This window comes from Battus philenor, unplaced genomic scaffold, assembly GCF_028537555.1.
Source record: "Battus philenor isolate CCGP_79_NKW_IND1 unplaced genomic scaffold, ilBatPhil1.0.hap1 SCAF_29, whole genome shotgun sequence".
Taxonomy (NCBI): Eukaryota; Metazoa; Arthropoda; class Insecta; order Lepidoptera; family Papilionidae; genus Battus; species Battus philenor.
The window spans coordinates 4,120,044-4,192,132 of NW_027181692.1; the positions used below are offsets into that span (position 1 = coordinate 4,120,044).

The 72,089-nt window shown below is 36.6% G+C and overlaps 1 protein-coding gene across 1 annotated transcript; it reads right to left on the bottom strand.

Moving 5' to 3' along the window:
- Positions 1–10,990: 10,990 nt before the first annotated feature.
- On the bottom strand, positions 10,991–48,395 carry LOC137926111 (uncharacterized). The gene is made up of 13 exons (XM_068769639.1): positions 48,178–48,395; positions 47,053–47,425; positions 45,694–45,829; positions 41,204–41,322; positions 39,367–41,076; positions 37,435–38,541; positions 22,800–23,018; positions 20,396–20,538; positions 18,817–18,958; positions 17,614–17,805; positions 15,444–15,646; positions 14,124–14,279; positions 10,991–12,470 (listed from the first exon to the last, which is right to left on the bottom strand). The coding sequence occupies exons 1-13, from the start codon at positions 48,225–48,227 to the stop codon at positions 12,425–12,427; spliced, it is 4,596 nt and encodes a 1,531-aa protein (XP_068625740.1). The 5' UTR covers positions 48,228–48,395; the 3' UTR covers positions 10,991–12,424.
- Between the last annotated feature and the right edge of the window lie 23,694 nt (positions 48,396–72,089).

Consider the following 72,089-nt stretch of genomic DNA (forward strand, 5'->3'; position numbering starts at 1 on the left):
ATCAATACATTTCTTGAAAATTATGAATAATTTGTGGTATTATTATTTATAATAGTGCAAATAATTTAATTGATCTTGTAAAGTTTTTAACAATTTCATCTCATTCAAAGTCAATTTGGAGATTGCATAAGATGATGAAATATTTAAATTACCCTTGACTGTTGATTTCAGTAAAGACATTCAAACAAGAATTTAAGGAACATGGATTTAGATTATTTAAAAATCTCTTTTGAAACTAAGTGGACTATGTTATCCATGTGTACAATTTTGTATTACAATATCTACTCGCATCTGATTTTAATATTATTTAACAATTTGGCGTGCATATCGCGCGCCACTAGCTAACCGCTCCGCTGTTGGACTGCGCCTCGAAAAACGCGTTGCCTAGCAACGAGCTCTTACCCACGTGTCCACGCAGTCGATCGCATCGCGGCAGCGTCAGTAATGAAACTGATAGATGATAGATGGCGCCACAGTAGATGCGACTAAAGTTTGCATCGCGCTGTTGAGAGTCTCCGCGCTCATTATAAGTGCTAGCGGAGGTGCGGTCAACATTACCATACCAACATTAGAATCCACTTGTCATTGGTGGATGATTTCAGAGTGCTAACTAAGCACCTCAGAACTGTGGAACTTTCGTTCCACACGTTCGCCCTCCCGGAGGAACGTCTCCTCCGTGTAGTTGTCCGGGGCATCCCGGTGGAAGTTTCCACCGATGCCGTTATGGATGACCTTGTCAATCAAGGCATCCCCATGATCAGTGCTAAGCGCATGACAAGCGCGCGCACCAAAAAGCCTTTCCACCTATTAATGCTTGCAGTTGTGCTCTCAGCAGAGGGCAAAAAACTGTTTGAGATAAAAAGAGTATGCTCCCTCACGGGACTTACATTCGAAGCCCCTCATAAGAAGGGACTTGTCGACAAAGGTGCCTGGACTAAACTGTCGCCATGGCTGTGCCCGAAGGCACAGTATACCTCTCAAGGTATAAGAATCCACCTGTCATCTGTGGATGATTTCCGTGTGCTAACTAAAGCACCTCAGAACTGTGGGATCACAGTTCGGCTCGATCTCTCGAAGCGATCGCACGCTCCGTCCGCGCCCTACGCGACCAGTGCTGCCCGTTCGTGACCGTTCCGTACGACCCGACGTCCGCGCTCCGCTCGACAAGTTCAAACTTGTCGACCGCGTCAGTGCCGATTATAAATTAGTTCGCCCGTCGCGTCGCGCGCTCGCGCCACTGTCGCGCGCCGTTGCGTATCGCCGCGCGCCCGCTTAGCTGCGGGTCCCCGCGGTGCGCTCGGTGCGGCTGACGTGCTCGGCCACCACAAATTTTTAGGTTTGTTTTGTCACTATTATTTAGTCACGATATTGAGCGTCTTAACATAGTTAGGCCGCGATATTATCTTTACATATTAGAATTTCTTGTTTCTATTACAAAGTGACAGTGTAAGTTTACTACACATTTTAACACCCGGCAGGGGGGAAAACCCCCGGCCGCACGCCGTCGTCCGGCACTTTTGTGCCGTATTTATTACGGTCACTTTTGTACCGGAGACGACTCTCTGCACTCCTGCAGACTTCACAAAGCCCCCCCAACTCCCTGCCGCCGGGCAGGGAGTCATTGTAGCAGTCAATCACATATCAGTTCACACCATCCAACACAATGTCTCTTCAGCAACTCGCCGAGTTTGCGAAGAAGCACCCCGAACTATGGGCGGCTCATATCGCCGCAGTTGAAAAATTCTCCACAGACTCCCCGGCCTCCCCGGATCAACCCGTTAGTCATGATGCCTTCCCTACATCCCTCCCCCCTCCCCGTGCCCCACCCTCGTCCCTAGTGACGGATCGCGCACATCATCGGATTCCGAGGCTGACATGGAGTGTGACAACTCCATGGACGGTTTCACCCTAGTTAAAGGAAAAAGAAAGAGGTCGCAACGCCTCTCAAAAAAAGACAACGAGTCAGCGTCATCGGGGGATGACTCACCCCCCTCACCATCGCCGCCAGCTAAAAAGAAGATCTCGGGGCGCCCATCGCCCCGTGCATCTTCATCTAAAAATAATTCCACCGAAAATAACACATCGGTGAAGCCCCTCCCCCCCCATCGTCCTCCAGGACAAAAGTGCCTGGACCAACCTTTCGTCGTGGCTAGATAGCCACAACATCACGTGCCCGAAAGCACAGAATACCGCGCAAGGTATTCGTATCCACCTTTCATCGGTGGATGATTTCAGAGTGCTAACTAAGCACCTTAGAACTGTGGGACTCTCGTTCCACACGGTCGCCCTCCCCGAGGAACGTCTCCTCCGTGTAGTTGTCCGGGGCATCCCGGTGGAAGTATCCACCGATGCCGTTATGGATGACCTTGTCAATCAAGGCATCCCCATGATCAGTGCTAAGCGCATGACAAGCGCGCGCACCAAAAAGCCTATCCCCCTATTAATGCTTGCAGTTGAGCTCTCAGCAGAGGGCAAAAAACTGTTTGAGATAAAAAGAGTATGCTCCCTCACGGGACTTACATTCGAAGCCCCTCATAAGAAGGGACTTGTGGGGCAGTGTCACCGCTGCCAATTATACGGTCACTCGGCCCGCAACAGCTATGCGCGGCCGAGGTGCGTCAAGTGCCTTGGTGACCACGGCACCCAGGACTGCACAGGGCAAAGTGATGCAACCGAACCACCGGCTTGCGTCCTCTGCCAGACTTCCGGTCACCCCGCCAACTACCGCGGGTGCACCCGAGCCCCCAAGCGGCGTCCGGTGGGCCCTCCGCGGGGTCACACCCCGCGTCGCCCCCCCCGGCCCCCACCCCACTCCCCGCCCACTCTCCCCTCCCCCTTCCCCGCCCGTCTCAGCATGGGCCAAGCCTCTTTACCCCCCCCCCCGCGTCGCTACTGTCTCTCCCCCTAAAGAGAGGCCTTCTGCCCCTCAGCCACGCCCATATACCCACTGCCCCCGTCAAGGCCTTCCCCTCGCAACAAGTGAGGCCCACTAGCGACGAGAACGACCTTGCGTTCCTCGGCGCATACTAAAATTTGCGGCTAAATTCAAAGCCGCCAAAGGTGTCTCAAAACTACTCGTCTTAGCCGAGTATGAACACCTCATTAGGGCCATCGAGGAAGACTTCCCGTAAGTCTTCCCTCATACTCACACGGACACTGATCCGCATCCTTTGGACTCTTGTTTGACGTCGCCATGCTTGAGTTTAAAGGTCGAATCAAACCCTCCTCCATCGCTGTCGCCTTCTTTAACATCGATGGCTTCGCTACTAAAAAAGACGAGATTGCTTTCTTCCTAATGAAACATAACATCGATGTTTTATTACTGCAAGAAACGCACCTCAAGCCCTCCATGGCTGACCCTAAAATAGCTAACTATCAGTTAGTAAGAAATGATAGGTTTCCCAACAGGGGAGGAGGGACCTTGATCTACTACAAAAGGTCCCTCCAATGCACTCCCCTTATCTCCCCTCCCCTTACTAGCCTAGAGGTCTCAGCCTGCAGACTTACACTCTCAGGTCATCCTCCACTCATTTTAGTTTCCGCCTATCTTTCCGGCAATAAACCACTGGTCACTGCCGACCTTCAAACACTTACTTCTATGGGTCCAGCTGTACTGATAGCAGGCGACTTCAACTGCAAACATGACAGCTGGGACCGTGGTCGTACCGAAGCAAAAGGACGCAAGCTCCTAAAACTCTCTAAAGAGCTTAATTTTGCCATAATGGCTCCTCCCACACCCACGCGATTCCCCATTTATAGACCCTACCAAAGGCCATCTACCATTGACCTAGCCCTATTCAAAAATGTCGCACTTCTAGTCAGATCGTTCGATGTGCTTCACGAACTAGATTCTGACCATAGACCTGTCTTATTAAAACTGGGCCAGTTCTCTAGTGAAGTCCCTGTGACCAAAACTAGCGTTAACTGGCATAAACTTGAGTCTAAACTCAAGGATATGAACTCCCAGCACCTCGATAGTATACCTGACTCTTTCAACTCGCCAGTTGAAGCACTCCAGGCGATTCACTCTCTCACTGACCACATGCAATCAGCCGCCGAAGATTGCTCCCGGATGATAGTTGTCAAAAACGATTTTGTCAACGCTCTTCCGGACAATGTTCGTCGGCTCATTAGAACTAAAAATAGAGCACTGAGGCTCTACGACAAATATAGGACCGACGAAAATAAACTTCGTCTCCGCAAATTACAAAGGCTGGTCAAAAAACAGCTGGCGGATCACAGAAACAAAAAGTGGGACACGCTGCTCGGAGACCTCGAGCCTTCCCAAGTCGCCTTCTGGAAGCTGACCCGAGGTATCAAAGCAGACAAAACAGTCCCCACCCCACCCCTTGTTCGCGACTCCGACAACTCCTTAGCATTCGATGACATCGACAAGGTTGAATGTTTGGCAGACAGCATGGAGAACCAATGCACACTCTCATCCACCCCTGTGAACCCTCAACATAGACGTGAGGTCAACATCACCGTTAAAAAACGGCTGATAAAACCTCACACTGGCCCAGATATCACCCCTGTAACCCCCGACGAGGTCACTGATCTAATCAAGGGTCTCAAAAACAAATCAGCTCCAGGCCCCGATGGCATCTCAAATAAAATGTTAAAGATCCTTCCCCCCCACCTAATCATTCTATTAGTGGCAATATTTAACTCCCTAATATCGAGCTGCACCTTCCCAGACACCTGGAAAGAAGCAGTCGTAATAGGGATCAAAAAGCCCAAAAAACCCCCCAACCTCCCGTCCTCCTACCGACCCATTAGCTTACTGAGTACTCTAGGTAAGCTATTTGAGCGCTTACTTCTTAAGCGCCTCCAGAAAGTTGCCCATGACCTCCGTCTCATACCCGACGAACAGTTCGGGTTCCGTCCCCACCATTCTTGTGTCCACCAAGCACACAGACTTACGGAACACATCTTAGATGGTTTCGCAAGGCCCCGCTCCCTTGTCACAAGTGCGGTGTTCTTTGATATCGCTAAGGCATTCGACAAGGTCTGGCACAACGGCTTATTATATAAGCTGTGGAAAATAGGTGTGCCAGATAGGCTCGTTAAGATCATCGAAGCCTTTCTGTCGAATCGTACCTTTAGATACAAACTAGACGGTACTTTTTCCTCCCTCCGCCCTCTCAAAGCTGGCGTCCCTCAGGGCTCCTGCTTATCCCCCTTACTCTTCTCACTATACACTAGTGACATCCCCACCCACCCCAATGTTCAACTAGCCCTGTTCGCGGACGACACCGCTCTCTTCGCCACAGGCATATTCCCCACCACACAAACACGCCACCTCCAAAGTGCAACCAATCAGCTGGGTGATTGGTTTCGCAAGTGGCGTATTGACGTGAACCCTGACAAAAGTCAGGCGATCGTCTTCAAGCTGTCCTGTCGTACCAAACCCAGACAAGGTCATAACCCGGGAGTAATCTCCCTCTATGATCGTCCCATCCCCTGGTCTAAATCGGTTAAATACCTAGGTGTCACCTTTGACACTAGGATGAGTTTCCAAATTCATGCGAAACAAGTGGCTAATAAAGCCCGCATGATATTATTCAGATTATACCCCCTCCTCAACCCTTCAAGCAAGTTGTCCCTTAGACACAAGCTCCTCCTCTACAAAACTTGCATAAGGCCAGTCTTCGCCTATGCAAGCGTAGTATTCGCCCACGCTCCATCTCATATCCTACGTCCCCTACAGTTGCTGCAGAATCGCTTCACCAGACTTGTCTAGATGGTTCCAACGCAACATAGATATCCACAGTGACCTCAAATTAGAAACCGTGCAAGAGTTCTTCCAAACATGCTCCAAAGCATACTTTGAGAAGGCTTCTGCCCACCCCAACCCGCTCATTGCGAGTTCAACTCGCTACAACCCCGGCTCCTCTTTCAGAAACCTCGTGAGACGTCCTAAAGATGTCCTCACAGATCCAATCATAGGGTTCACACAACCCACTCACCTGACACCACACCCCTCAGACATTCGCAGCTCCACAAGCACGAACTCCCCCACAGCATCATCTACTCCACTGTCAACCTCTCACCGCACGAAAACACGCGTGCGAAGTACTAAAATCAGACGCAACACTTCTCACCGTCCGAAAAAGAAACGACGCCGGCCTTCCGGCGTCGCCGCCGCGAACAGCGTGGGCGATCCGAGATAGGATCAGTATCCTACCTAAGATTGCCGAGTGGTCCACGCTGCCGTTATTACACAACTCTTCATGCATCACACTTCAGCAACATCGATCATACACGCGCACTAACCGTGCGTTCTACCGGCCAGCTCGACCGCGACCGACTGTGTCTTCGAGGGGCCGACCAGGTTGTTCCTAGGTTGTTCCTGTGTTCCTGAGCATCATCTTCGTCGCTCTCCATATGTCTCACCACCGTCCCTGATACGAGTCACGACACCCAAACTTGTAAAGTTTTAAAGTTCACGGACCCTTCCGTTCCGTGAACTCATATCGATGAAGCTGTAAAAGCCGCAAGGTTAACAGCAAACACTTCAACAGAAACAGTACAGTACAGGTCAACATTGACAGCGTGGGCGATCCGAGGTAGGATCAGTGTCCTTCCTTAGATTGCCGAGTGGTCCACGCTGCTGTTATCACACAACTCCTCATGCATTACACTCCAGCAACGCCGTTCACACACGCGCACTAACCGTGCGTTGTACCGGCCAGCAAGGTCGCGACGGATTTGTGTCTTCGAAGAACCGACTGGGATGTTCCAGAGCTTCGTCTTCGTCGCCCTCCACCAACGTCTCACCACCAAACCCTGAGACGAGTTCCGACACTCAAACTTTGTTAAGTTTTAAAGTTCACGGACCCCTCCGTTCCGTGAACTCATACAGATGAAGCTGTAAAAGCCGCAAGGCTAACAGCAATTACTTCTACAGAAACAGTACAGTACGGTCAACATTGGCTGTTCGGTAGCTCGATGCGATCGCACACATAGTACGCGCCCCTCGCGGCCCGAACAAATTACGCCGACTGCTTGCATATCGCTCAACAAGTCGCGCAACCAGTTGATCGCGAAAGTGCCGCCCGCCCAAATTAGTTCGCGCGTCGCCCATCGCGTCGCGCGCCGCCACCCTACTGCCGCCGCGCACCCGCTTCGCTGCGGGTACCGCGTTGCGCACGGTTCGGTTGACGTGCTCGGCTCCTGCGCGGGTCTAATGTTGTTAGGAAATAGGACCGATAGAGAACGTCTTATCATAGATATGACGCTCAATTTACTCTTAACTAGATAGAATTATACAAATGGTGTAGGTGCTGAAGAGCATTTACTTTCCGTGCGAGGTCAGAAGCAGATAAAATAAATTACCCTGTTTTATATATATTAGCCGACAAAGCCTAGTTAGAAAGTCTATATCATAGTAACCAGTTAAAGGAATATTTTCGACGCGTCTGCTAATTAGTAAGAATTTGATTTGTTTCGAGATAACGGAATGACGACTTTAACACTCGTTATAATTCTCGTTGCTTTGTGTAATTCAATATATTCCCAATTAATATTGGAATATATTATGCTGAGAACGTTCTAATAAATAAATTACGTACATAAATAAAATATATAAATTTTCAATTTCAGAAGGAAATAGACTGTCGCAGATAATAACAAGAATTCAAGTAAATGCCGTGCCAAAAAGACAGAAAACGATGTCGTAGGAGGCGAGCGTATTGCGTGCCGTTTCCTAGGCCGTGCATCGACAGCCTTCCTCGCCACCACATGCCACACTGCCCCGTGTACAGGCCCTGCCCTCCATACCATGCCGTGTCCAACTCCAGTCCTTCCGACTATTCTGGCCCAGAAGAAGATTACTGCACTGTTGACAACTGCCGCAATGCTCCCATGTGCATCAACACTCAGCCGCCGTACTGCCCTTACGGCTTCAACGATCCATGCAGAGAAGCCTACGCTAAACCGGAAGTACCACAATACTACGAAAGAGATGTACGTGATGCGAATCAACCGGCTCGACCTACAAGCGAGGTGCAGCAACAACGTCAACCGCAAATGGCTTCCACACCATTACAACAGGCGGCGATCCCTCAGAGCTATCCGACGGCTCCAACCGCATCCTCAATACATAACCCGTCGTGCGGCCAAAGGCCCGATACATGTCCGTACAGTCTAAATCCACAACAAGCGAATGCGCCGTGTCCACAAGTTGTCGTCCGCTCTTCGACACCGGAACAGCAAGGCGGGCAGAGACCAGAGGCTAATTTTGACCCACCACAGTACCGTACTTCATCTAGACTCAACAGTTTTACTGGCCCTGACAATCGTCCGAGGGATCCGAGGGCACCGAATCAATTTCCGTCATATTATTCTCCGACACACGATTCCGCACCTTCGCAAAGTTACCTCGGAATAAGAGAACCCCTTCAAGAAACTCTTCATTCCGACGAGTGTTTGAGCAGAGGTCCCGGATACTGCAGCATGAAAGCGAAATGCAACAAGGAATTGTCTTTTAAAAACTCTACGCATTACTATACCCTTCCTGAGTCGTCTGCAGGCGGCAATTATGGACCACGGCCGCCATCGGCTCACGATCTCCGTTCTAATTTGACGGAGGGAGCTGTACGAAGGCAACCTGTACCGCCGTCAATAACCCAAGATCCATTCTACATGCAATCGGCAGGACAGGGACGCGTGAAATCTAAATCTCGTGAGCGAAGCATCCCGTATATCCACGACGCGGTGTCGACTTCAATACAGACTGGAAACCGGCCGCCCAGCTGCCTTTGCCGGTTCCCGCCCGCCTTCAAGCATTTCTCCTGTACCGGTAATATCAACGGCAAATGCTGTTGCGACGATCGCGACTAAGTTTCACGTCCTATGTTTATAAACACAACTGTCAAACCTTTAACCATCAATTACACGATTTTGTCTCCGAGTAATTATTTGTGTAACTCTTTTCATCTTCTACTCAATCTCAATCTCAATCAAGTGCCTTTATTATTGCAGGCCGTGTTTACTTTGAAACGCGAATTGACAATGAGCTCTTTCCCTGTCATTCTTTCCTCTGGGATTTTTTTTATTTACTCACGCCATGTTGTAATAATGTTTTGGGTTAACAAAATGTAAAAGAAATTACACGAAAGTTTTTTTTAAATACAATAAGTAGTAGAAAATGCAATCACAGGTTAAAAATTTTCTAGGGAACACTGCGTAACTGCTTAGAAAATATTCCTAACATCGTTTTCGTCGACTACTCCTAACATGGAGTAATTATTTTTTAATCATGTATTGTCGTGCCTATATTTTCATTGAAGCGTAGTATGAAGTTTGGTGTTGCAAGTTGAACGGTTTTGGTGAGACTAAGAAACTTGCAGACGTTTACCATCGATTTGTCCATTCACCGTCATTTGTTTGGTCATCCTTTCTAGAAATGTGAGCCGAAAAACATTACGTCAACATCAACGGCGCATCGAATAGAGGAATTCCACATAAAAAAAATTGTTCATTTACGTCGGTATAAATACAGGCGAAAATCTATTATATACACGCATCTAATTCGGACTTCGTGTGGCTCTAGGAAGAATCCCACAGTAGAAAGCCCGGTTTTGATTTTGGATTACATCTCTTAAAAAAATCTTATCTTATAATATTGATGCTATGCCTTCTCGGCATCTGATCACATTGCAAAATGATCTCTATTGTAATAATTGTTTTCAGCAAACATTACTTCATCTTTCTATAAAATATTATTACTTTCTATATTATGTAATGTGTAAAAATCGCAACGGGATGATGATATTTTTTGTATTGTCGCGGCTTTCCTGTCTCCTATATAAAATGATCACTCTGAAATATGGTAAATATTATATTTATTGTTCTACATTTATTCTTTAGGAATTCGACAGGTCAAAAGTTCCTGTTATTTGTCCCAGCAGTACAAAGTTTGCAGATAGCAAATATTAATCAGTTTTAGTATGGAGTTATCAGAAATTTTGAACCATTTTTACCCACTACATTATTATTACTGAAACCATATGTCGTCGAATTTGATTTGAGGATAAGGTGTACCATACATTACAGCAATTGTACATTCAAACATTTTGTAATTTGTTCACCCGCTTAAAGCCTTTACACCTAGAAAGAATCACTCTGTATACCCAACCTACTAAAAAAAGACATTAGTATTGATACCAATTTAAAGTGTAACTAAAAATTACGAATGAATATTGAAAAATGAAAGAAGTCTATCAACAAATGTTGAGAAGAAAGAAAATAAATACATTTAAAAAACTTTTAAGTTAAACGGTTTTTTGATACCCATATTGTGGTGGTTGTGGAAAAATATGTACCTAGTCCGCCATATTGGAACGGTGTCCATCTTGAATTTTAAATTTTAACATAATCATCGTGTTTTACTAGTGTAGCCCTTTCATTTGATACCCATATTGAATGGGTTAAGGAAAAATATGTAATCCGCCATTTTGTATAGGCGGCCATCTTAGATTTATAATGTTATTGATTTTATTTTATTGTATTGTCATCTAAATTAAATGTGTGTACCAAATTTCAGATCAATTTGACAACAGGAAAGTGCTTAAATTTCAATTTCTAATTTTGCCCCAAATAAATTCCGTACGGGTCGAACTAAATAAAACCGTTAAAAAACCAAATTCATGTGTTAATATAGTAATATACAAACATATATTAATTTTTAACTGTAAAATAAACTTATAACATCTCTTGATGCCCAATTTGATTATAAGATGTTTTGTTTAGTGTTCGAAATAAAATTAAAACCAGATTGGAGTAATCGAAAATTCTTATCCTCATTATAGTTTAATGTTTTTCATTTCGCTGGAGAAGTTTCCAACACGTCAAGAGATAAACAAAATGTTATAATGCTCAGTACTTGCATACTGAAGTCCCACGTATTTGGTCGTTTTTATATGCCGCCTAAAACTTTCTGCAACGAAATGTTTTTCTTAGATCATAAAATAAAACGCATTAAAAATCAAAATTCAAAACACTTTATTTAAAAACAAACTTACATAACCTTATCTATTGACGCTTTAATACGTAAGTACTAACAATTCTAAAGAAGTAAAAATTAAAGGTTTTAAATTTTGTCGAGTCAAGTTTTCGGTTGCTGGAATTGCACCTGTTTCATATAATTTTTTAATCAATAATTATGACCAAAAATTTTACTAATGATCAGTTCTTTTTTTTATTTTAATAATCACAATATTTTATCTGTTGCAATATTTGCACCTACACACATGTGGCGCTTTTAAATCGCGAGCGTCGACTTACGGCTAAGCAGAGGTAATTGAATTAACAAGTACAAGAAGTTAGAAGTTAATTAAGCACAGACTCTGTCAAGAGGTATATTACTATATTTCAGAGTATGTTCACGATAAAGATCTTTGGAATTGAATTTGGCAAAAATATATAGTAGTTTATACTAGTACTAGCTGATCCCGCAAACGTTGTTTTGCAAAACAAATTAAAGTTTTTATTTAACAAATGTAAGATAAGGGTTGATCGTAGAAGGGTGAAAATTTAGGTTTGTATGTATTTTTGTATGCTGCATCATAATAAAATAAAAACCAAAAAAATTGTCTAAAAAATTAAAAATAAAATTTAGGGGTGGACCACCCTTATCACTTAGAGGTATGGAAAATAGATAGTAGCCGATTCTCAGACATACTGAATACGCATGTAAAATTTGGTAAAAATCGGTCAAGCCGTTTCGGAGGAGTTCAAGTTAGAACACCGTGACACGAGAATTTTATATATTAGAAGATAAAAAACATACAAAACCAACTGTTTCTTGTAAGTTTTTCTCAGTTGGTTGGACGATTATAAATAATTGTAATGATAATAAAGCAATTTTTAATTTGACTTAGAGCAAAATCAACTCTATCTTGAACAACCGTCTTGTTTGCCCTGTGACTCGCCTTTCAAACCGCGGCAACAACGAACACCGCGCTTCGATCGACGCCACACCAAGCGGCGAGCCATTTCACAATTCTTTATAATATTATTTCTGCGTGTGTTTAATGTAACTTTGTCAATACAAGCATTCTACATAGAACAACCGTGAGGTTTACTTCATACAACAATGTCTCACTTTAGTTAAGATACACAAAGTAATCTATAAATAATATCCTAATTCCACAGGCTTATCATTAAAATTCAACAAACAATTTTGATTTATATTTAAAAATAAAATTATCCAGTCATAAAATTTTAAACTAATGGCACTGTTCATTAATTTTATTACCAATTTACACTTACAACTAATACACACAAAATAATTTAAACAGTAAACCATAAATTTAATTTATCCTTTAATAAAATATAATTGTCTCCATTCTCAATACATAATAATGTCTATAAAAATAAATCAAATAGGTTATTGATTTTTAATCTGTGCGAAAAGAAATTAAAAAGGTATGTTGAAAGGATAGTTCTTATGCGTCTCGCCCAATCTGAAAATATTAAAAACGATAATCATTAATAATAAATTCTATAAAAAGTACAATAAATACTTTTTAATTTCAATAACTTTTTAATTTTACTATGTCGCAGTTATGTTCCAAATCAATAAAAAAGTATTATTACCCTTAACTTGGCAGATTTTTTTTAATATTACATTAATATTCATACCACTTGTCTTTTAAGACCCAAGGATGCCAACAGAAAAAACTGAACAAGCGTTCGAAAATTAAGAAATTACTTAAACATTCACATACAAATGATTACTTTGCGTTCAAAATTGATGCCACTATTTTTTTTAATTCTGATGTATCTCTACAGATACATAATCAAGAATAGGGTTAAGCATAAAAAAAATCATAACTGATAGACGTAACAAAATTAAAATGAAATATGTAAAGTATGGGATTATGTGCGTGCTTGTGCCTTTCATACATGCAGTACAAATAAACTAGTATATGGTTAAGAGTTTCTCTCATCATCATTTAGTCGCTAAATGTCCAATGCTGGGTTTAGACCCCACTTAAATATTTCAAATAGGACCGGAAGGAAGCGTTCTGCGTACGACGTCTACGGGAGGTTCCCTGTTGCACTTGCCGATCCATGATTTCACTAAGTCCCCATCTATCGTCTGTTCTGCGCTCTTTGTGGCCACAGCCTTATCGGTCACTTTCGACATTCTAGATTCGATTTCTTTTTTATTTGTAAAAAATATAAGCATCATTGAGTATTTCAGAGTTCTAATCAGGTAATTTCCACCTAACTGATTGACTTTGAGGTTGAATAGCCAGTGGCTTGTCAGGGGTCGAAAACATTTTCCGCGGGTCATATTCAAAAAAAAGGTTATCATTAAAAAGACGATTAAGCTTTTTATTATTAATATGTTGGTTATTGTGTATGGTATTTCGTCTAAACAACTATTGTAAGGACTTGTTAATAATGAAAAATTGACCGCGCGATCATCAAGTGATAGAAGAAGCTACATAGTTAATATACGTTACAATATAGCATACATATAGTATCAGCGAAAGCCTTTTTCCAAAAATTATATATGATTTTATATTAAATTTTTTTAGCTGTGTTATTTGATGAAATTGAAGCAAGAAGTTGGAAGAAAAGGGCCGAAATAAATAAGTAGAAGGGGAGTAATCTTTCATTATGATAACGCTAGAAAACACTAATCTTTACCCATTCAAATTAAAAATAATAGTTAAAAGACTAGCTAAGAGGTGCTAATGTTTGTGTCATAAAATACTACTACGATAAAATAAAATACTACAATAAATTACTTCTATATAATATAGTTAAATGTGAATGAAATTTGAAAAAAATTGTCTCAATTGTTTTATTAAAATTCGAAGGAATTTCTTCGATAAAAACTCTATTAATACATGTTAAAAATAATTATTTTCTACTATCTGTCCTTCCAGACTATACTGCCAGAAGTTATTGGCTTGTCGCATGCCAATAGAAAAAATAAATTAATGTAACATTTTAGGGTGATCGCTTCAGATATGGTGATTGGAAGTAAGTATATAAAAGCGTCAAAGCCTTTTGCCAAATAATTTGTATAACTTATTTGGCATAAGGCTTTATCGTTTCAAGCATCCCCTATCAACATACGCCAATGTTTAATTGACACTTACCCTTTAAATGTATAAGTTCTTTTGTTTCTGTTGAGGGTGTCCAGTGCGGTGAGGTGCGATGGCAGGAGGGTGACGTGCTGTGCGAGGAGGTTCTCATGAAGGTGCGCTCCGCTCGAAGATTTTACGATCACGCTGCGATTATTGTGCAGCTGGTAGCTGGAAGAAGAATATGTGATGGACTTCTGTAGGACACTCAATAACACAGGTTTATAAATTGCACAAAGATTGCTAGCTAGATTGATAGCTTGAAAAACAACTTTAACCTTTTGATTAAGATTGTTTAGATATGGGCTTAGTTAAGATACATTTCTTTTCTGGTATTATCTTTTCTATTTCGGCAGAAACATTTTTGGCCGAGACTACTCTTAAATTTAACTCAACGGATTTATTGATTAGGGCACAACATGTTTGACACCCCTGGATTAGGGTATGTATGTATCCTACATTTATGATAGATTTATTGTTGATTTACAAAAAAATGTTTTTTTGCTAAACCGACGCATGTTATGGTTCCCTGTCATTTAAATTGTAATTTGTCTTGAATTTTTTTTAAATGTGTTGTGTTTTTGTAATGCAAGTTCTGAAGACAAACTCTATCAAATAAATAAAAATGGAAACAAAATTTAAGTCGTGGTAATTCTTTGCAAGAACTTGACGCTTTATTTCTTAAGGTAGAACTTGCTATTACGTAGCCATAGTGTTCAGAGATGTATGATAAAAGATAAAAATTGTTTATGATTCACATTATCCAACAGTTGCGACCACCGAACTCGCATATGTAACTACGTTTACATGCATTAGCACCAAAACGCTAACGCCAAGTTACTTTAACAACAACATATCGGATTTTTTTATTACGACATGTTTTCCAGATTTATCGGCTTTTCTGAAAAGTATATTCTTCGAGATGGTATACGTACCTATGTTACCTTTAAAAATAAAATGTATAATCTGTTTTTTCCCCTCTTGCTTCGAAAATATGATTATAGAGAACAATATCGCAGATATCATAGACTTAACGCCACATTATCTCTATAAGACGATGCCATAGCTTGACATAATATACCGCATAGAGGAGGTACGGAAAGTGAAAGAATTACTCCCAGATCTAATAATAATAGTAGCAATGAAAAGGCGACGACAGCGTCGTCGTAGTCATTGCCGTAAATAGAGTGGTAAATAAAATTGGCAGGAGAAGGTAAAGAAAACTGTGATCCTATATACACCATCGGTCTGCCAAGAGCACACAAAAAAACAACGAAAGAGTTTTCAAAAGTAGTCACAGTAAGTCAGTTAAAATATTTAATAAAAGATATTCACGCCACAAGTAACTGTCCTGGAGTGATCTCCAGGCCCGCAGCCATTACGATCACCAAGGAGTCGTCGATGACCGGCGCCAGGGTGCTCTTCAGCTCAGCAGGGGTACCCTTGGAGCCCAGCACGCCGTAGCAACTGAGCTTGATGCCGTACGCATTGCAGACATCCTCCAGTCTCTGTTGGCTGAGGTACGGGTGGCATTCTACCTGAAGATATGACAAACACAGTCAGAACTCTTCATCCAAAGCCGGACGTATGGGCGCCTTTAGAGTTTATTTCCCACGTCCATTTTTCCTCCACCCTTAAACGAAGGTTAAAAAGTTTTTTATGGTATATTTCAAAATTCATAATGTAAAATTTCTTTATTCAAGTAGTATATTTCTTTATCCAAGCATTTGCATGCTCTTTGGACCGCTGCTTATTATAACATTGTAAGCATTACGCTATCACCGGCTTGGAATGTTAATCTGCTGAGAGTCAGACAGAAAGTCAACAGCTGCTCATCTTAAATGTAATTTTACAATCTTTGATGTTTACATTATACCATCAATGTAAATGAGTCAATAAATCAAGTTCCATATATTTCGATCAACTAAAAACTCATGAATGCTATTATAAAATTTATTAATTAATATACTTTTAATTTTAGATTTCAACCGGAAGGTCTAAGATATCTTGCGCATTTTATATATATGCATACATTCCAACCCCTGAAAGATATGTCAATTTTTTTAGCACACGTTCGTCATCATTTTTTAAAAATATTTTAAATTATTACTTGTTCAATAATAGCGAAGTTTAATTTATATTTTCTTAATTACTAACATGTTAATTTATGTCTACTTACTATTCTTTATAATTTTCTTTAAATACATTTTATACTTTGTTACTTTTTATAATTGTTTGTTAATCCCATGTCTATATTTTATGCTTATATTTAGTGATTAATGAGCTATTTTATGACAAATGTAATTGTGGTGTTACGTTATAATGTTAAGTAATTTATTACTTTACATCTAACATTTTAAAATGTGATGACAACTTGTGATGTAATTTGTGTCCTTGTTATATAATACGTACATATGTACGTCATGATAGAGGAGGTATGTATATATATACCTATTATATATTATATAATAGAAACACACAAAATACAAAACAGGTTACATTAGTATTTATCAGATATACGTGGCATGGTTTCTCAGGATTTTTAGGTCTTATAACTCCACCAAACCGACATATATTCGCATAATCGCATACTTTTAAAAGCTGAATAACGTTAAATGCGATCACGCGATTCAAAAATTCGATTTGCAATGAATTCATTGTTTGCTGCAAAAACGATGTCAGTGACTCGTAAACAGTGATGGTTAAAAGTGCAAATTTCAGGGGGTGAATGTATGGTATGTTTTTGTAGTAGTATGTTTTTGTTTTTAATTATTGTATTCTACGGTGTGCATAATACATTAATTATTTATATACATTAATCGAAAAAGAAAGGATTTCAGAAAAAAAATATATAACAGAATGACAACATTGTAAGAAAAATCGTTTATAAAAATCGGACTACTACATATTAAAATTAATTATAGTTTACTGTCTATCCTTTCTGACTTCTAACTGCAAGAAGTTACAGGCTTGTCGCATTCGAATCCAAAAAAAATAATAATTAATGTAACATATGTTAATATAATCGCTTTAAATATTTAATGGAAACAGGCGTTATTTTGCGGAAGTCCATCCTAATTAAGAAAAGGACCAATATTTAGCTACTTCCGTACATGCAGTGCCAAACACAGAGTACTGCACTCTGTGTTTGGCACTAATCGGTGTAACACAACTCCTGAAGATGCCCCGAGGAGGGGTGAAACACGCGTTGAGTGATTTAACGGTGGCAGTTGTGTAATTCGCATTGTTTGCCGCATGCGCATTTATCAGCGGGCTGGCGGGCGGTGCACTTTGTTGCACGACTACCACTGCTTGTGCGGAAGTGACTAAATATTGGTCCTTTTCTTACATAGTCGCTTTATACAGGATGTTTGGAAGTGAGCTATGCATTCATCTCTTTTAAAGCTTTATCTTTGCACTTTAACCATTTACCTGTATAAAGGAAAATAATGTACGTTTTGAAAAATTCATCGTATTACATAAATTAGTAGTATGTCTGTCTTACTTGGTTGACGACAGGCTTAATGACGGCTTTCTGCACCACTCTCTGGACCTGTTTGGAGTTGAAGTTACTGACACCACCGCTTCTCACCAGCCCTTTCCTTATCAAGTCCTCGATGCCGTACCAGGCATCCATGTAATCGTTCTTCGAGAACTGGAGCACGTTCGCTACCTTCGGCAAAGGGTCGCCGCCCTCCTGTACAGATATCAGAACAGGTATAGAAGAGTAGCCACAACACCTGTAGGGGTCGGCCACCCGTTACCTAACCGCAAACGGCGTGGGTGAACCCAGGTTCGATCCAGATCCATTCTTGGCCTCTGTGGTTCACGCTGCCGTCCCAAGTCGAACACACAACATCAACACTACACAGCTCTACTCGAGTAGAGTGGTTTACTACGTGAGAACGTCATCGTACAACTGCAATGTCTCTGTCCAGCTTCTGTTTTATTTTTAAAATCACGGACCCTTCCGCTCCGTGAACTCAGTTCCGATGAAGCTGTAAAAGCCCCCGGACTAACAGCAACAACTTCAGCCGAAACCAAGAAGAAGGAAGCGTATAGAAGAGTCACATTGCTTGTGCAGCCGATGACTGTTCGGGCTGGTAGTTGCGGGGAAGATAAGCCACTAGGTGACTTACGACATATTCAAGATTGCGGGAAGAAGCTGGATGCGAGCAGCGCGGTCTCGTGATGATCCTTTGTGGAAGCCTGTGCCTTGCAGTGGGCTCACATGATGATCAAGATATTATTATTCAATTTGGATCCTTTATAGTGTTTATGTGTGTAAGTAATGAGAAGAATTCGGGATGATTCCTATAAAAAAGAATGACATCTTTCAACTTCAAATATTCCAGACGAGTTCCAAGCGCGTTCTGATCTAATAATCCACTACAAACCCCGATGGGTTTTTTGTGATAATTTTTATAAATATCCTTGACATGCAAGAGACCGTCTAGGTGCCATCTTTTAAAATTTGATGAGAGAAGAGTCAGGTTAGTGGTGAAACCTAATGTATTGCAAGGAATTCTCTTTAAACCTGCTACGTAGGTCTTTAGCTCCGAGCAGCATATCCGGGCCCCTTTTCCTACACGCGAATACTGAGAAGGTTCAAAATTTTTCTTCTACAGAGTTAAATAAAATTAAAAAAAATCACAAAGTCTTCTAAATATGACGTACTGGCGAGTCATTAATAAAAATAATTGCTTACCAAAAGTGACATTGGGTTGTGAATGAGATACAGATCAAAGTAATTCAGGCACATTGCTGACAGTGAATTCCTACAGGCCTTCTCCACCAGACCGCGCTGGTGGTACGTACTCCACAACTTGGATGTGATGAAGAGATCCTCCCTGAAAAGTTACCATCAAAGATAAAAATAATCATATAATCGGCTTTTTATATAAAAAAAGTTTTACATACAGTATGTTTCATAAACTATAAGCGAGAATATTAATTTAAAATGTCTGTGTCACTGTTTTTAAACGGTTTTATTTAGTTCGACCCGTACAGAATTTATTTGTTTATTTATTTGGGTCAAAATTAGAAATTGAAATTTAAGCACCATCCCGTTGTCAGATTGATCTGAAATTTGGTACACACATTTAATTTAGATGACAATACAATGTAATAAAATCAATAACATTATAAACCTAAGATGGCCGCCGATACAAAATGGCGGATTACATATTTTTCCTTAACCCCCTCAATATGAGTATCAAATGAAAGGGCTACACTAGTAAAACACGATTATTATGTCAAAATTTAAAATTCAAGATGAACGTCGTTCCAATATGGCGAACTAGGTACATATTTTTCTACAACCGCCACAATATGGGTATCAAAAAACCGTTTAACTAAAAAGTTTTTTAAATGTATTTATTTTAATCTGACATTTAAAAAAGTAGAATAGCTTGCTGACTTCCACATACACGGACACCGGTATTGTTTTTATAACTCTATTGAGTATAATAAATATATTATTTTATACACAATTCGATTATTTATACCATAGTTAATTAGTTTCGTACAACATAACGCAATTTTTTTTTCAATGTGTAAACATATTTTAAAAAGCCGCAGACAATTATTCTGCTAAATGTAAATAAATTAATAAAATATAAAAACAATATTGAACGGCTTTCTGAATAATAGAACAATACAGGAAAACAAACTTTGTTGAATAAAGACAGGATATCACACATCATATACAGTGATATTATAAAATAAAGTAAATAATTTACCAATACTGTTTAAGCATTCAATCCCTAAATAATTTTCTAACTCTAAAAATATCCAAAACGGAAATTTCTGCATTTGTTTGTAGGTGTTGCACATTCTGGGAATCGAGTTTTTTTAATGCGATGTAGCTATACACCCAGGTCACCGGATCTTACCCTCCATAGACTATTTTTGTGGAGGTATCTGATGAGTAAAGTTTACGAAACTAATCCCGTGACCATATCAGCTCTTAAAGAAAATATTCTTTCGAAGTTAATGCTATCATAAGATCACTTCTGCAGCTAGCAGAACGATACACCCAGGTCAGATTCCAATAGTGTGCCAAACACAATGCTCAACATTTAAATAACATTATTTTTCATAAATAAAATCCGTAATTTTTTTTTAATTATTGTTAAAATAAATGTTTAATTAAACCAGTTTTATTATCATTTTAAATACGAATTTTGCCACTGGAAACCGTATATAACGTATTAGGAACTTCAAGTAATAACTAGTGAAATACGCCGAAATTTCCAACGCTGCGGAGGCCATAGACAACACGGTACCTTTTCACGGTTCCATCGTTGATTTTATTGTTGATCGCTTCTCCGACCTCTCTCTCGTTTCCGTATATGTACGCGGTGTCTATGGCCCGGTAGCCCATGTCAATGGCGGCTTCCACCACGTGCCTGATGATGCGTTTGTCCAACTGTCAAAGATTATATAAATATTTTACATTTATGACCCAATTCATGAGCGCAAATAAATTTGTAAGGAAACTACTAATAAAAGTTTTTTAGTAGTATTCAAAAAAATTTGATATTTGCACAACGGTTTAAGTGTTTATACACGATAATTGATTTTAGATATAAAACATTTAAAGGGGTCCAAATTAAAAAGATTTAAAAAAATGACGATGAGAAAAAGTTTTTTTTTAAATTCGGATCACTATTATGCTTAATTATTGTTTATTATCAGTCCTTGCAGACTGTACTGCCATAATTTATTGTCCTATCGAAATGTCGAAAAATAAATCAATGTAACATATATCAGAGTGATCACTTTATATAAGGTAAATAATTGTAAATGGATTTTGCTTGAATGTTTTTTGCTGATAAATGATTTATACATTCACCCCCTTTAAAGCTTTTGTACATATAACAAATTGCTTTGTGTTATAAAATATCATTATTTTGTACAAAATTTAATGTTTCACTTCTACAAAATTCAATCATGTGTAGTTACATGATGCGAATTGAGAATTAGAGAATTCGTGGAGTATGATCATCTCGTATGCATGCCATGCAAATAACTAAGATCGTGAGAAATGTGTAGCCAAAATCTTGTCTCTAAGCCTGTAAATGTATTTCTATAAAATTATATTGTATTACTGTACCGTTTCAAAGAAGTTAATGTTGCAAGCCTTATAGCTTTTACAGCTTCATCTGACACGAGTTCACGGATTGGAAGTATTCGTTGTATTGTTTTAGACAAACTTTATTACGTAAGTATTGGATGTATAAGAGATAGTGTGTGAGTGTGGCGAAAGTGAAGGAGGTTAAAAAAAAGTTTATATTTGTTTACTTTTTATAATTTATTAACACAAAAAACAAGAAGCAATGACGTCATAGGCCTCAGAGTGACTACAATCCTCTTTAGAAGAATGAAAATACCTCTTTTAAAGTTTATTTACACCATTATAATAAGATAAATGTTTTAGACATCCAGAATTCGAAATTATGTTACATGAAACACCTCTTTTCGTCTTCGGATTCACTACTACTACCATGACAAAAATCCACTGACCACTTGTGAGTGGTACAGCTTTACTACAGATATCTTAGAGATTTGAGCATACTTTAATTCATCAGGGCTATATCTAAACAAGTAAGCAAGATGATGCGGCAGCGGACAGGCTACAAAGCATGCAGAACTGATGGTCGCTGGGGCGTTGAAGTTCTAGAAGGGAGATTGCGGATCGGCTAGCATCCCGAATGACGTTAATCCATAAGGTGAACAAAAGACCTTGTTAAAGTCATCGAAAAACGCAGAATTCAGGCAATGGAGAAAGCCTTGCTCGGATATTCGTTTCCAGATAACTAAGGTCACCTATGCAGCTTAAGGAATTGCTTGTTTAACACGTTCACTGCGGCTTGAGGCCGATTCAGCCTCATGGTAGACTTTGCACTGGTGCGGCGCGTAAAACTCGTGTTTTCTCCCTAGTGCGGCGGTTGTTTACACTCAACCGTATGAGGTATGACAAAGACAAATATAGCTTTCTTTGTGTCTGCGAAGCATTGACTCAATATTGTAAAAAAAATGATTGAAACATGAGGCAGAAAAGGCCTCAACCGCACTACTAGGAAGTTCAGCTTGAGGCTGATTCGACCTCAGCCGCACCAGCTGAAAGTTCTTCAAAATTGGGCCCGCAGTGAACGTGTTAAAATTGCAGTCTATGGGCGTGCCACCGTGGCTCGTTTGGAGCTGAAAGGTACTTGAGTGATGACCACCAACCGGTAAACACGAAGTTGATAGGAACAACGATATAGTTAAAGTCGCAGGAAGTCAGTGGATACGGGAAGCGCAAAATCCGTCTTCGTGATGATCTTTGGGAGAGACCAAGTCTTGCAGTGGGCATCTATCGGTTGAAAAGAAAAAGAAGACGACCACTTCCATCCGGTCTTATTGAATGTATACGGGGGAAGCCTATATCCACCAATGGACGCCTTACAACTAAAATTTGTATTCTTGCTTTAAATAAACACATGCTATGCGGAGGCGGGTACAATTAACTTCAACATAGAATAACTACTGTAGCGAGCAATTATCTATCCCACATTTGTCCAGCTGTGGACATCTAAGAGCTGAAATGATATTGATGAAAAACACTTCTTAACTTCCTCCCAATAGGTTTCTCGCAAACATAACTAATCACTTGTAGCTTCTATAAGTACAATTTAATGGACTCACCAGCGCTGTTCCCAACGCCAGTGAAGGCATCTTCGAAGAATCACTCAGTTCCAGGTACGAGGCGTCCACGGAGCCGTAAATCTTCTTCGCTTTCGACAATTCTTCTATCTTCCGCTCGTATATCTTCTCTGTCTCACTGTCAAGAACGCTCTCGGACCGCGACGTCATCGTCAAAGGCGATTCGGTTCGTTCGTCTGCCTTCGCTGAACTCAACTTACCCTGAGAATTAGACAAAAATATTTATTGTGAAAGACATAAAAGTGTTATCCTTTTTATTATTTTTATTTTATACTTATTTCGCCGTCAAGCCGTAGAGTAAGGTTGTTTTTATTTTCGTGCGCTTCGATGGAAATTAATTAAATTTCGTACAAATCAATGCACGCAAGTTTTATCGCAGAATTTGTAATTACTGTGGAGATATCATGCGAAAACCCCCGATTTTTTTTTTTTTTTTTTTTTTTTTGTTTTTTATGACCCCCGCTATTGGGGGCCTCTCGTACCCCTATCTGATTTTTGGGACAGGGACCTTTTCAGCAATATTTTTCACATACGTTTTTATTTTCTTACTCGTCTTTCTTTCTTTACATTATCATTTCTTTCAGTCTGTTTTCTATCTTTCATTCAACAATTCATCTTTCTTTCTCATTTGCTCTATTCAACTTTCATTCTTTCCTCTTTTCTTATTACTAATTCCATTTTATATTTTTATGTTACCTTTTTTTATTTTACAATAATAACAATTTATTAATATTTTACAATAAATTTCTTACTCTATAATTATTTTTCATTTATCACAGGTTTATGTTTCATTTTGTCACTTTATTTTCTATTTTCTATTTGTTTATTATGTTTGCGTTTTGTTAATGCTTGTAGCTTTTTTGACTATTTCTTTACAGAGGGTTAAGAATGAACTTTTGAATTCCCCGCCTATCAGGGAGGCAATCGAGTCCTCCCTGATTTGCACGCCAGACCGGCACTCGAAGTCGTACCGGAGTCCCCCGAATGCGGGACACCGGGCCACAAGGTGGATCACGGTCTGGCCCACGCCCGGTTCACAGAAGCACGAGGGGTCCTCCTTGAGCTTAAACCTATAAAGGTACTCAGAGAACCCCCCGTGCCCCGTGAAGAGCTGGGCCGAGACCGCGTCCACCTCGATGCTGCGGAGCACGCGGTAAGCTGAGGCGGCGTCCGGGAAAAACATCCTCGTTACCGAAGCCGTCGTTCCTTCTACATACCTCCTGTTCCATTCGTCGAGCGACTCCTGTCTCAGTTGCCGCTTGACGAATGAAACAGGGCATCTCTCATATTCTGGTCGTCTTTTACTCTTCAGGGCCGCTTCCTTGGCAAGCTGGTCCGCCCTCTCGTTCCCCTCCATCCCCGCGTGCGCTTTCACCCAATACAACCTTACATCCTTCCCTTTTTCTCTCACTTTCATCACATTCTCCTTCACTCTTAACGCTAAGGGATGGAGGGTGTCCGATCTTGCGACAGTTTCGAGAGCGGACCGCGAGTCGCTCAGTACGGCGCAGACTTGCGCCGACTCGCCGGCCGCGTACCCTGTTGCCTCAGCTAGAGCCAGCAGCTCTGCCTGGTATACGGTGCAGAAGTTGCCCAACTTGAGTTTCTTTGTGTATGACTCTACGGCGCCCCGCTTGACGCAGAACGCCGCACCCACCTTATCCTCTATGCGGCTGCCGTCGGTATAAATTACCAGATCGGCAGCCGCGGTGGCAAGTCGGACTTCCTCCGCACTTTCCCCCAGACAGGAGAACTCCACACCAACTTGACCAGACGGGTGTGGTAGTCTCAGGTAGCTGACCGGTACCTCCAGGTCTCGGTCCTTTACCACCTGCCGGGAATGACCCTTTCTTATTTCAAATAAGCGGGCTGCTTCTTGGACCCGAAGGTCCAGGGGAAGCAACCCGGCAAGTATAAGGGCCGAGTGCAGGGACGCGGTCCTGTGGGTCCTCGCGATCTTCTGCGCGAAGCCCCGCTGGACCGCGCCCAACTGCCTGCGGACCAGCAGCTTCCTGGCCGCCGGCGCCCATGCACTCGCTGCATACAAAATCGTCGGCTCCAGCACCGCCAGATACATCGCTCTGATCACCTCCGAGTTCAGACCCCAAGATACCTTCGCAGCCCTGCACAGCTGACGATAGAGGCCCTGTGCCTTCTTGCTCACGTTCTTCACGTGACTGTTGAACGTGAGCCTATCGTCAACTGTGAGGCCTAGTATCCGGACCTCCCCAGTCCGGCCAAGCGGCTCACCTCCCATGCTCAGTAATGGGTAGTCGAACTTTAGCTTGTTGGTTAGCACCATCACCTTGGTTTTGTGTGGTGCGAACCTCAGCTTGTTCCTGACCCCCCACTCATGAACATGGGCGAGAACGGCGTTGGCCCGACTCGAGATGTCCTGGGCCTTCTGCCCCGAGAAGACCAGCACGACGTCATCTGCGAACGCCTGGCAGTGTGTCCCGGTCTTTGCCACCTCCTCCAGGAGAGGGTTGATGAGGAGGGTCCAGAAGGTTGGGCCGCCTACGGATCCCTGCACGCACCCCTTGGTGGTCTCTCTGGCCCACTCTGCCCCCGCGTACCGTACGGACACCTTGCGATCGCTAAAATAGCTGTCAACAAGACGCCGCAGATTCGCGGGGCAGCGAGTCTCTGCCAGTCTGCACCGTATAGCAGGCCACCAGGCGTTATCGAAGGCTCCCTCTATGTCCAATGATACCAGCACTGCGATCTCCTTCTCCTTCAGCCGGGTTCGCAGATGCTGGATCAGGTCATACAGGGAGTCTTCGGTACACCTCTGCGGCATGAAGCCGTATTGGTGGCTACTGATATACGGTGCAGTGTACCACCGGATCCTACGGACCATCATTTTCTCAAGGACCTTGCCGAGAATCGGCAAGAGTCCGATGGGCCTGTAGGATTTCGGGTGCGTGTAGTCCTCCTTGTCCGGCTTCCGCAACGCTACGACCACTGCCTCCTTCCATCTCGTGGGGAAGTGGGAAAGCGCGAGACACCGGTTGGAGAGCGCGAGGTACAGAACGGGGTCCACGGCGACGGCCGCACGGCAGATGTCCGCGGTGAGTCCGTCAGAGCCAGGTGCCTTCTTGGCGTTGAAGGTCGATACGGACCATCGGAGCTCCTCCATCGTAAACGGGGGGTCGCATGTTCCATCATGGTCCCCCGAATTGACTTCATCGAAAACCCCCGATTTAGAAAAAGGAAATTTGTTGGTTTATTATGCAATGAACTTTTACATAAAAATAATCCTAATGGAGGCATACGAATTGGCGAGGTAGATGACATCGGCGACACCTTTTCTCTTTAAAAGAGCACCTGACAAGATATTTTGATCTTTAAATGATTCTTGAATACGGTGTACCACACATTTACACAGTGGCGTAGCTCAGTGGCGTGTGGCCTGGGGCAGATTGGGGCTTGGTACCCCCCCCCCCCCCCCAAAGAGTCTAAATAATTTCAAAATTCAGAACAGAATGTAGTTAATATATAATATAATTTGGTTCAAAATAATAATAAATATATATAAAATAACATTAGATCTTAATAAAATTTATTGGGAAAATTTAAAAACGAACATTCCTCGATTTTTGGTCTGCAAAGTCATTAATCACATTTTCAAAATCAATAGTGCCGACCAGTTCATGTTCTATTGACATTATTGCAAGATTATTTAATTTAAGTTTTGAGAAATTTCTTTCGCATGTGGTTACACTTACTCCGAGAGTTAAAAAAATCCTTACCTTGCCGCCAGTAAATGATTTATTGGCGGCAAGTGAAAATTTATCTGTAAACAAACTTCGAAGAGAATCGTAAACCCTGAGACCCAAAAACTCTTGAAGCCACCACCACCAGACACCAATCTCGTAAGGAACTCGTGGTTGTTTACTGCCTGTTTTCTTTACAATAAGACGTTTCTGTCCTATGAATTGGTTTGTTATAATGCTAATAAAGATATATAAGAACATCTCTACTTACGTTTGTGTTTTATCACAAACACGTATTACGTATTGTACCAAAATGTAAATATTTTTTTTAAATTTCTAACATAAGTATTTTCTTACCGGTAATAACTTAGTTACCGAGTTATATAACTTGGATATATACAATGAATATCACTAGGTTACCTTCCGACGGAAAAGTAGGTCGCATACTGCGAGATAAGCTTGTAAAGTACGAGACGAAAATAACCCTGTCGTCTTTATCGGCATATCTTTTGATGGAGATGACAATTACTCAGCGGTACACTCCCTAGCGGTCGAGTCCAAGGTTCGATCGTGATCGTCGACGTTACAGATCATGGGCTTTGCCCAGAGATATTTATAGCGGGATTAACATAGCCACCACGGATGGCAGGCGGTTTAGCGATCAGTGTGGTATTATAGTACGCAGGGAAGGCTGCTGCCCAGTGGCAATCCTATATATGTTAATTAAAGCATGAAGTGTAAATTATACAGGGTGTCCGGTAATGAATGGATAACCTTGAAATGTCTTATAGTACAACTTATGTCCGTTTTGAAAAAAATACGAAACATAATATATCACAAGTAGTACCTTTGATATATTTTTTTTAAAGAAAAGTCCATTTTTTTCTAAATCTAATACTAAATTTGGTTTCAATTTGTTTAAAAATAGCTGTTTTCATGTATGATCAACTCCTGATGTGTTTTTATTAATCCCCAATGATCAGAGACAATTCAATTTAAAAAATGTTCCCATATTACAAATTTTGTTACTTAGTCAAATTTTCTCCTTTTCTACATTAATGGCAATAAGTCACTTTTTATGGAAGATACATTTATGAATTATACCATTATAAAATCTACATGAAACCGACATTATTTTAAAATTATTGGCCACCCATTCATACATTTTTTTCATACCCAAGAGGTTTGAACTTCGCTTAAATAATATTTTTTGCATGTTTTTCAGAAATAAATTAATTTGCGAATTTTTTAAAATAAAAGCTATTCATACTGTTTACTTTATATCTATTAGCACAGTTAGTGTATAATAATAAAATAACAAAAAACCAATAGAAATCATTCATTTTTGGTCATAGTGTTCAAGACAGTAAAATAAGATAATAAAAATCGACTTTTCTTTAAAAAAAAGTAGTAGTAGGTCAAAGGTACTACTTGTGATATATTATGTTTCGTATTTTTTTCAAAACGGACATAAGTTGTACTATAAGACATTTCAAGGTTATCCATTCATTACCGGACACCCTGTATAAGATTGAATCTCGGGAAACGAACTAGCGACATAGATCGTATGTCTCAGTCTTCTACCGCTGAGCTACATTTGGTAATACTACGAAATACCAACGCGGAATTTGGCTACATAATAACATTCTCTTACTGTTTAATATAAATTAGGCGAATAGTTTAAAAAAATTGAGCTTTCTATTTATTTATCTAAAAACATTTTTGAGGTTGTCGATAAACACTGAATACAGGCTACGTAGTAGGTAGGTGAAATAAGCAAATATCATTAAATACATTAAAAACAATTATAATATTATTATATAAACCCGTCGTAAATATAGCAACAAAGTAATGTTAATTATATCTTTCAATAATATATCAACAATGTATAAATACAATGAAATCCAATTACATGTTGAATTAATTAATTTTAAATAAACAATATCATTTGTCATGGCAAAAATAACATGTTTTATAATCATAAAGTTTAAACTGGATGTACATGCTTGCCATTTGGCGTTGCCTGTATATAAATAATATATACTTTTTAACGAACTGCGTATGTTTTATTCTTTCCAAATCATTTATTTCTATTTTCTTTTCTATGCTAAACAGATAAAATATCTTAGTTTTATGTATCTATAATAATTTATTAAAATAATACAAATAATGTAATAAATATTTATTCTTTCTAATAAGCTTTGCTAAGCGTCTACAAAAAGACATTTCATTTAAGACATTTTATACATGTTATAAATTTATATATAGACTGCGGCCAAGTTCAGAATGTTGATCTATCGACAAGAACTTGACAGGAAACTCTACAGTGATAACTGTAGAGTTTCCTGTCAAGTTCTTGTTTTGTATATATAAGATATTATAACCCAAATTTTACATTTTTTTCTGTTATAAATCGTCTATATGTCATATCAGCCCGAGACATCTATAGGGAGATATAAAATAATCGCCATGCTTGGCAGGCGGGTTGGCGATCGCAGTTTGGTATTATGGGATGCAGAGGATGCTGTTGCCCATCTTCTAGAAACTTGTATGTGTACAGTGGCAAACTTATATATATATATATATATATATATATATATATATATATATATATATATATATATATATATATATATGCACAACCACCGAACACCTCTTACTTTTATATAAGCTTTAAATTTTATCACGGGTAAATGTTAAATTTCTTTATATTATGTGTTGTTCTTTATGTGTATGTGAACTAATATTTTTTAATTTGTTTATTAATTATCACAAATAATTGATGTACGAATGTAATTATATATTGACAACATTTTTAGTAAAAGCAATCGAACCCTGTAAGTGGCTGTGAGCAAACAACATTTGTCCCTCACCCGACTGTTCCGTTGTCTTGAACCCTATCAATAACAGGTTCACTTTCTTATCCTGCGTCATATTCGCAGTGGAGAAAGCTAATAAAGATAATACGTATTAAGAACTCCGATTTATTTAACATCTCAATACTCTCTGCTCAGGTCGTTACAACAGATTTCGGCAACGTGACTTCGGAATATAATCCTATATCCACCACAATTCACTGGGTGAGTTGGCTGGATTTTGCCGCTTGTTACTCTTTAAATCATAAGCCGTTAATAATTAAATGATTATAAGGCTTTATTTAAAATAGGTTTATAAACAACTTCATTAGATATTTTTACTTAAACAGCGTTTACGTGTATTGTAAAAATAATTGTGAAAGTAATTTATAAGACGTATTTAATAATTATTTGGTTAACGAACAACAGTTTTGCGAATCGGATTAAAAAAATGTACCGTGTTGGAACCTACATGATTTATTGTAAATGCCCTGGTGCAAACAAAAACTCTTCTGTATATTTATTAAATACTAGCTGATCCCGCAAACGTTGTTTTGCCAAAAAAATTAAAGTTTTTAATTAACAAATGTAAGATAAGGGTTGATCATAGAGGGGTGAAAATTTAGGTTTGTATGTATTTTTGTATGCTGTATCATAATAAAATAAAAACCAAAAAAATTGTCTAAAAAATTAAAAATAAAATTTAGGGGTGGACCACCCTTATCACTTAGGGGTATGGAAAATAGATAGTAGCCGATTCTCAGACATACTGAATACGCATGTAAAATTTAGTAAAAATCGGTCAAGCCGTTTCGGAGGAGTTCAAGTTCGAACACCGTGACACGAGAATTTTATATATTAGATTATTATACATTAGTAAGATCTAATGCTAATAAATGCAAAATTAATATGGTCCGTTTTATTAAGCTAGCTTATTTATTTATATAGTTTATTATATATTAGGCAATAAACTTTCAAACTCATACGTAGGTTGAAAAGAACGCAGAATAAGGCGAACTTAGGGAAACTTCCTTTATAATTACAATGTAGTGCCGTAAAAAAACAAAGCTTTACAATGTAAGCTCTTATCTCGTCAAAGAGTTTGTTTTAAATTCACTCTAAAAATCCAGAGAGACTTTTATACATCTAAGACTGTTGAAAATAGTTAAGAGTGCTTATAAAATATTATACTCACAAAAACCAGAAACACAAGGAACAAAAAATTTAAAAACATCTTCGATGTGTTAAGAGCGCACGGGTCGGCCATCGCTGACAACAAACAGACAAGACTGCGTTAAAATTTCTTAACAAATCATTCAATTTAATGTATTTAGGTTCAATGTAAATAGCATAAAAGGATACAAATCCTTATTTACAATAAGTCTATATGTTAGGCAACATTCGTTTATTAATAAATAAATTTCTTTTCACTGTTATTAAAAATACTGTATACATTTTCTTAGTTTACATATGCTTACGTTAGGTGGCGCTTTTCTTAATTGTATTTATTGAATCAACCTTCGTTTTGCTTGTATCTGACTTGTTAAAAGGTTTTTACAATAAATGACTATATGACAATTGAATAATAGTGTATAAATGAATACTTTGAAACGAAATCCTTATGAGTGAGGAAACAATTCAAGCTAAGGTCTCTCTGAGGTCCTTTCACTCTAGACACTCAAATGAGGGTATTCGCATAAATGGTCGGTAAGTTCCTATTCCGTTGAAATACTTAATGTTGATTTTTATTACTGTCAAGAAGTATGTTTTTTTTTAATTCCTGGGTTACACCTTACAAACGTAAAGACGTTCTGCCTTCTCGTGGATGACAATTACGTGTGGTTCCTATCCATTAAAACTACCTCAACGGTCATCCATGGTGTGAGGGACCCTGGTAACTTAATTGAGAATATTTTTTGCCTCTCCCTCACACTGTGCTATTTTAGATATTCCGCGCCGGAGTATGTTTTGTACCCGTGACTATAAACAGGACTCTGATACAAACGCTAATTAACAAAAAAAAAAAAAACATTTATAGATAAAAAATAGAACAGTCTACAAAACCGTATCAAATAAAACCTTTTTGCTATCAACTCCGATATATTTCAAGATGACTCTACCTTTTAGAATCCATGTCCACCAGGCAAGTTACATTACCAATACGCTATTAATGGGACAACAAGACTTGTAATATTGTTCCCAGCGGGCTTTTAGATACACAGTAACAAGCAGTACTTATATCTCTCCTGTTTTATATTCTCTCATATTTTTATATGTGGAATACTAATAGCATTACATATTACGTTACTTAAATACGACACCATCATTATCATTTCTGATGTAACACGTCCATAGTTGGACATGATAGAACCGAAACTGGCCTTCATAAGATCGTTCTGTGGAAGAACGTCTTACACTACATTTACCGGTACGGAATCTCTACTTCAGAATCTTAAAACTCTACCGTTACGTTCTACGCGCTATGTAGCTTGATTACTGCCACTTGAATTTGCCAAACCTCTGGTTAATGTCGACCATATTCGTTCGTTAAGGATTTTCTCATTCCTGATCTGGAAGAGGAATCTAGAATATAGCCATATTCATGGTTCATTGAAAGACTGTGAGCTTGTCAATAAACGACAGTGGGAGAGACATTAGTCCGAGTTCGTCTTCGATCGCATAAATACGGCACCAGATCGGTATAAAATGCTAAATTTTATTTGCCTTGGATTGATAGTTTATTTGTGGTAACAAATGTTAACAATTACATTTTAAGCAAGTTTCCGATTCAAGTTTGTTGTTAACTGAACCAAATTTTCATTTGTCGGAATAATAAAACAATGAACATCTAACGCACACGAGCTCTTAGGAAACAATTAAAACGTTAAAAGTATCTCCTTTAATCATTGGAATCAAATTTATGTTAGATTGTGAAACAAATAAGACTTTAGTCCTTACTGTTACAGTGAAGTATATATTTATAACAAACAATAATAAATTTTTGTTAAAAAATGTATAGGTAACTTACCAAGGAAACCGTCAGGTAGATGAAGACAACGACGATGCGCGTATGAACACTATACACCGACTCATCCGTAGCAGTTAACTAATGACGTTCCTTATCTTAATGATACAAATTAGTTAATGTACGTGTTAAATAAGAACTATCGTCACACGGACAGTCCGCTTTGACAGCTCGTATCGATAGCAAGCTTCATCCGCGCTCCTTTCGCGACCAGCGCTGCCCGCTCGTGCCCAACCCGGTCGACTACACCGCTAGCCTGTCGCTAGCGCAACAGTTTGGTCCGTGAAAAGTGCCGCACTCTCCGGTTCACCGCCCGCTCATAGGACACACGCTGTCGCATTCCCAATTCAGAGCGGGACTCGTGTCTCGACTACCCTGGCCCCCGCGTGGGCTAATTGTTGCTAGGACAGTTAGCTACTGTAGAGAACGTCTTAACTTAGATAGGAATTTCTTGCTCCGGCGACTCTGAGGCGGACGATGGTCCGACGTGGTCTCGAACCATCGTGATAGTACCACGACGGGCTATCGAAAAATAGCAAGGCGCGAGAGAAGACCGCGTGGCGATCCCTGACCGGGAGATACCGCGGTCCCCCGTTTAGCGCAGAGGGCGACCACCGGGGGGGGTTTTAGTGGGTAGGAATCCTACATACCTCTGTCCTCCCCCCAGAGGCAGTGCATCTTGAATACCAGAAGATTTCCCCCACCATAAAAAAAAAGATAGGAATTTCTTAACTGCATCTGCATTCAAACAATCAACTAGTGAAAGTTCGAAAAATACAATGCCCGGCAACGGGGGCTAACCATATACGGTGTCCAGATTCGTACGGTCGTCTATTGTTCCCGGAAAGCGACGCTCCGTATACCTGCGCCCGCACACAAAGCACGCCTCTAAAGGCGTCCTAAAGACGTCCTTATAGATCCCTTCGCAGGGTTTCCACAATCCACTCACCACACACCGCACGCTTCAGACACTGGCGACCGCTCGCCGCACGATAAAAAAAAACCCATGCGATGCTCAAAAATCATTCACAACACTTCCCACCGTCTGTTACGTAAACGGCGATGGCCTCCCGACGCCGCCGCCGCGAACAGCGTGGGCGATCCGTGGTAGGATCAGTATCCTTCCATAGATTGCCGAGTGGTCCACGCTGCCGTCCACACTTGACTCCTCATTCAGCACACGATCAGTAACACTGACTAGACTGTTTTAAGCGCGTTAGCCGCGAGTTCTGCCGGCCGACTGGGTCGCGCGGGGTTTGTGTCTTCGGGGGGGCAGGCTGGGTGAGCCCCGCTGCTATCTTGCGGCCACTACCTTGCTGTGACTTCCTCGTCCTACCGCCGAGTGCTCGTGCAGTTTCGGAAACCCGAATCCTTTAATTTTACATAGTTCACAGACCCCCCCGTTCCGTGAACTCGTTTCCGATGAAGCTGTAAAAGCCGCAAGGCTAACAGCAAAAACATCTCATGAGACTATAAACTATCGTCAACACGAAAGTACGAAACGAAAGTTTTTTCCAATTTTAAACACATTTCAAATTGTTATAATATCATCATACGTTTCACATCATACGTTTATTTACGACCAGTTGCAGCGACAGATTCCGGATTGTCAAATTATTGGGTTGGCGTAGTCTTAAAGAAAAGATAAATAGATAAAACGTAGTTCAAAGTGTTCACTTTATTTGTTGATTTAATCTCTTAATAATATAACACGATTACTAACATAAAGTAGCCATTGGAAGGCTATAAAGCGCGCTAAGTAGCCGTTGGGGCCATACGTGGACCGGCAAGCACAGCGGCATATTAAGGGCGTTTCAAAACGCTGATTACAGACAGCTTCCGCTCCCGCTCCCGCTTCCTATTGAAAATCTATGGGGGAGGCCTATGTCCAGTCGCGGACTTCCACTGGCTAAAATGATGGTGTTGATAATGATGCGAATACATTTTATTATTTTAATTATAACCGAGAATTTATTTCGTTACGTATTTTATTTGATCACATCCCAACGCAGTATTTTTTGGTTTTAATTTAAATGCTTAAAGTCTAGAAACACGTGGTTTTTATTTACAGTACGGTTTGTGCGAGAAAATAAAATTGCGGTTTTCACTATTTTCCTCGCGATTTTGAAACATATTGTATTGATAAGAAAATCTGTAATGTCTTGACGAAGATGTGAAAAAACGAAACTGTATTGATAGACCACATTACGACTTGCTTCATTTTTTATTTATTTAAAAGATGTGTCACTTAAAGAATAAATTCGTTTACTTTATGTATACGGGCCGTTTGGTACTAATCATTCAGCATTAGTAGCCTTGTGTTGTGTTATGGTTGGCTATAAATTCAACTGGTATAGGATGCTGTTAGACTTTTTAGCTTTTAAAGTCTGGTCGAACTCAGGTCTCGCGGCTTACATCTGTGGCGTTCATTAGAACGCACCCAAATTTATTATCTGTGAACGCATCTGTTTTCGACATGCCCTCTTACACTCGGTACATCTCGACCTCTCTCTGACGCGCCGCGCTACCGAGCGGACGTGTCGCTTCAACCGCTGTTCAACAAAGGAAATACTTGTAACTCATATTGGGATTTCTTGTTCTGCGATATTATATTATAAGTTTACTATCCGGCAAGTGTTTTTCTTTACATCGAATTATCTATTACGGGACGAGGGATCCGTACTAACGACCACCCCTCACATCAAACACAGACATATTGTACTAATTGATATCATCTTGGTTGTTGGAAGGAGACGTGAATCTCTTCTCAGACGACTTTTACTTATATCGATGTCATGGGTTGAAATAGGGGACCAATTTAGGGTACCTATTAAAACGTATGAGTCGCATTATCTTGTTTTGAGCATTAAAATCGCATATACTACAGACTTGAGTGATTTTTCAATGTCCAACTATCGAGCTTAAGCAGTGGATAAGAATAGAAAAAATTGAGAAATTGCGAAGAAAATCGTATGACGCTTTTGGTTTTTCATACAAATTAGTTTTATAAATACGGGATGTATTTATAAAAATATGTCGTCGATCCCAACTAAAACATTTCGTACTAGAATGTAATCAAACAAAAAATATCTTGTACTATAAAGCATTACAACGAAAATATATTTAAATTACGACAGCCGTGATTTAAAATATTTTTTTGTAAGTAATCTTTGAATTAATATATTTAGTCAATAAATTAAATGATCACTCTAAAGTAACTTTTGACTATTATTTTCTTTCGGATCACGACCGACACATAAATTTAGAGAGCAGGATGTCAGTCTGATCAGCTAGTTCTTAATATAAATAAAATGTAATCTATAAATATATTATTCAATGCGATACGAAACAGATCTATTCGTAATTTATTAATTATGCTTTTAACTTAATGATTAGTAATGTTTGACCAAAGATCTATTAATATGAACTTATATTTAAATTTATTTGGACAAGGACACTGTTATCTTGAGCAGTGGTAGCCGAGCGGCAGAGGAATGAGACTTGCGATCGCTGGTCGCGAGTTCGATTCCTATGACACAACCTTATATAATTCACACTGTGTATTACTTATATAGGATTGCTACTGCACACAAACAAGTACTGCGTACCGTAATACCACATTGCAATCGCCAACCTGCCTGCCAAGCGTGGCGATTATAGTACATCCTCCATAGATATCTTTTAGTGAGGTTTATACCTTGCAGTCGGCGTTTATGGACTAAAACAACTACGACTGTCATCTCATATAATAAGTATCTGTTTATTAATAAGATATTGAATATATATATATATATATATATAAACCCTTAATAAAAGTCAAGTCTGACATTCGTATATGTTAACAATAATAAAACTGTAATGAGAATTTTCACTTTTATTTATATTATTAATAACAAGTTAATATGATTATAAAGGTTGGAAATAAATTTCGTTAGCTATTGTGTAAAGAACATTTTGAAAGTAATCACAAAAAAAATCTATCTGAATTTGTTGTGGGCTCTTGTAGGCCAGTGCCAAACACAGAGTGTGTAACATAACTCATGAAGATGCCCCGTGGAGGGGTGAAACACGTGTTGAGTAATTTGGTGGTGGCGGTTGTGTGATTCGCATTGTTTGCCGCATACGCATTTATCAGCGGGCTGGCGGGCGGTGCGCTTTGTTGCACGACTACCACTGCATGTGCGGAAGTGGCTAAATATTGGTCCTTTTCTTACTTAGGATGGACTTCCGCGAGGTAACGCCTGATTCCATTAAAAGAAAGTATATTCTAAAGTTATGCAATGATTCACTGGACTGTATTGACTTCTTGTAGTATATTAGTGACAGAACGTTTCGACTGAGTTTCATTCCTGACAGGTTCAGACATTATATTAATAAATTAATAAACAAAGAAACCGACCAATTCTACGACACAATAATTCTTTATGATGGTGATATGGTAGTCGAAGGCAGCGATAAACAAAATTCTCAATTGTAACCACAGCACAGTTGCATCACATGTCATCGAAGTTTTTCTTCTCTTAGGAAAAGAAAATTCTCTCACACGCGGTTACCTACTTCAGGATGCCTTCCATTAGTACGAACCATTGACCCGGAGATACGAAATAATTTTATGAATTGTATTGTTCACTTTTCTACTCTTAAGTTTCCACATGGGACATGGAAATGTTTCTACGAAATAAACCTTTAGATATTCCACTGAACAGTTATTACTCGAACAAATTCTCCGTCTAATTTTGATGTATACATCCCGTAAACAAAAATTGGAACACAGCAGGGCGAACATTTGCGCGTGATAAAAAATTTCACTTTTATAATATTGGCACCATCAGTGAACTAAAATTAAATATCCCATTACTCTCGAAATCCTTTTTAGTATTATTATGTAAAACGACAAAAACGGATATTAGGTAAATTAACGTTTGTCCTAAATAGATAAAATCATGTATAACTCTGGAATGATTACTGAAGATAATTTATAAGCGTTTTTTAATCTAAAAAAGTAAATAAATTGCACTTACCTCAAATAGCGCAATCTTCTCCGACACTGACCTCTTCCTTGGTTTTTCCTTCGCATTTATAAATTCTTTCTTCTTCTGTTCTATTCTCTCCATGTTGTTAATTCTCATTACCATCTCTTGAACTTTTCCCTTTATTGCGTCACATAAATCTAATTCAACAACCGACGTCATTCTTTTACTCCTTAACTCTTCTCTCGTTTTTAATCTGCTGTATTCATCTTTTTTATATTTTTCTATTGTTTCACTTTTACAAACGTCATTACTACGTAAAGATTGTGAATTTATATTTGGTCCCAATGAAATTTCCGTAACTGATATATTGTCTACAACAACACTTTCTTCGGGTTCTTCAATTTTAATTTTGGTACTGTGACTGTCATTTTTATACGATATAACATCAATAGATTTTGCATTTGATGTGTTAAAATTACTTTCAACGGTTTTCTCCATAAATTCTTCATGTTGGTTACCATATCTTAAATTTACGCTAGGCATGGTCACATATTTTCGTGTAGTTACATTATCTGCATCATTATTTCGATAGATTTTTACGTATGATCCTATTTCACTAATATATTTATTTTTACCGTTATGTGTGACTTCGATTTGGGATATACTTTGATTGTCAAAAACATTGTTTTCGATACCAGTAATTTCATTAATCTTTTGAGAATCAAGTATGTTTGTATTCTTTATACTATTTCTTTGTGTAGTGTTTTCTTCATTTTTCTTAAACTTTACAAAGTTATTATATTCAGCCGTTTTAATAGTTTCAATTTCATTGACAGCGTCTTTAACACATTTGTAGTTAGATTCTCCTAATTTTGTCCCGCTATAAGAGTCTTTTACTATTATCTGATTATGCTCGCTATTTATAGTATTGAAGTTATTTTCATCTATAATAGTTTGATGATGAGTCAATGCGTTCCTTTGGTCTGAGCTTTTATTTGTTCCCGGTACTGGTTTTTCGGTACTTGGTTCCTTCAATAATTCATTTACCACTTTGGGTCTCCTTAATTCTGTGCTTGTTTGTCGAAGTGTCGGCGGATGTTCGTAATGAAGTTTTGATATTTTTGTTTTTGGCAACGGTTCATTTGGTTCATCACGCTGAAATTTGAAATTGTATTCGAAAATCGATATTTGCTATAAAACTGTACTACATATATATTGAGTAGAATTAATTTTTAATATCAATTATTTTCCTTGTATGAAATCCAAAACGAATTATACAAATTTCGTATTATGATAAAGCAGTTTACATATATATGCAAGGAATGATTTAAAGCTGAACATACGTCGCGTATAAACCCTACCCTATAAAGATTGCATACACACTATGGTATATCTATTTTACCTTATGATCAGAGAACAGCTGTTTTGGACTTAAAGTAGCATATAGCGGTTTTGAAATTTGTAAGTAAGAAATTATATCCTTTTTCATTGTAATGTTCTCATTATTTGTGACATATCCCAGCGATATTTTTAAAAAACCGTACTAAGAACAGAGGGTGACTCTCTTTTCCTCTTTTTCCTCTAGTTTTTAATCTTAGAGTATGTCGCTGTAGACGACATGTGTTAATTTACCGTTTTGAATAAATGACCATATTATACAATTTACAACTGAAAATTGATTTTTAATCAAGAAAACCGTGGTGGTCGCTATTTGAATGTTAAAAATTGTAGATTTTAGACCGACATGAAACAAAAATACGTGTTCGACGAATAGTAATATGGAAAGGAACATCTCGGCCGGCTCGTAATTGCAATAACTAATGAGCTACAGCTAAAACATTTATTACGCAGCAAACCGTATATGATATTCCACCGCTCCTCTTGAGAATAATACTGGGTTGATTTGCTATACACGACAAATAAAGCAGACAACAAGAAAGTAAACTACGCACACTTATGATTTTTCAATAATTCATTTACCTCAAACATTGCAATTTTCGTTAAAATAGACTTTTTGTTTGGCGTTTCTTCAAATTTATCTTTATCTAACTTTGTATCCTTTGTATTATCGATGGAGCTTATCCTGCGAATAATTCTGTTAACTTTGCCTCTTAGTATAGGTATATCCTCTTCCATAGTATTTTCAAGGTTAAGTTCATCTTTCTTGCTTACATCTATTTTGGTGCTAACTTGTACTTCTTCTTTCTTTCCAAATTGCTTATTTTGAGTGGCAGATATTTTGGAGAATACTTCAGAATATATCTTGGATTTATCCTCGTGTCCATCGTGTAAGATTATTTCTCGTTTGGCATTATTTAGATTATCTTTTATCGACGCTTCAGTCGTTTGTTCATTACTATCACTTGTTATATGGGAGTCATGGCTTGATAAGTCAATGTTTGTTGTGATTGGGATAGTTGCCTTTGTAATATTTTCGAATACTGTCTCTGCAGGTGCTGCAGTTATTTCTTTACTTTCATCTGTCGTTTCCTGCTTTTCATATAAATATTTACTCTCTAAACGCGTTGTTGCTCTTAAGTTAGTTGACTCTGAAATATCTTGTTTAAAGCTACTATTACTTGTAATCACTTGTTCCTCAAAATGATTATTTAATATTTTCGTACTAGTCGATGTTTCTTGATTTGATAAAGTAACCTTTGTTTCAGTAATAGTATCGTTTGGCAGTGAAACATCGATCTGAAAATTAGATATTGCATCATTCGTTTCAATATTTTGATTTTCATCTAAAAATTCAACCGGAGTTTCAATTCCCTTAGTAACATCGTCTGTTTTCAATGACAATTCTAAAGAGTCAAAATTGTTTTCAGTAAAATCAATTTTATATATTTTTGATACGGTCTCTTTGTCAATTTTGATATACTGATTCAAACTTTCAGAAATAGACGTTTCCTGTGTCAGAACCTCTTTATCATCCGCTATTAATTCTGCGGAATCATTTACTAAAACATTGTCTTCGGTTGTTGCGAAATCGAAAGCAGAATCCAAATCTTCAACGGTCTCTATGATTTCTCCTCCTTTTAGATTTTGGATATGTGTTTTTGTTACTACATATGAATCTTGTGTTAACACTGCATTTTGATTTCTCGATATACTTCTGTTAATTTCATTGCTAGTTGCTTCAGTTTTTATTGTAACTGAGACGTTGTTTACATCTTCACTGTTAGTTTGAAAGTGTTCAGTAGTTTTTTTACTCTTATGAAAACTTTCACTTTTTTCTTCAGCGCTAATTCTTGTTTTTTCACTTAAACGTGTACGATTGTGATTATTTGTTTGGGTTTTAGTTGTATCAAACGATTGACTCTTTTTGAGTGTAGATTTAAATTTATCTGCTGGTATTTCAATGTCATGTTCGCTTTTGCGTTTCAGCAATGGGATTTTGGATTGCTTAACTTTTTCGACATTTACTGGATGAGTTTTTTTCTCCTCGTAGTTGTGTATTATTTCCTCAAATTTGCTTTCTATTTGATTCACATTTTCAATGTTACTTATAAAATCTAATGATGTGTCATCAGTAGGACTCATTTCTTGAAAAATTTTGTCAAATTCATCATCAGCTTTTGAGCTCGTAGAAACATCATCTTTTATGTGCGTACTAGTTTCATTTGGCGGAGTTGTCTTACAATCTTTTAGCCTTGGTATCGATGATTTTCGGCTGTAGCTTAAGAGTGTCTGTAAATGATAATAAAAAAGTTTATTGCTTTATGCATGCACGAATGATCCTTTTAGGAATATATGTACATATATATATATATATATGTTCAGTTGCAAAATATAGTATAAGATTAAAGCTATTTACATTATCTTGCTTTTCGCCGGTACGTTTCTGTTTCATCTCCGTCTTAACTCTATCTATTGTTTTCCTCAACCTCGCCATGGGGATCTTTGTATTTTTTCTCGAATCTGTAGCTTCTTTATCTGAAAATATAATTATCTTAATTTTATTATGACATACATTATTATATCTTGCTAATCTACTTCTTATTGAATAATTTCAGTAGAGATAAAGTGCTCGACTTTATATCGGCAATCCGGAGAATGTATATTTACGTATCAATATCCTTCCGAGTTTACTTCACTCAAAATAGATAATAATACTGATTATATTTAAGTGTATTCTTGGAGATAAACACATTATGTATTTTTTGTAAACATCAGTAAAAGTAGTATGGTCTCGACCATATGAATTTAATAAAAATATTTTATGAAAAGTTGAGAGATCTTGAACAACAAGAAGGCGAAAATAAATGTGAATTTTTATTTAAATAACACAATATTGTAAAAAGAAACTACTTTTAACTATGTTAACATTTATGAAAACAGACTTTATTTTTCATGACGATTGGCGTTCGTTCTGATGTAACATTTAATATTTTATGAAGACATCATCGTTTCAGCCTTAGGAAATCCTCTGTTGGATTTAAGCCTCTTTCAAAAATTTTCAATAAGACCACTTGGACTGTGGGACCTCCATCCATCGTCAGCATTCACAGGGTCATCTGTCCACGTTTGTAACCAACTGTCTTCATTCCCACTTCAACTTTTCAATCAACCGGGCTAAGATAGTTACTTACGTTCTTCTACGGTCCTGTAGAGATCTCGGAAAAAGCTCTTTGCATAACTCGCTGAGCGACAGTGAGCTTTGTCTTAAATAACTATGAGATATTAGACGAAAAGACTATTCGCAGAGTTTAATCTGTGTAATTCTATTCAAAATAAATATTTTCTACTAATATATTAAACACGAGTTAAATAATGATAATAAAAAGCTAGTTCTGAAATTATAAGTTGATTGTATTATCAACTGAAAGGTATAGAAATCAAATAGTAATCTTTACACTATTGCGAAAAACATTCTCTTCTACTCTCAAACCACAACTCAATTCGGTGTGACAGATGTCACATGTCTTTCTTATTTTTTTTGTAAAATACCGTTGTCAATTACCTGTACTTTTTGGAGATTAAAATTTTATTGCTATCCATAGGTCACTGATTCATATCCAGCTTGAAGGTGTAAAACTAACTGTTAAAGAAACCGTTTTGTATAGGTACCAAATTGATCATAAAAGTAAAAAGAAAATATTGTAACAATTTCGTCAGAAAACTAATTACATTGCATATTGTAACAAAAACTAAATGTTTAATTTTGCCACTTTTTGTAGCATATTTACTAATTATTTAAGTTTATTACAATACTTGAAATTTGGTTGCTATTTGTCACTATTTTAGTTTGGTCGTATTTATCTGCAGCCTTGCCATAGAAGACAAAAAACGGTTGGAGGAAAACATGGACTTGATTTAATTATATATATTTTCGGAAAAATAATGATAATTTACAACAACGAATTATGAACACGTGACAGAAAGACGTATAAACTTGGAGGAAGTTCTGGACATTTTATGAAATTCTGAAAGGAAGCAGAAATCTAAAAAATATTATGTTTCATACGTGTGTTATACCATGACTACCCTTTGCCACGGAAAGATGGTGACGAGCATACTCGGATTAAGAAGAGTCAAAAAAAATTAAACGCATTACCAACGTTGGGCGATGGGCTGGGCACGTAATGCGTTGTAAAGAAAAAAGGAGGACACTACTACAGTTGGCAAAAGAAAAGTTGGTCGGCCATAAAAATGACGGAGAGGTGATATTTCGGAAATCCAAGAAGGTTCTGGATGAACAAAATAAAAGACGGATGCATGATACCCTGGAGGTGGTCTACGCCATACACGGTGACTAATTCAAAGAAAAAATAAATTACTAATAAGTGATATAAAGGAACTACTAAACATACTATATTACTGCAAATGATTTTTTTAAATATTTAGAAATTAATCGCTTTATTCAATTTTTCATTCGCAACGGTATTCGTTTTATTTACCTATTTTATTTATGCATATATTTTTTAGCTTACAAACGTGTTGAACAACTATTATTATAAATATATAATAGAAAAATAAATCCAATATATACATACTATGTGCAAGAAGTTATGGTTTTATTTATTTATCATTTTATTGTACATGATATAAATATAAAATTTAAATATTACAATTACAATACAGAAGTATATTTGTCGGTCTCTTCTCCTTCCGCGATTTCTTACAGACAATCTTTGGATGGATTGGAGTTGTAATGGAATAGCTTCTCTATAAAACTCATTTTTTATTTTTTCTTTAATCGAATGATACGAAAAGAGCATAATTACGTAAATAAAGAAAGAAGTAGCTGGTAATGTAAAATAAACTGATAATATATAAATACGTAACAATGTACCTATATGAAATATTACAGTATATGAAAACTAAAATGACTCCGAATGTTATAAAAAAGGAAAAACAAATATTACATAGGACAATTCCAAGACATTTATAAATCATGCAGCTTTAAAAGTCCAGAGAGATTGGACTCTTCTAATCAACACAGGTAATCATTCCACCGAAGTTCCAGCCAGTGTTGCTTTTAAACAGTAAGGCACTTGCTGTGTGAAATATTTGGACTCAAGTGATTTAAGTGATCGAGACGATGTGCTACGCTAGTGTTCTTTTCTTAAGAACGCACATATCAATTATAGACCTGAAAATAACAATACGTCGATATCATCAGCATATTTCCACTTAATTTTATATGAAAAAAAAAATTATGTGGGTATATACCTTTTATTTATTTTTTATATTTACCAAACATTTACATTTAACGTTACAAAAAAGTTATAGATTTGTAAACAATGGTGTGTCATGAAGCATTTCTTGATTCAGAATGCATAATAATTTGGAGTCAAATAATCCAAATAAAAAAGTTAAAAGAAGTTAAAAATATAAAATGTAATGCCGTCTCTTTTATTTATTAGCTAATAACGTTTTGAGAACACACAACCGAACTAAAGTGTTTAAGTTTGTGGCGTGCATATCGCGCGCCACTCAAACACGCGTTGCTTAGCAACGAGCTCTTACCCACGTGTCCGTCGATCGCTTCGCGGCGGCGGCGGCAATGAAACGGATAAATGACAGATGGCGCCACAGTAGACGCGACTAAAGTTTGCATCGCGCTGTTGAGAGTCTCTGCGCTCATTATAAGTGCTAGCGGAGGTGCGGTCAACATTACGCACAGGGGCTAAAATGCCCTCGGCAACCGATTGCCGGCGTCCGTTATGGCCATTGCCTGCCAATGACGCGCAAGATCTCGCGTTCCTCGGTGCTTTCCTTTCACGAGTTTAACACTCGTGAAATACTAGACTTTGCGGCAAACTTTAAAGCCGCTAAAGGAGCTAAGCTAGCTATTCGTATCAGCCGAGTATGAGCACCTTATTATAGGGCCATTGAGGAAGACTTGCCGGAAGCCTTTCCTCACACGTACACAGACACTGATCCGCACTCTTTGGACTCTTGTTTGTCGTCGCCATGCTTGAGTTTAAAGGTCGAATCAAACCCTCCTTCATTGCTGTCGCCTACTTTAACATCGATGGCATCGCTACGAAAAAAGATGAAATCGCACATTTCTTTGCGCCGGCCTTCCGGCGCCGCCGCCGCGAACAGCGTGGGCGATCCGATGTAAGATCAGTATCCTCCCTTAGATTGCCGAGTGGTCCACGCTGCCGTCATCACCTAACTCCTCACGCAGTACACCTCAGCAACACTGACCAGACATGCGCGCTAGTCGTAGATTCTGCCGGCCAGCAAGGTCGCGCTGGATTTATGTCCTCGAGGGCTGGCTGGGCTGCCCCGCTGCTTCTATCTCGCGGCCACTTCCCTCCGTCTTCGACGTCTGTCCACCGAGCACTGATGCGAGTTCCGAAACTCAAACCTTGTAAAGTTTTTAAGTTCACGGACCCCTCCGTTCCGTGAACTGAATTCGGATGAAGCTGTAAGAGCCGCAAGGCTAACAGCACCAACATCATACGAGACAATAGGTCAACATTAACAAGAAGCTACAGAAGAACACGAAGCTACAAGTTCATCACCACCACCACCATTATCATAGCCGCAGGATACCCACTAAGGCACAGGCTTCCCCAAAAAATTATCTATGGGAGGATATACCATAATCGCTACATAAAGCAGGCTGGTTGGCATTGAATCGTGGTATTATGGCATGCAGAAGACGGTGCTGTACATCCTTTGGAAGCTTGTTTGTAAGCAGTGGTAATCCTATTTAATTAATGCAGAAAGTTTAAATTATCTAACATTGCATCCCGGGAATTGAACTCGCGACCTACAATCACAAGCCTCATTCCTTACCACTAGGCAACCACAGGTTAATATCATCTGCCTAAATTTATTTCCATTTACCTTCTTTATGTGGAGATACATGACTTGTGTCCATCTTCGTCGCTTCCACGTCGGTAGAGTCCGATATATCCGCGTGTACTTCATAGGTTAAGCGACGATTGATGTTCTCTTGTTTTCCTCCAACTGAAGATATTTGCTGTAATATAGAGATGTTCGAATATGTTTTAAATTGTATATTTATATCAAAACACAGTTGAAAATGTTTATGTAGTTAATAGTGTAATAATATATGCACAATTCAAAAAATAAAACGATTCAAATTATTTTATTAATTTATTCCTATGTTCACTTTCTTATGTAGGTGGTTAAAGAGTAAAGATTTTATACAATTGAATAATAATTTACATTTAAAATTAAAATTCCACTTTTAAAAATGTTTTTATATTGAACATGAATGTCACTGTTATTATCTTTCCTTTTATTTCAGCTGATTACGCTTACTGAAAAGCTTCCTCTAAAGAACATCATAATGACCGGTTTTGCACTGCCTTCCCATGACCTATGCCGTTGGTCCACTTAGTGGGATGCCTGCCCACGTATGGTCTACCGGCTCCCAGTCGCCACACGAGAACACTTCGCCCTCAACAGCATCTTCAGACGAACTATTTTTCGAGCTACGTTGGTGTCTACTCGTTTAATTATCCTTACTACCAAAAAAAACTAAAGAAGCTGTATAATGTTCTAATACTACATTCAGTTGCTTTCAACAAGCTTTCATCTCTTATATAGTTGTCTGATAGAGTATTCTTTTATGCTTTAAGTTTTAAATTAATAAGGTTTTATTAACACTTATTATCCGACAATTAAATGTATGACATGTGAGTAAGGAAAGCTACTAATTTACTGTGAAAACTGTGAAATAATAAAATCTGTTAATTATTTTAGGGTGTGAACTTAAACAAACTAGACCCCAGGCTCCGGTTGAGTTTAATTTATTCTTGCTGTGTTATGTCCACATTGGCTTTAATTTGGCATCTTTCTATTCGAAACAAAACATTCCTCGTTACGAATTCATTTTAAAATAAATATATTGTGTAAAGTGTATTACTGCGCCATCTATCGTCAATTCATAATATATGTAGCATTTTCAAAAATCTTTATTATAGTTAAAATTACATTATTGTGACAATACACCATTAAAAACTAATACGTTTACCTATTTAGTAGAAGATAAAAAATGAGACGTAGAATTTAAATAACCAATAATGTTTGTAATAATGATTATAATGATGTTTATCTTCGTTGACGCTAGATGGCGCTGTTGCTAAATAATATTATGTTTCTTTTTTAAGCTGTTGTAAAACGTCCTGCACAAATAAAAGACAATCTAATATTTCACATTTATTCAAATTAGTATTTATAATCTAACTTCTGTACGGTGGTCACAATAGTTTTGCCCGGCGTTGTTTGTTTTTTGAACAAATGTTGATATCTTACCGAGATGTCCTCCGTGACGGTCACTTTCTGCAGTTTCATGTCGCCTTTACTAAAGGTCGCTTCTTGCTTAGTTATGGTTATCACCGGATCCAATGTGTAGTCTTCGGTTGATGCAATTTCGCTCGTCATCCCAATGTCTAAAGGTTGAATATCGGCTACATCTTCCTTTGAACTTTGACCTTTTCCATCCAGGCTCAAAGGTTCATTTTGATTTGGTATCAAACTTTCATTGTCTTCCCTTATGTTATGTTCGCCTGGTACCTCCGACTTTATGTTGGCAGTTTCGGACATGTTTCTAAATAAAAAAAAAACAAACAGCACTTATTTTAACTTAAGTAAACTATTATGCCTTTTGTTATGTTAATAACTTACATGGAATTATTTCGATTTAGCTTCCTCTACTTCGTACTATCCAAAGTCGTATTATAGATAATTAAATATATAAATAAATGAACAGTATTTCAGAGTGATCACTTTATTTACTGATTTTGTGTCTTAATATTTAATGAAAACAAGATTTCTGTTTCGTTTACTGCCAGACATTAGCAGTAATATTTTTTTAGTGCTTTGCTATAGATTCTTCTGTAAACCTCTAGGAGCGGACTACCTCCAACAGTGGGCGTTACGGAGCATAAATGATATTGCTGATGTGGGAATTTTATCTATTGCAACATTGTCAAAAATCCTACTAGTCTGTTAACTTATTTGACGTCATACAGATATAAAAGCACTGAACGCAGTTCATCCAGACCTCAAGCTAAATTTGAGGGCACCCTCTTGAACCTTGGCTTGTTATATTAGATATTCTTACTAAGAGTAAAGGTTTGCTACTGGCAGGCTTGGTACTAATGGTAAAAGGTTACCAATAGAGTCGCACTTTGGTTCCTCTAGATGCCATTATAGAATTTTCATATAGTATTCTTTTTCATGTTTTTAATTCTAAACACTTTTTATGTAGCATATTGAAACGTTTTTGTCTACCAGGAGCCCGTATACCTTACGTGACGTAAGTTAAAGTATAAAAATAAATTAATAAAAATTACTTACGTATCTTTCACGAAGAACTTCAACAAGGAACTATGTCCGACCGATTCCATTTGAAATTCAAAATTAATCAGCGATAAGGTGTTATCTTCGATTACGTATTCTTATTAATGGATAAGGCGACACTTTATTTGATTGCTCGTAATTTTATTGGTGCATATATCGTGTGGTCATACTACCGTATCTATATAAAGATTAACATCGATGTGCAAAATGAAAACTGCATCTTAAAGTTCGTTCCTCATCAACAAGCTCACTGTTGCTCAATTTGATATATTGATGGCTATGCTCGGAAAAGATAATGGTTGAATCTTTAAGGTTCTGGTATAGAGACCACCAACCGGCAAGTGCAGAGTGGGTCATCCACTCATAAGGTGATCGACAGAAGACACTGGATGCAGGCCGCTTCCAACCGGCTTATTGGAAATCTTTGTGGGAGTTCTGTGCCCAATAGTAAAGGAAACCGAAATTATTAATAGCAAAATCATTTTCCTTATGGCGTAATATCACGAAAGCCAGTTGTTACTTTTCTGTTGCCATATTCTTTTTACGTCAAAGGTTTGTGAAAAGCCTTTTGATTCGATTTTAGTATTACGAAGCAAATTCTTTTATGAAATGGACACAACTTTTTGGCAAAATGTGATTAAAAATATTGATAAAAGAACACGACATGTTTACATACATGTACACGTAAAGATAACGTTTAGGTAATTATCAAGTATTATTTGATATAAAAACGTGAATGATTTTAACATAAATAGTTCGTTTTATTTGGATTTTAACAAAACGAAGTTCTTGTTGAAAAAACTTTTAGTAAACGTCGTTATATGGATATTTGTGTATATTTACGTAATCATTTTATGTATTTGATTATTTATTTTAATATTTCTGGCATAAAAAGGTGAAATTCATCCATTTACTTTACTACGATATTAAATTATTAATATATTTTTACGAGTGCTTATCACCAAACTTTCGCTCTTAATTGGATTAATTTCCTGTTATTTACACATAAAGTTTGTTTCGTAATTGTAATTGCCATGTCTAATTCTTTTCGATTCAATAGAAAGTTTTGTGATTTTTATTTAAATTCTGTAATTGATTTTGATTTTAAAACAACGGTAAACGTAATGACCATATCAAAAGTCGCTTGTAGAAAGTTTCAAACAGTAGTGCATAAGAATTTCTATATCGTATGTAACACGTCAGAGAGGTCACAGAGGTCACTGCTGTAAATGCTATTTCATATTACACGGTATAAAGGAATTTTTTTCGGCCTGTATCTTTACACATAATGGCGTTATCAGATTCTGCGGACTTGATAAGGCATTACACAGAAGGCGCTTAGCCTTAACCTTGTTTACGTAACTTAGAGAGACCCCACAAAGGCTCGGACATCACTTGCATTATCTGCTTCGGAGGCCATCAATTAGAACGTTTAGGCTGTACGATTTGGGACCTCAGCTTGGGCTGGTATTTAATATTCAGTATACCATCTCTATCGTGCCTCATAGAGCCGAATCTCGACTTGGTAAGTTGCTATTACCTTGCTAATACTAACACTTAGGAAAGCAGTAGCGATGGGTGAAGTGGCGAAAGTAACATCAGCGGCGCTTCTAGAATGATCGGGTTATCTCACAATATACATTTTTAACAGAAAGGTTACACTAGCGGGGGCAGATTTTTTGGATCGGCTGTCTATATGTTACATATCTAAACTTTTAACTGCTGGTTATATATAATTCGTATTATTCCTTCTTTTTAATTTTAAGTATCCGCGAACATAAATTCAATACAGTGTTAAATTTATAATGATCAATTTGAAATGATCTAATATACAACAACCATCTAATCTAATATATACAACCCAAACGAAACCTAGTTTGGGGTACCAACTAATATATAATTGAGTAAAACTTACAAATTTTATTGTTAATAAAATTTTAGCTGTATTTACCCATAAGAGAAAATTGTGTAAGAAAAATTGTAAAAATTATAAAACGCTGTCGTGCCTCACAGCTGGGAGAATAAAGATCCGTATCAAATAGCGGCAACCCTCTCCCAACTGTCTGCGCTTAGTAAAAGCAAAAAAAAATATTGTAAAAGAAAACTTTAGCGATCCAAATTAGAATTAATAAAAAAAACCTAGTTGGGGTTATAGTAAACTGTTACATAATCTGTTTCTGTTTTCGCAAACGTGGATTTTGTTTTCGAATCTTAAAATATGTCATTCACAAAAAAGATATTAATAATATTCAATTATGGATTGTGGTAGATGGTGTTTTTTTTAAATTAAATTTATTAATATTGTTTTCTTTACGAACATTTATAGTGACTATTTGTGTAACTCGTGAAAAGAATACCATAAAAGCGCAAATCTATAGACAGTAGAATCAAATTGAACTTTGCTATAATGGCATCGTTCAATTTAAAGTTATGATGGTTTCAAATGCGCCTTACTCTGAGAAGAACCAATAAAGACGGTTTATTTTTGAGATCACTTTCACAAATAACCTTACTGTATCAGTTAGAGCAGTTTACTACCTAGATTTTTAAACCATAAACTTATACTGAATCACTTTGCACTTGTAATGTTAAATAATCACTTGAAACACATGTCTCAGCACTACACTAGGCGACTATGTGTCACGGAACACAGTTTCCTCGCATTCTTTTTACGAATCCAGTTGCACAAGTCCTGTGTGTGGTGGGCATTCGTTATCACTCCGCTTGATAACATTGTGGTAATTATTGATTAGTTACGGATAGACAGATAAGGTATAGAGGTGTGCTGAGAATGAATAACAATGTATATTTTCGAAGGTCATCATAAACTCTTTTTATTTTTTTAATAAATTGGTATCGGTGATTGGTGATGGATGTTAAAACTTTAAAGGTGTAAATGTATTGCTCATTTGTCAGCAAAAAGTTTTTAAAGCATTTAATGGAATCAGGCGTTACCTCGCGAAAGTCCATCCTAAGTAAGAAAAGGACCAATATTTAGCCACTTCCGCACATGCAATGGTAGTCGTGCACAATAAAGTGCACAGTATCAGCCCGCTGATAAATGCGTATGCGGCAAACAATGCGAATCACACAACCGCCACCGCCAAATCACTCAACACGTGTTTCACCCCCTCCACGGGGCATCTTCAGGAGTTATGTTACACCGATTAGTGCCAAACACAGAGTCCTCTCTCACAGAGACTTAATACTGTCATGACGTTATCAATTATTTCAGACATTGATTGACAGCAAATGAGCTATTTTTTTACTTAGTTTAAGTTTTTACACCACAAATGTTTACAATCGGGACAGGAGCGGCGTGCTTTGCCAAAATGGCAAGCTTCCTCGAAGTGATCTGCGGTAAAAGTTGTGAGGTAGATACGTACCTTATGTGGCCGCTGCAGGATTATAAGGTTCAGTGCTACCGAAACCGCTGTACCGCGCCATAAGTATAGGCGCGGTCAGATGAAGGGGAGACAGAAGTTCCTTCTCGAAAGTTCGCTGTGAAGTTCGCGGCGTTAAAGCTTTCCCGCTTCCTCTTCCGCTGCTAACTCGTCGCGCTTTCAAAATACAAGGTACAGCGGTTTTGGTAACAGTCTAATTCAACCGACTAAGGAGGCATTCGACTGATGGTAAACGGCACAAAATATGAAATATTATGGTATGCTGGTACAAGTTCTTCCGTTTGGAGGTCTTTTCAAATCATTTCAAGCAAGTCAACAGCAATAAAATCGTCGAATAATTTTGTAAGGAGTTTTTAAGTTTGTTGATTAACAAAATTTCAGATGACGTGTTTGGTTTTTTCAATAATCATAAAAAGACAGTAGACATCCGCAACTGTATCGCAGCGTTTTAATTCTATTATGGTCGTTATTTATATCATTTGCAGTTTGTTTGTCGTTTTGTGTTGCAATATTTTTAATACAACCAGTTTAAGGTGGTCGAAATAAAATATAAGGAATGCAATAATCACGTAACAGTTTCGCTGTTTTATAGATGACATCGTTCTAAATTTAAAATGGATTTTATAACATTTTTGTTCTAAACATTTAAATGACGTACTTCAATAACAAGTTTGGTTATGCAGAGAACGTAGACGTGGTCTTAAAATTTTCTTTTATTGTTGTAACAGAAAATAAATATATTTCACTATCAATAAGTGTCGTTGTTGTTTTAGTCCTCAGATGCTCCCTGCTTGGTTTAGGCCTCCCCCAAAGATATCTCTAGAGCAGGGTTTCTTAAACTTTTGTCATTCACGACCCCATTTATGATTGCGAGTTTCTTAACGACCCCATACAAATATTTAAAAAAAATATATTTTTTGATGATTTATTTACTAGGTAACAATATGCATATACATATGAATATATATAGTTTTAGAATTCGTTTTGGAACATACAAAAATCTAAAATTTAAAATTGCACAAAAACTTACAAAATTGTATTGACATTAAAATCCCTCGACCCCAGAATTTTGCCACGCAACCCCATTTGGGGTCGCGACCCATAGTTTAAGAAGGCCTGCTCTAGAGAGATATATCAAATTCGCCGCACTTGGCCGGCGTGTTGACGATCGCATTGTGGTATTATGGTATACAGAAAACGTTGCTGCAAATGCTAAGTCTGGTATAACAATAGTAATCCTACCACAGAACTAATTTATTGTTAATAAGATGTGATGTGAAATCGATCGATATTGTTAACTGGCTGTGAAAAATTAGATGTTCACCGTATTTATGACAATTTTTACTCAATCAAAGAGCCTGTCGCTTCATTTATTAGCAGCTGTTCGATCACCAAATCCGACTAGAGCTATATCATAAAAGAGAATTATCTTAATTCTTTTTACATTATTTATGTTAGTAAATAATAAATAAACTTTAATAGTACTTTATAAATCGATGCGAACGCCTTGGAAGTAATAATAACAATAATATATTTATTGCACATTGATTACGTATCCACCCCGCACTTCAAAAAATAGTAAATCTGTAGTCAAAAAAATATTCCTTAATGAATAATTATAATAATAAAACCTGATCATAAAAATTGGTAGCGATTTCACACGTCTTATAATTATCAGTAACACATTCTATAATCAAACAGCCTCTATGGAAAAAGATTTGTCTATATTCGACGTAGAAGCACTCAGATCAAATGCATATATTTTATCTAATCGAGTTGTAATATTTTAAAAAGAGAAATTCGAATTTTAATTTATATGCATGTATGCAATACACGAAGTTTCAAAGAATACAGGGTTGCTAGATTTTATTCATAAAAATCAACCGAGGTAGCTAAAGTTTTTAATTAAAGTTTGACTCAGAGAGGTTCGTAGGTATAAATCAAGTCGTTCGTCTCAGAGGTTAATCTATGACAATAGCGTCGTTGGCAGTTCAATTATCGAGGCCATTATTGCCTTCTCTAGGCGGCGCGCCCAATTTTATTCTGCGATATGTGTGTACAAGTCATAACGCTTTCAATGAAGATTTACTATTTTGTTCTTGCATACTAATCTTACATTTAAATGTATATTTAAAAGGAATTCATATCGGCGGTATAATTTCTATTATTGAAACTCATTCGTAATTGTTTATTAATTGACTTCATTATATTGAATTTATACATCCTTTAAAAAAAAAACATTGGAGATCGTAAGTAGAAGTCAGTCAAATGGAGTACCAGGCTATCATAAGAATGCGAGAAGGCAATCATACAAAGCATAGGCGTTATTGTTTCTTCCACCACTTTCCACACTTCTCACCCCAGTACTAACGCTTTCCAAGTGTCAGCGGATCAACTCCAGGCTCTGGTCTCCCGGACGCCTTTGTACATCAGTGACAGCCAAAGACAAGTCCACTCAGGCGCGGCAGACCGGACCACTACGTGGAGCGCCCGCCTTTCCGATTTAAGAGTCTCTAAATCTGATAATATTGTACAAGTGTTTCCTCCGAAAATCGAGTAGATATCAATTAGTCGCGAGCTCTGAGTTCGAAGCTATAAAAGCCAGAATGGCTAACAGCGTCCAACACCAATCGACTATAGTCATAATATTGTATGTTGAAGTTCTTGAGGGAGCTCTTGTCAAGTTCTATAAATGAGGTTCATATTAAGCGCCTTCCCCGCTCTGCTCCCTTACGCCCTTTCAATAACACTCGGAAGCACTTAATTTTTTTATGTATAATAATTCCTAACAGGACTTACTCATAGATTTCCAAGTTAAAGATAGATTCAGAGAGCATCGCCTTAATGATGGGCGACGACAACCTTCGCCCATCATTCCTATCGTTTGCTCGTAGGGTGGTGAGCGAAACTGTTAATAGAAACAAAACAGTAAAGATAAGTAGGTACCTAATAAACTGCACATAAAATAACTAGTCAATTAATAATAGGAAAAATAGAATAAGAAAAGTGTAGTAAAGTATTAAGAAAGCACAACCCAAAGAAAACTGTGATAAAAAAAATAGAATATGTCAATAATAAAATAAAGAATAAAAAAAATGTACCTAGCCACCTAAGAGTTGATGCTGCTGAAGATGATGGAAGAAAGGCGATGAAAGCAAGAAGGAATGAAAGAACAAAATGAAAGATATTGTGATGGAAATAAGATAAGAATAAAAGAAATTGAGAAGAATGATAGTGAGTGTCTGAAAAACTTAATTGTAAACAAAGACCCTGATCCCAACTAATTAGGGGTACGAGAGTCCTCCAATAGCGGGGGTCATAAAAAAAACTCAGATTTCCAATATGACCAGTTGGAAGAAAATGCCTTTTTTCCCCTCATGTGGGAGGATGCTTCACGCTGCGCGTGTCGTTCCGTGGTCTCAACCTCAGAACCTTGCTGTACACACTGTTCACCTATAGGTGATCGTCCAATAATTTTGAGCAGTTTTTTTTTGTTTAAAAATATTTTGGTATATTACGTGTTTGCACGAGTATTTCACATTCATAAGCGCTCAACAAGTGTTCGAAGGCATGCGGGGGCGGCGAGCGCGGAGCGGTCGCTTATTAAATACCTTGCGTGCGTTGCATCGCCGACAGATGGCGATATAGGGTGACTACGCGATATGAAACTACAGGACTGTCCGACTAAAGTTTTCAGCTGGCATAATTATTTAACATTATATTACTTTATAATACAAAACTTTGTTTATATTTACGCTTTGCATATTGAATTTTTATCATGTTATTATTCACTTTGGAACACTCGTGGTTCATAATTGAATCAAATCACATAGGTGAGATCCCTTAAAATGGCGTGTGTCATTTGAGAATTCATAGCTTCAAGGATGAACACCCAAACAAACTCGGTCGGGTTTATTGCTGTCATTATGTTCGCATATATCTTTAATACAGCAATCATAGCGATTCAATTCCAAGCTTTTCTTTTAAAAAGTTTAGTATTGTAAAAGGAGGTTTTATTAATTTGCCCTAGATAAACTTGTTGCGTTATTATTCAGTGGTGTTATAAAGCATTTTACATTTTGACAAACTATTAATGTGGATTATTAATGAAAATAGGAGTAAGATCGCTTTCGACCTTTTATTATAAATACATATAGAATTCTATGTCCAACGGAGAACGTGCTGTAACAAAAATTATAATAATGATGAGAGTGTTTTAACCCTTAAATGCATGGTTTTTTATTGCGTCCTGGAAAAAATATTTCCTGGTAGGTATTTAATAATTGCAAATATCTATTAAAAATAGATTTGCCGCCGAAACTTGCATAATTTCTTTTTTGACACTCAATATATTTATTATCTATGGTCGTCGAAGTGCGTTCGGAAACACATACCACACGATTTCAATAAAATAACGTGAAACGTGGTATGTATGCATTTGGCAACAAGATGCATTTCATGGTTAATGTATTAGCCCTATTAAATGTGGTATGGGGGCGCGATGCAAGATTCTTTGTGTATTCAACGTAACCTGTATCCAATGTAACCTTTGTGTACCAGTTAACTTTATCAAGGCTTGGTAAACCAAATTAGATTAGGTCGAAAATAAAATTATCAAAAGGTAATGAAAATATGCACAGATTTCACGTCCTGTAATATTGTTTTTAACGCAGTCACTCTACTCGTTCAAAGAATAAATATTTAATTTCGTCCAGTAATAACCTTTGTGTTCATGTCATAGAGTCGAAATTTCTTCGGCAGTACGTTTAAGCGTTCTTAAGAATTAAATTCTATTTATTACCGCAGAGCAATAAGTCGTTTACGACATATATACGAAAGTTCATTTTCGCTTGTAGTTCAGCGCGTAAAATTCCGGAACGAATTTCTTTTATACAATGAAGACGTCGGACTGTAATGGGGTGGAAATGGAAATAAATTTCGCCTTAAATAGGTTATCGGGGTGGATCCATACTCCCTGCATATCTCTGAAATTTATCTGAAAGACTATGAAGACATTGACTGCATTGTGGGCACTGTTGGTTACTGTACTGTGTTTATTTCACATAGTTTATGTAACGAGTTTGTTATCCACATAGTAAAACTTTAAGTGACCACTTGTTTTCGTCCAAAAAATCCAAATTTGATACATATTAGAATCAGATTAAAATCTACGACAATTCCAAACTCGTTATTATTTGACAAGAGCCTACAACATACTCAGACGGAACTTTTTTGTAGCCACTTTTACCTCAACCAACATTAGTAGAGCAATTCATTCTCTAGCTTTATAATCACTTAAAAATCCTTTATGTTAATAGATTTTAAGGTTTTTAAGGTTTCGTTTAATGAACTTCTTAAATTTATCACTATATAATTAAAAAACATTACAATGGAGAGTATTTTCTGCCATACTCAGTTGACTACAAAAGAATACTAAATTTGTGGAGCCTAGTGAAGGTGTAAGAGGCTTATGTTTATTTTTACCGGTAATCATTTACGTCGCTATTTTTATAAAATTTACATGTATTTTTATGCATAATAACCTGATTATCATATCCGTTATTTACCTTACCTTACTCATTTAGATGTTTAGGATAACACTAAGAGACGACTGTCAAAACTACTTGTCGCCGTTTTAATTTCTACCGCAACGAATTCATGTCACTACCTACAAGATGGAAAAAATGGCAAAATCTAACAAATTGGCACCTAGTATATAAGTTTTTTAATTGTAAATATTATTATAAAATGTAAGGTATTTAAATGTGAATATAATTTGTATAAATATATCTGGATTTTTATATAAAATGTAATGGAACTTAATCCTCGACCTATTATACCGATTATGCACCGTGTTATAATTTTCTTCAGTAAATGATTCTCTAAAAAGGACTCGGGATCACATATTTATTTTATTTTCTGGCCCCCGCTATTGGGGACCTCTTGTTCCACCCCCTATTTTGTTCGGAACAGGAATCTACTTTGTTTATTAAATTTTTCACTTACTTTTTATTATTTTCATACTCTTCTTCCATTTTTCACAATCTACCATTCTGTTCTTCATTCCATTAATCAGTCTATTTTTCTCGTCCGCTCTAATATCCTTTCATCCATCCTCAATTACTGCAGTTTAGTTCATTTATACAATTTATATACATCAATACCTCACTTTGCGTCGTGGTTACGTTCTAAAAAAAACACGACGCAAATTGAAACGCCGCAAAGTGAATTAAAATTTTCTATAGCAAACCATGTAAAGATCGAAGATAGGTTCCAGGGTCACGAAAATACTACTTTTTAAAAAGAAAATTTAACAAAGTTAACATTTTGAAAACAAAAATAATCTAACTCTGCCAATAAATAAATTGGAATAATATTTACCTTTTTTGTAACCAGAAACAACACGTAAAAATTTATTTAAATTTATAATTCTTTTTATAAAAAGCACAACACACTACGTAATTGAAAATATACTCTTAAAATTAGCAAAACAAAGTGAAAATAAAACTGTATTCAAATTGCGTTGTTTTTAGTTAGAAAGGGAATCTCCGAGTTTTGATGGCATGGCGCAATTAGAAACAAAAGTGATGCCATCTTTTAGATAAACAAAGAAAATTAAAAAAAAATGAACACTCGAACCCAAAACAACGCAACCTCGAAAATCTTACAACGCACAGTGAAAATTAGTACTAATTAAGCAGCGACGCAACTTCGAAAAAAACGCAAAACGAAACGACGTAGAGCGAGGTATTGATGTATATCACAACTTTTTTTAGTTTAGTTCACATCTTATATGTATAAGATGAAGAGATATACATATAGGATGTGACAGTTCTCTTATTTTCAATAATAATATTTACATATTTCAATTTATTTCTATTATAATTAGTTGGGACCACATATTGCAAATTATACGAACAACTATCTTCTGTAGCACTAAAATCGATTTGATTAGAGAGTAACTACAGCGTTTCCTCATACAAGTAACCCATGATAATGTTTATAAGAATGCGTTTACATATATTTATCACTTACATGGTGCGAATAGTGTTCTCTTGTTTGACTGTTCCTGTTTAACCTTCGACTTACTGTACATTTGAATTTATGGCTATGTAACCTGTTATTTGGCGTGTGCCTTGGTGTGTTTCTTGGCAACAGGTAGTAGTTGCACATAGGACGGGGAAGTGCAAGACCCATTATTGTGACCACTTTTGGCGGCGGCTCTATACCTTGCAATGGGCGTCTACCGGTTGATATAATCATGGTGATGATGATTACAATCATTCTTTTCGTTTCATTTGCTTACAATAGTGCAATTGAGAGAAAATTCTATTAACTGTCCTATTAATCGATTAAAAAAGAATTAGAATTATTTCTTTAATTAAAATTAATTATTATTTAAAGGTCAAAAATAAAAATGAAACGATTTACAATTTAAATAAACTATACGAATACATAACTGTAAACAATTAGAGTAATAAACATATGTCAGTTCGGGTATTGAATATTGTGTTCAATCTACGTTCCTCTAGTGTCATATAGATAAATAAAGTACAGCAATGGACCTATTTAAGCATCATTCGTAGGTCATCAACTGCTACGAATTCTACGACGCTCTACGCTATACTATTTATTGCTACGGTGCTACACAGCGAATATATTTGTACCAATTGTGGTCTATGACGGAAAGTGGTATACCTAGGAATTGTTCACGAAATCGAGTCAATAATAAGGAGATTTATTTATTTACTTTATTGGAGATAAACAGTAACAAAAAGTAGTAAGAAAGTACAAACTAGAAGCATAGACATATAAAATTAGTTACAATTGCTACCTTATAACTATCTCACTGAAAACATTTAATGATTTATGGTCAAACAATGACAGAACAAGTAAAAACATTAATAAACAGGGGTCAAAGATTATGGTTTATAAACCTATATTGTGTTTGTTTATATATCTATATCATATATTTATATTATGGTTTAAATTGTATTGTGTGTACCCGATAATTTCGTACGTACATTAACAAAGCTACTCGATATAGCTCAAGAGGTCACACAGTGCGAAGAATGGATGGTTCCTTTGATCTTACATGGATCGTCATAGCGTGGAGGTTGAGGACCAGCTAGCACATAGTTGGACGTTCACCCATAAGGTAGACAGACGAAAGTCGTCTGCTCGTCAATAGACACTGAATGCAGGCTTTCAACAGTTCCTATTCGAAATCAATGAAGAAGCTCTATTTCTAAAAGAAATTACTTATATACTTAAGAATAGTATTCCAGAGACAAATTTGAGAGAAATCTATTAGCCTATAATAATGTTACGCACTTTATACACATTCTCATTTGAGAATAGTCGACAAATTTAGACGTTTATTTATCAATCTTCCTTAATACAATATATGAAACAATTTATTACTAACCTACTTTAAAAATGTTTTACACTGTTGAAGGTTCTTACACTGATTTTTGAATTAAGAATTTTTAAATGTATGACAGTGTAAGGCTTAAGTTTGCGAAAACTATTGCTGTGAAGAAGTTACTAATTTAATGCAGCTTAGAGAAATATATAACAAGCTTTTTTGTTTCTAGTGTTCACTGCAGCGGTAGGTCGGTACTACTGGACACAGACCTCTTTCGTAATGTAATGTTTAGTGCTAGACAAAAATAGATGTAAACAAAATCAAACCTGTTAACGTCACTATTTTTATATTTCTTCACTTTTCTTGTAGCACACGGCGTTCGATTTGGCACATCGGGCAGTACAGTAAGACTTACGAATAAGTACAACTGGGTACAGTTTTGTATAGCGTTGTCTTTGTTTCATAGTACTGTAACATCTTACTATATCTACAAAGTAGTTAAAACAAATTATGTTCATAAAGATTTTTAATGAAATTTCTAATAAATAAAATTCCAGGTACTATATGTATATATAGATAAGTTTTTATTTAATATTGACTATACAGAACTTGATCGACTTATGATAATGTTTATAAACTATAAGATTATATCAATGAAGTGGTAAAATTATTTTTATGTAAAATAATTATTATAAGAAAATACACATATATTTACCATTAATTTTTATTAATATTTAAATGTATTTTATTTATTTTACATTTATTATGTAATTATTATTTCATTGAAATGAATACCTTCATGACATTTTATATGCCTCTTGGCAGGAAGCAAAAGAAGTTTTGTGTATCTACTAAAAGACTTTCTAATAAGTACAAATAAACGATTGAATTTAAATTAAAAAAATGCCTATGGTATATGAAAGTTGTTCGTAAAACTAATATGATTTGATTATGTTATACATTTTTTAGTTTTTACTTCAAGAACATGCAGGTTATTAGAATGTTATCTTACTCTGTAATTGTAACGTTATATATATAATAATGAATACACGTTTGTATGTCCTTTATAGAATCGTAAACTATGTATTTGATCATCTGATGATCTTGAGCAAAATTATTGTAAATTAAGCCACAAAGGTTTTTGAGGTAATATGATAAATTTTTGAAAAATGGCGCTACAGTCATTACAAAGAAATTCATATTTTGCTGTGACAATTCAACATTAGTAACGCGTGTAGTGTAAAGCTAGTACGCAATATTTTTTTCAATCAGGAAAAGATCATTCCTTCTTAAAGGTGAGATCACCAGTAAACGAGTTTTTGGAGAAGACCTATCACCCGTGATCTATATGTTTCTCAAATTAAATCTAAATGTAATGGCAGCGATCACATTACTGCAGGCACTAAATTTAAATTTGCGTTAAAATTTGAATTCGAACGTAAAAAGTATAGCAGTTGTAGTGGCCAGAAACACACAGTGTTCTCGTCTGAACGTTACAAAGAATCTATTAATGATATATTTTGATATGATGTGGTGTAAATTTCTTGTGTAATGTGTTTAGGTTTCAAGCTCTTCAGATTTCTAGATCCAGAGCGAGTCAGGGCATCAATCTTGTCCTGTCGTCCGGCGTAGAGTGCGGTGCATCGCGCCCTCAGACCGTGACGCGGGTGATTAGCGCGGAGTGCCGACCGCTGTACCCTCTTACCCTCTAATGGTGGAACAGCGACGCCTTTAGAGAGGACTCCGTCATTTTTTTTTGAGTAACTGTCCAGATTTATCTTGTATTAAAATTGCATTTGAATAAAAATGTTTTAATTTTTACAATGATTACTTTATTTATTTTCTTAACAATAAACAAAAAAAAAATACTTATCTATTATACTTCGTACACCGCAAGATCTATAATAATATGATTACGTTTCCATTTGCTTTCATTGCTTTATGGTATAGTCAATATTTATGTATAGACATATATTGACTATCGTCAAATATTTGACAGTTACGGACATCTTTTTAAATTATTCTGTGATATGTATGGGAAAAGAAGTGTTGTTCTTACTCTTACATTCTTAAGTTTCTCTTTCTGTAGTTTTTGAGTATTTTCACATTTGGAACACGTCGCAGCTTCTAGAAATATAAAAGGAAATAAATAACCTGTTGAGGATATTATGAGAAAATTGGCAGATACTTGAATAAACAATGCAATAAAATTAATGTAATAAAATGTTTAACGTATTATCAATTACAAATGCCTACTATGTCAATGTGGTGATAATAGTTTGAAATAATTTTCTAACTTAAATTAATTAAGTTACTTTTGACACACCAACCTCCGAGTTTATTGTCACGCATAGATTACGTGAATTTTTCGTTTTAATATTATACTTCGTGGAAGAATATAAGGTTAAAAGTTACACAACAGTTGTGGAGAGTTGTCATTAAAAAAATATGCGTTATAATTATTCTTTTGATACAAAAATTATGTTTACATTTGATAAAGTTAACATATGAATTTTGATTAATATGCACAAAAATTATTAATAATTGTACTACAGTTCAACTCCGTTCATTACGCTGTCCATTTTCCAGTCCCGAAAGGTCGGTTTAAGTGGTAGAAAGAGACACGCTGCTTCTCATCTGCGTGTTGGATAGAGACAGACGCTACGAGGGATTAGCGAAGCTATGAAATGATAGTTTAAATCAAGATTAGCGGATAGTGAAAATAATAGAGTGGTGTTCTAGACCAGCAAGGATTATTTTTAAACTTGATATTAATAATTAAAATCAATTTTGCAATTTTTAACCTAATTTTTTAATGTAGGTGTCGAATTCGGTGAGGAATGTGCGTTCGAACTTTGTATTTATTTACATAAATCACAACCACTGCTTCTGTATATTAGTCGTGTAAAGTTTCCATTGGGTGACCATACTTCTCTTAGAGAGTAAGCAGAGATTTTATAGACAAAATTAATCGCACAATACGTTGTTTTTAAGTCCAAATCTTTATAATATTTAATGGAATCAGGCGTTACCTTGCGGAAGTCTGTCCTAAGTAAGAAAAGGACTAATATTTAGCCACTTCCGCACATGCAGTGGTAGTTGTGCAATAAAGTGCACCGCTCGCCAGCCCGCTGATAAATGCGTATGCGGCAAACAATGCGAATCACACAACCGCCTCCGCCAAACTACTCAACACGTGTTTCACCCCTCTACGGGGCATCTTCAGGAGTTATGTTACACCGATTAGTGCCAAATCCATTTGGATTCTTGTCTTGTTATGGAGAAATTAGATTTAAATTTGAAATCAGAAAAAGGGAGGAATTTTAAAAGATGTAACAAAATAGGTTGTGAACTGTAACCTTTTTGGAACTAACTTCGGCATAGTCCCGGGGAACTTTTCGAAATACAAAATCTTTAAAATTGTTGAATTATTTAAGTTATATTTTACCGATCGAATTATATTGTCATTTAAAATCATCTTTTATGGCCATATAAAGGATTGTTATACAGAAAGGATGCTTTATGCATCACGATTGACCATTTGTGTAAGTCAAGAGAAGGATGCCAGATAAACAGAACTTAGAAGACATTAGATTCAATTGAAGCTCAAATAACGACATCTTATAATATGAAATAAAGCAACTAAGTTTCGAAGCACGTCATGACTTCAAAAAAGCAAACTCGAATCGACTTTTTTATTCTGTAATCACGTACCGAATTTTCTATTCTTTTTTTTACCTTGATTTCAGAACGCTCTATCGTAAAGATTTTAAAAATGAACTGATACTTTAGACTCAAGACCAAAACTATTTTGAGAATCCGTCTTCTAGTTTTTCCTATTAATACAAATTACTCACTAATTTAAAAAGTCTTTATTTATTTAAGTATATAAAATTTTAATAACTGCGTACGTTAATCTATTTCAAAAGGGATAGAAATAATATTTTGGACGAGTTCTAAAAAAAACTCTTTAATTAACACAAGTTCTTATTTCAAACTTTTAATGAGCCGCATTTGTCGGCAACTGTATACGGTTATACAATACACATCCGTATATAGTTTCTGAATTATATAATAATTTAATAAACTTTATTAAACAAAAGATCGAATAAAATTTTTGTTAACCCATTCGCTGCCAAGGTAGAGTACACTTGTCTTTAGTTTTCTGCTTGTAAATGATTATGTATGATAATATATATGCTCTTACCTAGAAATAATAGGGTTATGGTAAACAATAACACACAAAATATAAACATCAATGGAAATATTTAATGGAATCAGGCGTTACCTCGCGGAAGTCCATCCTAAGTTAGAAAAGGACCAATATTTAGCCACCGATTTAGACCGATTAGTGCCAATCAAAAAATCAAATCACTCTGTGTTTGGCACTAATCGGTGTAACATTACTCCTGAAGATGCCCCGTGGAGGGGTGAAATACGTGTTGAGTAATTTGGCGGTGGCGGTTGTGTGATTCACATTGTTTGCTGCATACGCGTTTATCAGCGGGCTGGCGGCGGTGCACTTTATTGCACGACTACCACTGCATGTGCGGGAGTGGCTAAATATTGGTCCTTTTCTTACATCAATGGAAATGACTTCATATACTTTAGGTTTGGCAGCAAATGGATTAATTGTGGAGGATTTTATCAGTAATAAAAGCAAAGGAATGAACTGCTCTTTATTACTTTACTACGGATTTTGTGAAAGTAATCCTATAAAAAAAATTAAATTTGTGGTCAGGTCTTTTCAAATCAAAACGCGTTCGGAATACTCGTAGGTTTCAGATGAAGGATTTCATTACAGAAAAACTCGCTTTTATTCTCGTTTTTATCAATCAACTTAGCGTTATTACGTTCAAATATGATCACACAAATGATCTTAAGTGAACAATTATATTAGAAATTAATTAAATACATAGTTTGAGTAGCGTGTACGAACTGATTATTAGAATTATAGACATATTATCGGGAAATAACATTGTGGTACGTTTAAAAAACAATCGATGATCGGTTTTTTGGAAAATGTCGTCAAGTTTTCAGACTTAACCAACCAAGAAGGTTTTTGAATTGGGATTTTGTGACAATAGGTAATCAATTTGGAATCCTTGTGATAAAAGTAGATATCATTTATTAATTCATTTGCCCTTTTTATAAATTACGTTGGCGAACGTAAAGCCTTAAAGGCGTTCTCTACCAGTCAATCCAAGTTGGTGTAGAGATATTTAGTACATAGGCCTATAGATATTATAGAATAGTTCATTATATAACGAACATGTAATATATGCTGTGTATACACCATAAATATTGTACTTATAATATAATTACTTATAAACACATACCTACACATGCTAAGTAGATAATTCGTTATTAGAGAGAGTTATGACGATTTTCTGCGAATAGGCCTTCAATCTTTTTTATAAATATATAGTTGTTAGTTAGGTTTGCTGACTTTCTAATTCCGGGGAGAAGTTTATTCCAAAACAAAACGAAAAGAAGAGTGAACGAATTCAGATTTGTGAGGAAACTTTACTGCTGTTTCCTCACAAATCTATTATATTTGAGGACTTCAGATTCCTCTATCAAGTATGGATATCACGTCAACAATAAAAAGCCGTATCGTGTCTATAATACGTTATCGTTGTGCGCTCTATAACAAAAGTTGGATCAGAACAAAAGTAAAATGTCGGCGAGATACTTTGCGGACTGGGGGTCCGTTTCCATGGTAACGGATTAGTCAAATACCGATAAGTCACGGGCCCCGGACCCGGTTCGCAAAGTGCCGACTCTAATAGCAACAATCGTTTCGCAACTCCGCGGTTGATCTAACTTCTCGCGAGTCCAGTATTACAGTATTTAAAACTTCACCCTAACACTATATTAATGTTTAATGGAATCAGGCGTTACCTCACGGAAGTCCATCCTAAGTAAGAAAAAGACCAATATTTAGCCACTTCCACATTTTTACAATTTCATACATGCAGTGGTAGTCGTGCAATGAAATGCACCGCCCGCCAGCCCGCTGATAAATGCGTATGCGGCAAACAATGCGAATCACACAACCGCCACTACCAAATTACTCAACACGTGTTTCACCCCTCCACGGGGCATCTTCAGGAGTTATGTTACACCGATTAGTGCCAAACACAGAGTCACTCTGCATGTGTGGAAGTGGCTAAATATTGGTCCTTTTCTTACTATATTAATGAGAAAAAAATGTAGTCATTTTAATATGTTATCATTAAAACAAAGAATTACAAAACATGTTTTTCATATTGTTCACTTTGGGCGCGAAATGTTACAAGACGGCCGCCGCATGTTATCGCCGTGTACACCGATATTTTTAAGGTAAATGATATAAATTAGTGATGAACTTATTTTGACATTTAATCTTATAGCTTCATCGAGTTTGTGCCAGAGGGGTGGAAGTGTCTAAATCGATTTAAAGTTACTAAGATTTTCTCGATTAGATACTGAAACTAACGGAACTAAGTCCACGGAGATGAGCGTCAAAGCTAGCTAGGGTAGTATAGTAGCATTCAATATTAACTCGAAGTCTGATTTTGCTATTGCTTAACTCTATATATGTGTAGTTAGCATAATCGACATAGTGTATAAGATTCGTTGAAGTTGCAATGGATAAGCCACATGACATTGATAATATTCGCCGCACCCAAAAACGAATTAAATTTACTTTCGGTCTATCACTTATACCGAAGTGTTAACAAAATAATCGACAATCAGTTACGTAAGAATAATTACTCTCAAAATTGCCTAGTGAGTGTCTCGTGGTGAACGCGCGGTGCTCACTTGACCACAGTAACATCATGACTGAGGTATTCCCACGATTCAATGAATTCACCGGAGCCGCCATAACTCTGCACCGTATATTCTTTACCCGTATTAAGGAAATAACTATCAAACACCTTGTTTAATTTTATTTTTAATCGCTCTGCCATAAATATATTGCCAATTACCTGAATCAAAGATACCAGACGGTTGATTTAAATGTAAAAGTAATTCTACATTGGCTGGTTCACTCAAACATGGTGTGTTTCACGTGGATCTCTTCTTAGCCTCTTTTATTTCTAATACCTGACATGCTTTATTCTGTTAAAATTCAATGTGACATTGTACTTTTTGCTCATGATACCTCATTAATCTTAAAATTAAGCATAAAAGAAATAATTATGAAGCGAATAGTGACTACGTCTCCCGTGATGAAAATTTAACAACATTTACAAAAAATAAAAACAATATTTTTTCGCCTACATATCTTAATTAAAAAAGTTAATAGGTAATCATTACACTTTAAGTGTCGATTTTTTAATATTACCAGAATGTAATAATAAATGTTCTAAAGCATTTTGAAAAAAAAAATCAACTGTCAAACGTCATAAGTCAAATGTCACTTTTGGGCGGGAAAAACTGTAACAAGATGGCGAACGAAATAGTGACGCGTATAACGGTAGGCAGTGACGGCATGTATACGCTGATGAAGCCAGTTGGCGATGGTAGCCTGGGAGTGGAATTTTTCGCTTAGAAAAACATTTAGAAATTTTGACATAAATGTTAAGAAAATTAAATGCAAGTAAATAAAAATCAATAAAAAAACTTTTAAGATAAATGGTTTTTTAAACGGTTTTATTTGATACCCATATTGTGGTGCTTATGAAAAATTTGTACCTAGTCCGCCATATTGGAACGGCGTCCATCTTGAATTTTAAATTTTGACATAATCATCGTGTTTTACTAGTGTAGCCTTTTCATTTGATACCCACATTGAGGGGGTTAAGGAAAAATATGTAATCCGCCATTTTGTATCGGCGGCCATCTTAGATTTATAATGTTATTGATTTTATTATATTGTATTGTCATCTAAATTAAATGTGTATACCAAATTTCAGATCAATCTGACAACGGGAAGGTGCTTAAATTTTAATTTATAATTTTGACCCAAATAAATAAACAACATAAATTCCGTACGGATCGAACTAAATAAAACCGTTTAATGATAAATATTAATTTACACTTTCTAATGTAAATAGTCAAAATTGTAACTTGCTTATTAGCAATGAAGTCTTAGAACTGACTGAGTCGACAGTTTTTTAGAATAACTTAGTTAAGACAAAAAGCTCTTTCGAAATTCCAATCTCTCAACACTCGCAGGCAAACTCAGCTCGACGGTCTTTGTAGTTAAAAAAAGTAACTGACTTAACGTACTTTAATATGATTTGACTCTAATATTTTAGTAACTTTCATAGCATTTTGTCTCGAGCTTTATTTCACTTAGTATTTAAAAAAAATGGTTTTTGTCGGTCGCTTTTCAAAACATATTCAATAGCGTAAGTAGTGTAACACCAAAAATTATACTCCTGTATAAAAATAGTAACAGAAACACGATAAATACAAGAAATTAAAATAAACTCATAATGTCTAAATTTTGTCTAAAATGCGTGTTTTGGCAAAAATAAAAATTAGAATCTACTTGGTCTCAAATCGATTTTAGAACAGTTTTTGTCGAATTAATCATACCTACGTGCATGTGATTCGTTTTTAATTTTTTTTGAATTTTTAATTTTTTACACTGTTTAGACTGTGTCTGGCGGATTCAATCCCAAACGCGTATTCTTTACGAGTCAACCTAGAGTGATGCAGAAGTAACCAAAAGACAAATGAGTAAATGTCGTGAAAAAAAAATATTTTTTATATTTTTTTATTTTATTCTATATAAATATATATATATATTTATTATAAAACACTTATTATCAAATTACTAATGAAAATATTAAAGATCTCGTGGATATAATAACCTAAATAAATTACATGTACCTTTATATATATACTTTATATTTAATAGGAAAGTGAAGATAATTTCGTCAAGTCTTCCGATCATATGTTACGAAGTTTCTTTTTAAACAAATAACGATTTGCTGACTCTCTATTATCGAAAGGCAGTTTAGTACAAAGAAGAACTTTTTGGACAGGAAAAGAAGAATAAACGAAATTGGTTTTGTGAAAACGACAAAGTAAAAAAAGGTTATTTATCTTAGGGTTTATTATATTAAAATATTTACAGGAGAACTAAAAATAAAACTAGAGTATTATTTTTATAATGTAGCACATATTCAATTGTAAAAACAGTGTACGCCTTCAGTGAGTGAAGATATATTACCACCCGAGAACGTATCTTTACTTTCTAATGACGAGATCAGAAGTACACAGGAATAGTAGATGAAAGTGAATTACCTCGCGGGTACGTATGTAAGGAACACATTAGGCACACATACAAAGGTATACTTGTGTAAAAATTTGAGTATTATTTTTATATCTTAGTAATATTCAATTCAAGATCAGTTTTCGTCTTTAGCGGGTGGAGATGAATAACCTGAACATGTATCTGTACCTTATGAGAGATCAGCAGTATACACGATTAGCGGGCGAAGATGAACTACCACCCGTGCGTGTATTAGGGGGACCGGAAAGTAATATCGCTTTCTAAACCCTTAATAGCCTGATTTACGACAGTGATTTTTTTTAATATTACTGTGTTTTCTTAAGGGTCTAGATAAAGGGAAAAATAGATTTTTTTTTAATTGCGTTAGAAAGAATATAATACAACAGTAAAATACGTACAGCCAACCTATTAAAAAACTAATAGTAATGTGCATTTTTCATTCAACATTCGGTTTAAAAGATTGGTATCAAAATTGAAACTCTAGGCTATTAAGGGTTAAGTTAAATTCACACGACTACATTTTTAACTAGTTTTTATTTCTAATCAACAATATATTCACTTTCGTTATCAACAACCTTTTGCCATCTAATATATAAATTTTCAATGCCAGAGCGGTAAAAATCAATCGGGTTTTCTGTAAAATATGTCGACAGAAACGATATTACTTTCCGGTCCCCCTAATATTTTTTACTCAAAATCAATTCAAATGCAATGAAAGCGATCACATAACTAACGGTGTCCGAATTCAAATCCGGGACTCTGGATACAATTGTCGGCTTACCAGGAGTTCGTAATATTTTCAACAGCGCTTGTCTTAGTCCTTCCCAACTCTATAGGACGCTGTTTCAATGTCAGGCGCACTTTCTTTATTCAACGATAATAGCATTAAATGTATGACGCAACATCGTGTTTACTTACTAGTTTTCTTTTTCTTTTTAAAGACATAATTAAAAAACGAACAAGCCTATTACAAGCATTTTCAAATCTTTAATCAACAAAATATGTTGACATTGTTAGCGCTAAATATTTAATGGAATTAGGCGTTACCTCGCGGAAGTCCATCCTAAGTAAGAAAAGGACTAATATTTAGCCACTTCCGCACATGCAGTGGTAGTCGTGCAACAAAGTGCACCGCCCGCCAGCCCGCCGACAAATGCGTATGCGGCAAACAATGTGAATCACACAACCGCCACCGCCAAACTACTCTTACTCTTGTTAGCGCTACAAGAAGCTACCATCGGCTAGGAAGATAGCTCTGGTTAGAAGAGCCGGCGAGAAACTCAACAGTTGTTCTTAACAAATATAGTTTTTTAACGAACACTTGACATTTATTAGATTCCTGAGTGATAATCAACAACAATTAATTCTACATATTAACATCAGTATAGCATTCTTAGATAGATAATATACTTCTATAAAAATATTTTTTTTTTAATATTGATTTTAAATTTCTCCTGTGGCTAATATGAAATTGATTATGAAGTTTTAGTGTACATACATATACTTTGTACCTTAATTGATTTATTTCATTTTTGGAGACGAAAACTAGAAGTACATAGTTTTTTAAATAATTTTGGGTGTAATATTATAAATATATAGCAACGCATTCGTAAGAACTGCAGTTTTAATCGAACAGATATTTATTGGGTACAGGGCATGCGTAGATTCCTTGACATGATAAATTGTTATCGTATTATCACATACGCTGCAAAATCACTTGCAATTGAGGCCATCGCTGCTCTCAATGACAATACAAAACTTAGAGATAAATAAGTATATAATAACTATAGAAATATTTTATAAGACGAAATATTATGCTATTCTTTTGTTATATGACTGACACACGTAGAAATGGTTGACATTGAGTTTTGCCAACATGCAGCGACTAATATATATATAAAATAAGTCCCTGGATGGAATGGAGAAATAAATATTAATACCTCCCCTGCCAACGCCAAAAAACAACAATAATAGTAGGTTATATATATTTATTTATTTACTCTTTCTACATATAGTTTCTTGGTGGGCTTAATGCCCTATTCTCTACTAGTCGACCTAGAAAACATTGTTTCAATATTTTATTTATATATGCAAAATATAGATTTAAATGACCACATACTATACTACAGATATTAAGCCTGATGAATCTTTCTATAAGCTAAATGAAATTGATAACTATTTTTAAATAAAATACTATACAGTGTCTATGAATTATCACGTAATAAATTTTAGTGTTAGGGTCGATGGAAACTCAGAATGCAGGCCGCTTTCAACCGTCATTGTTGCAAATCTAATGGTAAGGCCTGTGTCTAGGAATGGACAATGAACATAAGATGAAATTTAAGGATTTTATTAATCAATGTTAGTAAAAAAACCCATTATTTCAAAGAAATTTTAAAACGACAATAAATAAAGCTATGAAATTAATAACCATACTAATGTAGTATATTGCGAAAGTGATCATAAAAAACATCCGTCTGAAATTTTTGAAGCCATCAAAGGAGTACGCGTTTGAAATCGTCACAGTTTTCAGTTGAAAAATTTCATACAGGGATAACTGAGGGGCTCAATTTTGTTCTGGTTTCTATTAAAATTCGAATTTAAATTTAATAAATCTTTGTTCGAGTCAGAATTTACTTGTGCTTTGGAATCCTTTATTATTTTAACAATATAAGTAGTAAGCTACCAACGGAATGCTGCTCGGCTAAGAAGTGCCGGACAAAACCCAACCGTTACTCTTTCTAAATTAATTTTAACCATTTTTAAGCATATATTTTAATATCAACCATGTCGATGAATCAACAAACTAAATACTACAGTAAGACTTATCTAATAATATACTTTTAGTTTTAGATTTAAAACTAAGAAAAGGTATTCCTAGATATCTTATAAAATTTAACCA

Excerpts from the sequence above, each read along its gene's own strand:
- LOC137926111 (XM_068769639.1), bottom strand. The coding sequence starts at position 48,227 with ATGGAATCGGTCGGACATAGTTCCTTGTTGAAGTTCTTCGTGAAAGAT. Across the intron at positions 15,647-17,613 it reads TTAAGCCTGTCGTCAACCAA|GTAGAATGCCACCCGTACCT; the intron begins GTAAGACAGACA and ends TCATATCTTCAG. Across the intron at positions 14,280-15,443 it reads CCAGGACAGTTACTTGTGGC|CTACCAGCTGCACAATAATC; the intron begins GTGAATATCTTT and ends TTCTTCTTCCAG.